This window comes from Mesoplodon bidens (assembly GCF_964165515.1).
Source record: "Mesoplodon bidens genome assembly, chromosome: 6".
In the NCBI taxonomy this organism is placed as follows: Eukaryota; Metazoa; Chordata; class Mammalia; order Artiodactyla; family Ziphiidae; genus Mesoplodon; species Mesoplodon bidens.
This window is the reverse complement of record NC_138162.1, coordinates 65,197,964-65,270,052: the sequence shown is the minus strand read 5'-3', so window position 1 is coordinate 65,270,052 and position 72,089 is coordinate 65,197,964.

Below are 72,089 nucleotides of genomic sequence, written 5' to 3'. Positions count from 1 at the left end.
AACAATACAATAACTGAAATGAAGACTACACTAGAAGGAATCAATAGCAGGATAACTGAGGCAGAAGAACGGATAAGTGACCTGGAAGACAGAATGGTGGAATTCACTGCTGTGGAACAGAATAAAGAAAAAAGAATGAAAAGAAATGAAGACAGCCTAAGAGACCTCTGGGACAACATTAAATGCAACAACATTCACATTATAGGGTTCCCAGAAGGAGAAGAGAGGGAGAAAGGACCCAAGAAAATATGTGAAGAGATTATAGTCGAAAACTTCCCTAACATGGGAAAGGAAATAGCCATCCAAGTCCAGGAAGCACAGAGAGTACCAGGCAGGAGAAAGACGCCGAGATACATAGTAATCAAACTGACAAAAATTAAAGACAAAGAAAAATTATTGAAAGCAATAAGGGAAAAAGGAGAAATAACATACAAGGGAACTCCCATAAGGTTAACAGCTGATTTCTCAGCAGAAACTCTACAAACCAGAAGGGAGTGGCATGGTATACTTAAAGTGATGAAAGGGAAAAACCTACAACCAAGATTACTCTACCTGGCAAGGATCTCATTCAGATTCGACAGAGAAACCAAAGCTTTACAGACAAGCAAAAGCTAAGAATTCAGCACCACCAAACCACCTCTACACCAAATGCTAAAGGAACTTCTCTGGGCAGGAAACACAAGAGGAGGAAAAGACCTACAATAACAGATCCATAACAATTAAGAAAATGGTAATTGGAACATATATATTGATAATTATCTTAAATGTGAATGGATTAAATGCTCCATCCAAAAGACACAGGCTCGCTGAATGGATACAAAAACAAGACCCTTATATATGCTGTCTACAAGAGACCCACTTCAGACCTAAGGACACATACAGACTGAAAGTGATGGGATGGAAAAAGATATTCCATGGAAATCAAAAGAAAGCTGGAATAGGAATACTCACATCAGATAAAATAGACATTAAAATAAAGACTAGTACAAGAAACAAAGATGGACACTACATAATAATCAAGGGATCAATCCAAGAAGAAGATGTAACAATTATAAATATATATGCACCCAACATAGGAGCACGTCAATACATAAAGCAACTGCTAACAGCTATAAAAGAGGAAATCAACAGTAACACAATAAAAGTGGGGGACGTTAACACCTCAATTACACCAATGGACAGATTATCCAGACAGAAAATAAATAAGGAAACACAAGCTTTAAATGACACAATAGAACAGATAGATTAAATAGATATTTATAGGACATTCCACCCAAAAACAGCAGATTACACTTTCTTCTCAAGTGCACACAGAACATTCTCTAGGATAGGTCACAACTTGGGTAACAAATCAAGCCTCGGTAAACTTAAGAAAATTGAAATCATATCAAGCATCTTTTACAACAACAGTGCTATGAGATTAGAAATCAATTACAGGGAAGAAGATGTAAAAAACACAAACACATGGAGGCTAAACAATACATTACTAAATAACCAAGAGATCACGGAAGAAGTCAAAGAGAAAATCAAAAAATACCTAGAGACAAATGACAACGAAAACATGATGATCCAAAACCTAAGAGATGCAGAAAAAGCAGTTCTAAGAGGGAAGATCATAGTAATACAAACCTACCTCAAGAAACAAGAAAAATCTCAAACAATCTAACCTTACACCTAAATGAACTAGAGAAAGAAGAAAAAACAAAACCGAAACTTAGTAGAAGGAACGAAATCATAAAGATCAGAGCAGAAATAAATGAAATACAAACAAAGAAAACAATAGCAAAGATCAATAAACCTAAAATCTGGTTCTTTAAGAACATAAACAAAATTGATAAACCATTAGCCAGACTCATCAAGAAAAAGAGGGAGAGGACTCAAATCAATAAAAGTAGAAATGAAAAAGGAGAAGTTACAACAGACACCGCAGAAATACAAAGCATCATAAGAGACTACTCAATGCCAATATAATGGACAACCTGGAAGAAATGGACAAATTCTTAGAAAGGTATAACCTTCCAAGACTGAACCAGGAAGAAGTAGAAAGTATGAACAGACCAATCACAAGTAATGAAATTGAAACTGTGATTAAAATTCTTCCAACAAACAAAAGTTCAGGACCAGATGGCTTCACAGGTGAATTCTATGAAACATTTACAGAAGAGCTAACACCCATCCTTCTCAAATTCTTCCAAAAAATTGCAGAGGAAGGAAGACTCCCAAACTCATTCTAGGAGGCCACCATCACCCTGATACCAAAACCAGAAAAAGGTACTACAAAAAAAAGAAAACTACAGACCAATATCACTGATGAATATAGATGCAAAACTCCTCAACAAAATACTAGCAAACAGAATCCAACAACACATTAAAAAGGATCATACACCATGATCAATGGGATTTATCCCAGGGATGCAAGGATTCTTCAATATATGCAAGTCAGTCCATGTGATACACCATATTAATAAATTGAAGAATAAAAACCATATGATCATCTCAATAGATGCAGAAAAAGCTTCTGACAAAATTCAACACCGATTTATGATAAAAACTCTCCAGAAAGTGGGCATAATGGGAACCTATCTCAATATAATGAAGGCCATATACAACAAACCCACAGCAAACATCATTCTCAATGGTGAAAAACTGAAACCATTTCCACTAAGATCAGGAACAGGTCAAGGATGTCCACTCTGGCCACTCTCAACATAGTTTTGGAAGTCTTAGCCATGACAATCAGAGAAGAAAAAGAAATAAAAGGAATCCAAATTGGAAAAGAAGAAGTAAAACTGTCACCGCAGATGACATGATATTATATACAGAGAATCCTAAAGATGCCACCAGAAAACCAGTAGAGCTAATCAATGAATTTGGTAAAGTTGCAGGATACAAAATTAATGCACAGGAATCTCCTGCATTCCTATACACTAACAACGAAAGATCAGAAAGAGAAATTAAGGAAACAATCCCATTCACCATTGCAGCAAAACAATAAAGTACCTAGGAATAAACCTACCTAAGGAGGTAGAGGAACTGTACTCAGAAAACTATAAGACACTGATGAAAGAAATCAAAGAACACACAAACAGATGGAGAGATATACCATGTTCTTGGATTGAAAGAATCAATATTGTGAAAATGACTATACTACCCAAAGCAATCTACAGGTTCAATGCAACCCCTATCATATTACCAGTGGCATTTCTTACAGAACTAGAACAAAAAATCTTAAAATTTGTATGGAGACACAAATACCCTCCATAGTCAAAGCAGTCTTGAGGGGAAAAAACGGAGCTGGAGGAATCAGATTCCCTGACTTTAGACTATACTAGAAAGTTACAGTAATCAAGATGATATGGTACTGGCACAAAAACAGAAATATAGATCAAGGGAACAGGATAGAAAGCCCAGAGCTAAACCCACACACCTATTGTTAACTAATGTATGACAAAGGAGGCAAGGATATACAATGGAGAAAAGACAGTCTCTTCAATAAGTGGTGCTGGGGAAACTGGACAACTACATGTAAAAGAATGAAATTAGAACACTCCCTAACACCATACACAAAAGTAAGCTCAAAATGGATTAGAGAACTAAATGTAAGACCAGATACTATAAAACTTAGAGGAAAACATAGGAAGAACACTCTTTGACATAAATCACAGCAAGATCTCTTTTGATCCACCTCCTAGAGTAATGGAAATAAAAACAAAAATAAACAAATGGGACTTAATGAAACTTAAAAGCTTTCACAAAGCAAAGGAAACTACAAACAGGACAAAACGAACCCTCAGAATGGGAGAAAATATTTACCAAAGAATCAATGGACAAACGATTAATCTCCAAAATATATAAACAGCTCATGCAGCTCAATATTAAAAAAACAATCCAATCAAAAAATGGGCAGGAGACCTAAATAGACATTTCTCCAGAGAAGATATACAGATGGCCAAGAAGCACATGAAAAGCTGCTCAACATCACTAATTATTAGAGAAATGCAAATCAAAACTAAAATGAGGTGTCACCTCACACCAGTTAGAATGGCATCATCAGAAAATCTACAAACAACAAATGCTGGAGAGGGTGTGGAGAAAAGGGAACCCTTTTGCACTGTTGGTGGGAGTGTAAATTGATACAGCCACTATGGAGAACAGTATGGAGGTTCCTTAAAAAACTAAAAATAGAATTACCGTATGACCCAGCGATCCCACTACTGGGCATATACCCTAAGAAAACCATAATTCAAAAAGACACATGCACCCCAATGTTCATTGCCACGCTATTTACAATAGTCAGGTCATGGTAGCAACCTAAATGCCCATGGACAGATGAATGGATAAAGAAGATGTGGTTCATATATACAATGGAATATTACTCAACCATAAAAAGGAACGTAATTGGGTCATTTGTAGAGACGTGGATGGATCTAGAGACTGTCATACAGAGTGAAGTAAGTCAGAAAGAGGAAAACAAATATTGTATAGTAATGCATATATGTGGAATCTAGAAAAATGGTACAGATGAACCGTTCTGCAGGGCAGAAATAGAGACACAGATGTAGAGAACAAACATATGGACACCAAGGGGGGAAAGTGGAGGGGAGGGGTGGTGGTGGTGAGATGAACTGGGAGATTGGGATTGACATGTATACACTAATATGTATAAAACAGATAATAAGAACCTGCTTTATAAAAAATAAATAAAATAAAATTCAAAAATAGAAAAAAAATAATTGGAGGTTCCTGGGAAATGCTCTTAAATCTCTATTTCAGTAAAAAGAGAGAAGGGGAAGAATGGGCGGGGAAACTAGGCGACTGGCGTGTGCAGTATGAGTGGAAGATGTGTGAAGGGGAAGCTATTCTAAAGTGAAAATGGGAATCTATTCTAAAGTGAGAACAGGAATCTGTTCTAAAGTGAGAACCAGTACTCCTGGATTCTGCACCTTGTTTGGCTCCAGCTAGCAAAGCAGGAGAGAAGGTAGCATTTACCTTCTCTGAACTTGGATTTTCTCATCTGTAAAATGAATGGATTGACCTGATTGACGTTTAGATTTCCTCCCTGAGTCTGATGCTCATGTTTGTCTTTGAACATAATCATTGTTGAAAAAGGAACTTTGCCTACAAACCCTGTGAGGAGTTTGTGGCTTATTTCAGTAGCAGAGAACTTCAACCAAATTATGATGTAAAAGAGTTAGCTTTCTGACTAGAGCGTTTTGGTCAGTGACTAATTCAAACCAAGGCTCTACAAGTCCACATAAAGCAATATTTTTCTGCACCGCTGAGTACACATGTTTTGCTACCTCTCCACCTCTCTTTTTTTCCTCTCTTGCTTCCTACATGTCAGGTTCCTATTTCCTTTGGGTCACTGTAAAAATGATAGGGACTTCTCCTAACCCTATCAGATTGGCTGGGCATTTAGTCTGTGTTTTTGCACATCCTGCCAAAATAAACTTGGTCATTTATGTCTGCTTGTTTTCCCTTCTCAACATCAGGTATTGCCTGCATTGCAGAGCCCACACGAAAGTAAGATCTCCCCAATTCAGGCTGCAGTGTCTCTGATGTTAAATTTGGTGGACCTGAAGTCAGACCAACCAGAGGCACCCATCAAACAACAGTATTGTTGTTTCCAAGAGTTTTCAGCTTCTCTGCTGCAGTAATTCAGAGACACTTCAAACAAACAATCTCATGAGAAAGAGAAGAGGTGAGGAGATAAGAGAGAGAAGAGGCAAAATTCTAAGAGAAGGAACCTGAAGAAGAAGTGGTGCCTTACCACACTTCTTTCCATCATATACATTAGAATTTTGTCCTTTTAGGATATATCAATCCACTTTTGGATCAAACTGCAATTTCTACATTAAAAAATTAATTTCAGGTTGATTCTAGCTCCTGATATTTTAGCTAGAGCTCACAATGCATCAGGCTCTGCCTGACCTGAGGAATTTTAGACTTTTTTTTTCAGAATCATTTTCTGAAAGTAGGATTCTGGTAATTTATCTCCCCAACTCAGGAATACTCATTGGCTCCTTGAGCCCAGTATATGTTTGTAGTTTTGAGTCAAGCTGATTTTCTTTTCTCTGTTTCCATTGCTTTTCTACAGCAGCTAACACCTTTCTTATAGGTGGAGATAGTCTTACACATCAGTAGTCACAAAAATACTAAAAGTACTATTCCTATAGCTAAAATTTCATTTTAATTCCTTATTGAAACTATGTTGAATTTTGAGTCCACATACTTTATAAACAAGATGGCCATCAAGTAAGTACCTGAAATTTCCACAAATACTCTGATGGCCTCTGTTTGAATGAATGAGGTGATCTCTATCATTCTCATTTGAAAGTTGTTGAAGAAAAAAACAGAGAAAGATTATATGGTTTGAGGATCTACTGACCAACATCAGTACCAATGAGAGGAGGAAAAATGTGATTAAACGAAGACAAAAGAACATCTGTCTTATAATATTGAAAATATTTGTGACAGTAAGGTAGTAGAATCCTGTGTCCAGATGATAATTGTGGAATTTGCTTTCCCAGACATCTTTTCTGTTGTGATAATTAAAGATACATGTACAACTATTATAAATGATTTAGGCATGATTTGGCTGCAAATAACGCTAGAGAAATTTAATCAAATCACTTACCAATGTATATAAATGTAAGCAACATAGGCCAGAAACAAGTACATGCTGTTGATGGTTTTCTGTTTCCATGGAAAATTAGTAAAGAGAAAGTAAAAGAAAAGATGAAACAAGAATATTTTAAGTACTTGTTATATGCCAGTCTTGTGCTTGGCAATACAACGGAATATCACTCAGCCATAAAAAAGAATGAAATAATGCCATTTGCAGCAACATGGATGGAGCTAGAGATTATCATGCTAAGTGAAATAAGTCAGACAGAGAAAGACAAATACCGTAAGATATGTGGAATCTAAAATATGATACAAATGAACTTATTTATAAAACAGAAACAGATTCACAGACACAGAAAATAAACTTATGGTTACCAAAGGGGAAAGTGGGGGAGGGATAATTTTAGACTTTGGAATTAACATATATAGACTACTATATATAAAATAGATAACCAACAAGGACCTACTGTATAGCATAGGGAACTGTACTCAGTATCTTGTAGTAACCTTTAATGGGAAAGAATCTAAAAAAGAAAACATATATATGTGTATGTCTGTGTGTGAATCACTTTGCTGTACACCTGAAACCAACACATTGTAAATCAACTATATTTCAATAAAAACTAAAAAAAAAATTAAGTTTATCAGGAAAAAAATCCTTTCTCAAACCTCCCTAAGGGAATTTACACTGTCCTTATTTTACAGATGAGGAAATAAGCCAGGAGATGTAAAGTAACTCGTCCAAAATCACCTAGCTAGCAAATGGCCAAACTTGGATTTTAGCTGAGCTCAGCCTGACTTCAGAAAGACTGTTCCTTCTACCTTGGTCTCTCGTGATTAGTTTTGTATTCAATCATTCAGTTTATTCCTTCTTGTTCTAGAGAAATTACACAGGATTCGATCACCACTACCTGTGCCATTCCAGGTAATATGGTAATTACCAATCTGAAATCATTTTAGCATTGAATATTGAACAATGCACCAGTTTCAAGATGGCATCTCCATTCTGAATGTACACACATTATTTAAAAATAATGTTCTTTTTCATTTTGACCAAGGCATGCCTAATGGCTCAGTTTCTTCCTACTGAGTTCTGACCACCTGAATATTCCTGCTCCACTCTCCTGTGAATGTGACAGCCCAATGCTTACTTAAATACTTTCTCTGAAAAGCCAATAAACCATTCTCCTCTGGCCATAAATGTACTGTTAGCCATCGTTTAAGTTTGATTGCTGCCAAATGAGTATTTGGAAACACGTTCCCTAGGTATTAGAGTCTTTCATAATTTAAATTTTCAATATCATCAAGGAGTTGTGAAATTCTCAAAGTAGTATTAATGTTGAACCAACTGAAAATATAAAATAGGCTATGCTGTCTCATGCTTTGGAAGATGAGAAGTAGTTACATCAAACACAAGAATAGAGTGTTAAATTTCCAAAGAATAAGAAATCACTGTTGAAAACAGTGTACGCCTGTGTGAGATGCCGTAAGAAAATATAGGACAATGGCTTTCTTGATAACTGTGAAAAGTTAAGGCAAGGCACCAACCAGACAGATCTCCCATTTCTCAGATGCCTTTCAGGAAAGGTATCTCTTACTAAAGCTACAAGATCAAAAGTGAGAGACAGAACAAACATTACAATTTATTACCACCATGATACTTCACCAAGAATCCCTCTAGAAGGATAGAATTTCTTGTGACTGCTGAATTTCTGAGCCAGAAGTGACCAAAATCATATATATATATACACACAAACACACATATATATGTGTGTATATATATATATATATACATATATATGTGTGTGTATATATATATACATATATATAAATAACATACCATTTAAGCCTTTTACATCTTAAGGTATCTTTGGACAAAAATTTGGGAAATATACACATGAAATATTGATGCTTATCTGTGGTGAATAATCAGGTTAAAGTTATTGATAGAATGGATTGAGATAATTAATAGGGGGATGTGTCACAATGAGTAAATGAATCCATTATAGTATGTTATGTCACGATCCTATCTTTGCTACCATCGTTTTAAAATAAAAATAGCATTTAACAAGTTCTGTGCCACAAAGTTGAAAATAGAATGTTATAGAGTTGTCATTATTTCTTTTCTGGGAAAGATTGTGACTGATAAGATAACTATTGCCTAAACTATTTTAGTATGTGGCATTGGCACAAATTCTCTGCTCTGTGTACTAATTACTGTAATTTTATCATTATAATGATTATAATTTCATATTCACTTTATATGAGATACTCTCTTAACACTGCCTGTCATATCACAGTAAATGTGCTTGTAAGATTCTTTTGGGGGGAAACTATTATATCTTATCAACAATGTCTTTAGTAGCTCAATTAGGATATGTCTTCAGGATTTTTATAACACCTCTCATAGAGCCTGTTTTCTAAATGAGAATGTTATCTTTCTAAGAGCTGTGTTGAGATACTGTTATCAGTAGGTACATTTCTAATATTTTTATAAGAAAAAATATTAAAAACCTAAAATTCTATCAAGGAGGTACTTATTAAATTAATAATGATATATGCATACAATAGAACATCAGATATTTACAAAAAGAATGAGGAAACTCCCCATGTACTGATTCAAAAAGGTTTCCAAGGTATATTATGGAATGAAAACAGCAAGTTCAGAATAGTATGTACAGAATATTTTTTGTATAAAATAGGAGATATATAAAAATCTATCCCTATTTTCCTGCATTTTCATAAAGGAAAACTCTGGTAGGATAAATAATAAAGTAATGAGTGGTTTCCTGAAGGTCAGCAGAGGGATAATATGTAGTAACTGAGTGAGCGGAAGATGCAGTTAAAGACAAACTTTCACTGTATTTCCTTCCTTAGAATCTCTGTTTATGGGTCCTGGTGCCATGAAAGGTTTTTGATATTTATACGGCCCGCTACATCAAGCTTTCTTTTATTTCTTTCAGATTTTGAGTCATACATATAAAAGCCTTTATTTAACTTTTGTCATTTTATCACCTACATAAATTTTTACAATTAAATATTTGACCCATTTGTAATTTATTATGGTGCAGATTATGAGAAATAATGGTCATCCAGTTGCCTCAACACTACTGAATGGATTAAAATTTCCCTATTGGGGCTTCCCTGGTGGTGCAGTGGTTGAGAGCCCGCCTGCCGATGCAGGGGACACGGGTTCGTGCCCCAGTCCGGGAAGATCCCACATGCCGCAGAGCGGCTAGGCCTGTGAGCCATGGCCACTGAGCCTGCGCATCCGGAGCCTGTGCTCCGCAACGGGAGAGGCCACAACAGTGAGAGGCCCACGTACTGCAAAAAAAAAAAAAAAAAAAAAATTTCCCTATTGATTAGAGATGCTATCTTCTTCACATATGAAATTCCCTCAATATTTTTGAACTTTATATTTTTTTACATTCGTCTGTCTTTGTATATGCCCCATGTTTTAATTACTAAGACTCTATGCTTTAAAATTAATAGGTCTGGTCTGCCCTTATTTTCCTTTTCTTTCAGGGGTTTGCTGCCTTTTAAAAAATTTTTTTTCAAAAAGGTAAATCATCAATAGAATCAGATTGTCTAATTGAAAAATGTTGGCATTTTACTTATTGTGCTAAATTTATCAATTAAGGAGACTTGATAACCTTATGATGTGTGTCTTCCTATCCCAAACCTGGTATGTCCTTCTATTTATTCTTCTCTTTGGTATTTCAGCATTATGTTAGTTTTCTTCATATAGGGCTGGTACATTTCTTATTACACTTATTCCTATGTATTTTACACTTCTGTTGATTTTTAAAATTTACTGATTATTCATATTCAGACTGGTGGTTGCTTGTATAATATACATGAAGGCTATCACTTTCTGATTATTTTGTACCCATCTACCTTACTGATTTTCTTATTGTTGGTAGCAGTTTTCCAGTTAGTTCTCTTGGACTTTTCAGATATATAATCATATTACCTGCAAATAGTGATAATTCTACCTTCTCCTTTCCCTTTTCCATGTTTCTACTTTCTTTTTCTCATCTAATTACAATGGTTAGTTAAATACACTCTTAAAAACTCTACGAAGACCAGCCAACGGAATGAAGTTTCTAGCAACAGAATCTGGGTGGAAAAATCTTAACCCATTTACACAATGCATTATTTTAAATAACTCTTTTGGTTATATCAACATGACCTGTAAGTTAGAGATTTTTCTTGATGCATTATTTCTAAGGAATGATAAATGATTTCACCAGTCATTAAAACCATCTTCAGTGTATTAGTCTGGAGCTGTACTTGAGGGCCAGGTTACAAATGGTCATAATTCATCTGAAGTATTTTAAGGGAAGATACATAGACAAGATAAAGATTGATTTAGCAATTGATTGGTTAATCCCTCTTTTCCCCAAGCCCAGTATATTGGAAATGGATGGAGCAAAATGTGTGGTTTACATCCCACCCCCCACCCTACTATGTTTCCATTAAATTCTTTTTCTTTTTTCTTTACAAAATTCAGTTTATTTTCTAAAAATGTGGACTGATGGTGGTTGTATAATAAGATGTGCTAGCATTGATAATTTCTTTTCATTTTATTTTTTTATAATTTTTATTGGAGTATAGTTGATTTACAATGTTGTGTTAGCTTCAGGTGTACAGCAAAGTGAATCAGTTATATATACATATGTCCACTCTTTTTAAGATTCTTTTCCCATATAGGTCATTACAGAGTAATGCTATACAGTAGGTCCTCATTAGTTATCTTATATATAGTAATGTGTATATGTCAGTCCCAATCTCCTAATTTATCCCTCCCCCTCATACCCCCTAGTAACCATAAGTTTGTTTTCTACATCTGTAACTCTATTTCTGTTTTACAGATAATTGAAGGAAAAAAACCCATATGATCATTTCAAGAGATGTAGAAAAAGCTTTTGACAAAATTCAATAAGCATTTATGATGAAAACTCTCCAGAAAGTGGGCATAGAGGGAACCTACCTCAACATAACAAAGGCCATTACGACAAACCCACAGCAAACCTCATTCTCAATGGTGAAAAACTGAAAGCATTTCCTTTAAGATCAGGAACAAGACAAGCATGTCCACTGTTGCCACTATTATTCAACATAGATTTGGAAGTTCTAGCCATGGCAATAAGAGAAGAAAAAGAAATAAAAGGAATACAAACTGGAAAAGAAGAAGTAAAACTGTCACTCTTTGCAAATGACATTATACTATACATAGAGAATCCTAAAGATGCCACCAGAAAACTACTAGAGCTAACCAATGAATTTGGTAAAGTTGCAGGATACAAAATTAATACACAGAAATCTCTTGCATTCCTGTACACTAAACAAAAGATCAGAAAGAGAAATTAAGGAAACAATCCCATTTACCATCTCAACAAAACGAATAAAATACCTAGGAATAGACCTACCTAAGGAGGCAAAAGACCTGTACTCAGAAAACTATAAGTTATTGATGAAAGAAATGAAAGATGACACAAACAGATGGAGAGATATACCATGCTCCTGGATTGGAAGAATCAATATTGTGAAAATGACTATACTACCAAAGCAATCTACAGATTCATTGCAATCCCTATCAAATCACCAATGGCAGTTTTCACAGAATTTGAACAAAAAAATTTACAGTTTGTATGGGAACACAAAAGACCACAGATAGCCAAAGCAATCTTGAGAAAGAAAAACAGACCTGGAGGAATCAGGCTCCCTGACTTCAAACTATACTACAAAGCTACAGTAATTAAGTTCAATTCTTATATTTGAACATACCCATCATGGTATGTTTAAGAATATTCTTCTTCATCTATGGTAGCAAGATTGTCTGATGAGTTGTATGAGGATATCTATATTTATATCTTTATCTAAAACTTTAATAGCCAATTCAGGGCTGAATTTGGTCCCAATATGAAGCAAAAAATATTTGACAACTAAATGGAATGAATAATAACTAACAGTTGTTAAGTTCAGAGATTCTTCATTTGAGAAGAGAAATGTTAATCAATACCTTTGAAAATCCAAGGCTGGAATTATCAGTTGCAAGACTGGATTTCCACAATCAAAAGTCACAAATAGGGCTTCCCTGGTGGTGCAGTGGTTGAGAGTCCGCCTGCTGATGCAGGGGACACGGGTTCGTGCCCCAGTTCGGGAAGATCCCACATGCCTCAGAGCGGCTGGGCCCGTGAGCCATGGCCGCTGGGCCTGCACGTCCGGAGCCTGTGCTCCGCAACGGGAGAGGCCACAGCAGTGAGAGGCCCGCGTACCACACACACACAAAAAAAAGTCACAAATGTTACTGACACAAACCTTTAGCATATGTGATAGATGAGGGAGTTCATTATGGAAGGAAAGGCACATTCGTGAATAATAAAGGAAATGCTGAAAGACTACCAAAGTTAAACAGGACACTGTATAGTATTGACACAGACAAATTAAACATAAAACACACACACATATACACAAACATCTCAAGAGAACTTCCTTACAAATCAGCAGTCACTTGATTTACAAATAAAGTGTCGTCTCAGACCACAGGGGCCACAAACTCCCATGCTCTGGTTTGAAGAGCCCTTAGCTTTTAAGAGTTGATTTACTTTGAATCCTTGAAGCTCATCTCTGGACAAAAATCAAGATCACTAAATCTGCCATGTAGCAAGAAAGCAAGATCAGGATAAAACTTCCCATTTGTGAGTTCTAACATGCTAGTCCAATCCACTGTCCTTTGCAGACTGAGAAAAAAAAACTGTCACCATCTGGAAAAGCTAATGAAAGTTGGCTCCTTATTCTAACTCCCGCATTTAGCCAAGCTACCATTACCTTACAGATCTACAGAATACAGACAGAATAGAGCATCCACTCACCCATGGAAATCCACCAGCATATGTTATTTTAGGATACCAAGATGAGTGTTTCTTACTCATTATGTCTACCAAATTGGTAACACTAAGGTTATCTTTCCATATCAGAGAGTTTACATTTTAACCTAGACTTTCAATGATGAATAGAGAGTGATTTCTACCAGGTGAAAATCTTATTTATCTATCCTAGGCTAAGAGTAAAAAACCCTGAATGAGAGCCAAAAGACACATGAACCAGATTATATGTACTCAGAGGAATTTGTAAATCAAGTGACTGCTGATTTGTAAGGCGTGTGTGTGTGTGTGTGTGTGTGGTATTTAACTTGTCTGTATCAATGCTATACAATGCCAGGTTTTGTAAATTATCCAATATATAGTCATTACCTATTGAAAAGACTGAATATTGGCTTGGAGGCATTGGCTGAACTGTACCATAGTTCTTTTTATAATTAGATTTTTTAAAAACTTAGCCCCACATGCTGCTACTTTTAGCCTGATACAGCAGGGTCTAGTTAAGCTATGCTATATGCTTTTCAATTAAACCATAACTTTCACATATGCATTTTGTTGTGCTCGCCCAACATTAAATAAATGGATAACACCTGAATAAATTCAGAGTCCCAGCCTACACCAGTTCTTGGACCTAAATTACCAGTGAGAGGTTTTTCATTTTCGTTTCATCAAGAGTTTTGCTTAATTGAGGTAAAGCAAGAGTTACTTAAGTACAACCTCTAAAAACAGGTAATAGTAAATTACATAATAGTATTTATGACTGACCCATTTTTCAACCTATTTAAATCTGGAAATATATGTAATAAACTTGAGTCTGGCTTATACACTTGGACTATTCATATATACAGTAAAGCTCTTTCATAAAGCTTCTTATCAGGGGAAATGTCTTAGAAAGGAAATGGAAAATTATGGGCATGGAGATAGGACATGAGATTTCAGCCTCCTATTTTACATTTATATCTCCTATTTGTATTAAAAGACACAGCTACGGACAATGACACTGTACATGTGTATAACATGTCAAGGAGTCTCATATCCTCAGCAATTCTTGGAACACTAAGAACTCTGTGGCCTCTCCCTACTGCTGATATCATTTTTCTAGTAGCTTTTTCTTGGTAAAGCTGAGTGACAATGACAATAAATGTGAAGTTTCTCATTTTGAAAGCTTCAGCACTTGATTTTTATTAGGTATCTGTTGTGTGGCCTTGTGCAGAGAAGGCATTTAATGGATATTGGTTAATGATGATCACTCCCTGCCAAATAAAATTAAATATTATGCATGATGTAGATGCAGATAAATTGGATGAAGAAACTGAATAATTCTGTGAAAGATCTAAATCTTCAAATTGTAGTCTGTGAACTACCTGCCTTTTGGGCTTCTTGTTAAAAGTAAAAATCCTTAGCCCATACCTAAGGCCCTGTGATTAAGAGCCTATGGTTCTGGAAATTTTAATTTTTAACAATTTCTTGGGCGATGCTCCTGCAGTATAAAATTTGACCACCATTAAATCTTGGATTCTTAAAAGACTTCTAATTACCTAGATGTTCATTTTCATTTAGACTACTAGAAAGAAAATCTACAGAGAATACGATTTTCAATACTAAATTCTGAATTTGTTTCCACATGGTAAAAATAATACTTAGTATACAAAGTCTTAAGCTATGCCTGTAAAATTTTTTAAAATACAGCATAAAACTGAAATATTCCCAATGGCAAATATCTGACTTGTGAAGAAAATCTTCGATTTTTGACAAATTTTTTATCAGTAAGTTTGGTGATAAGTCAACAAAGAAGTTTTGAATCAATTTACTAATGGAAAGGTCAGGAAGAAAAAGACAACAGTATACAACAAAACTTTTTACTTTACCATGAACAGCAGGAGAATGTGTGAAAGCCAAAGCTGGAGAATTTTTAGAATTAAGTGCAACATAAAATGATATCATAACACTACTTCTCAAATATAAAAAGCAAAGGCAAGGGACCCAGTAAGAAGATCTGGGATGAAAGAAAGGCTCCCAGAATGAGGAAGGCAACTACCACACCTGGAATTCAATTCACATCTAGAAGAAATTTACACACTGCAATGCATCCAGGAGAGAAAGCAGGGCTTATGAAAGTTAAAAGAAATTTGGGTGCTTTGTCTGAAAATGAAGAGTTTTGACCTGAGTGTAGATGACGGTTGAGGATACAAGCTGGGGCTGGTGATGTCAGATCTAAACTGATAGCTATACTCAGTGCTTAAAGGGGTATCATAAGAAGAGGGGTTAAACTAACATGGGTTTGAAAATAAAACATGAAGACCAAAAGATAGAAGTAATAGGAAAACTGAAATACGGAGAAAGTTTCTAAAGGAAATTCAATGAACACCATCCTACAGAGGAATAGGATGACCGTGGGTTAATGAGTTCCCTGTCTTGGAGGAACAATTGTCTGGGATGTTGTAAAACAGGAGTTCTCAGACTTAACGGGCATATGGACCATGTAAAGATCATGTTAAGTTGCAGATTCTGGCTCAGGAGGTCTGGGTGAGACTTGAGTTTTTTTATGTCTAACATAACTCCCAGGTGAAGCCAGTGCTGCTGGCCTGAGTAAAACATTTTGACTAGCAAGATTCTAAGGGACTTTTCAAATCTAAGATTACAGAATAGATTTTGTGGCTCTCCCTTTCTGCGTGATCACTGAACTATTTCCTTATCTTTTCTTTGTCTCAGATGTCCTCCATTGTAAATTGGAAATAATAAGGGTTTTGCTTTGTGGGGATGTTTGGGGGATTCAGTGAATTAATGCAGGCAAAATGCACGCAAAAGAGAGCCTTACGTATAGTAAATACCCAATAAATGTCAGCCTTTATCATCACCATCATTATTATAAAACGAAAAATTTTTTAAATGCAGAGTGCTTTGGCTTTTTCTGACTTCCATCTTAGTTGATATAATCAGATTGTGTTTATTATCTCAACGGAGCAGTGATGTCATAGAGTTTATCCTCCTTACTGCCAGACAGAACTCCAACTGCAGCCTAAAGTCACTTCTAGGTTTTGCTAAATTCCAAAGGAAATGAAATCTGCAATGATTCTATTATGCAAATAACAGTAATGTTGAAGAAACATGGGAATGAATTTCTAGAGGCACAGTTTTCAGTCCTGTCTCTAATTAGCCACGTAAACAACAAGTATTCGCCTAAGCCTGACAATCCCACAATGCAGAAGAACATGTGTTCTTTTTACACATGACCCAAACCTCCAGGACATCTTTAATGGATTGATGATTTAGCCATAGGCTTCCAAGAAACAGAGGCTCTCATCGTCATTCTTTGGGCTCCATCGTCTCCATCATTTCCTCTGACTTCTGGCTAATGCCCTGCTTCTAGTTACCAAGAATTTTTGGCACTTAAGCTCATATCAAAGTAAAAGGCTATGAAACCTACCTAATCGGTGACTGTAGCTTAATGAAAATATCTGACCTTTTAAATCTTGGTACCCAATAAAGAGCTGAACCTTACTCCCCAAATGCTTTAGCTAACTAAGAAAAAAATCTAAACTTTAAAATGAACATTTAAAGTTCACTTAATGTGTCACTTCCAAAGGCCAATTATAATCTGAAAATAGTTTTAAGTGAAGGATATCTGTTAAGTAAATAAGCATGTGGTAAATCATCAAATATCTATTGAACTCTTACCATGAGGTCAGCTCTGTGCTAAGTGTTATGGAGACTATAATAAAATGCCTAAGACAGAGGAGTTTAACATAGTAGCTAAGAGGATAATATTTACATCCATGGAAAAGTTAGAGACAATTCAAAACTGACATAAGCAGAACGAGCTTTGGGTACCACAAACTCTACAGCACCTCCGCCTGCTTCTCTCTCTCTCTTTTTTCATTTCCATTCGGTTTCCTCTACTTAGCTTTTTCTTTTTTTTTTCACGACATTTCTGAAATTCTATAAAAGTTACTTACATATTACACTTATTGTCTATTCTTGTTTTCCCCTGTGAGAATGTAAATTCCACCGGGATGGAATTTTTGTCCTTGCTTATTGATGTATCTCGAGTCCCTAGAAGAGCGCTCGGGACCACAGTAGTACACAATAACTATGGCTTGAGTGAGGGAATGACTCATTCAAGAGACTGATGCCAAGTTTAATCCTGCATTTTACAGTTCATAGCCCTCTTTTGTTCCTCATATGAAGAGGTGAGCAGAAAATATTATATTATTTTATTTTTTTGGCTGCCACCACACGGCATGCAGTATCCTTAGTACCCCATCCAGGGGTGGAACCCTTGCCCCCTGCAGCGGAAGCATGGAGTCTTAACCACTGGACCGCCAGGGAAGTCCCAGAAAATATTTTATAACTGACTAGTTTATATGAGTTGTATTTGTCTTCCGTACTCTACAATTCCTGTTGACAGCTAAAAACTAGACTGATCTAAAGATGTAAAATAATGAGAATAAATTACAGATCACTATTGCCATTCCAAAAGGAAATGAAATCTGCAATGATTCCGTTATGCAAATAATAGTAACACTGAACAAACGTGGGAATGGATTTTTAGAGTTCTCGTTCTGCAGCCCGCCTCCAATTAGCCATGTAAACTAATAGTATCTCTTGATCTCAAAGTTCCAATGTCGTCAACTGAAATACGAAATTATATCGTAATGATAACTAATCATATTTAACTTTAACATCTAACTTTTTATAGCACCAACTCCATTTTGCCCACTCCATCCCAGTAGCCCCCCAATTCTATTCATATTTCAAGTTCAACGAATTAGAAAAGACACAGAAATGAACAAAGAAGAAGGAGAATAATGTCTGATAGGAAACATTTACTGCTATTATCATTATAAGCAGGATGATAAATATAAATCAGATAAAAAAAATACTCCACTGACCAAGAATCAGGTTTCTTGGAATTCTAACCTAGTCCTGCTTCCCCTCTGCAAACCAAGAAACTAACAAACAAAAAACCTGAAAGTAAATTTAAAAGGCCCTTGAATGGTGAAAATTGTGTCATTACATTTATCCTCTAGACCTGTTTGGTAACCTCAGACTCTCACTCAGAGTCTATTTACTTCACACATAATTCTTTTGGGCTTGAATCTGTTTTTCCCAATACAAAGAGAACAGAAGCAGCAAATTTTATAATGTTACTGAGGAAGCCCATGTATTGTCAGAATAAATAAGCTAAAGCTGTTGAGAGTTAAAGACTTACATTCAAAGATAAGCTATTGAAAAAACTTATTGTAAACATTTTATTAGCATCATTATATTACAGCAAATTAAAAAATGTTTTCTTGACAGTGATCCTGACTTAAGAGTAAATTAAATTATATTGATTACCTGGTATAAGAAGGCAGGCTACAGTTTTTGCTAGAAGTGTTCCCATTAAAAATAGTTGACCTGTAAAAAATTTTATTTGAGGTATCTGGAAAGATGACCTCATATCAAACTTTTAAGCCTAAGTGATGTTGTATAATGTGATACTGCATTCTCTCTCCCTGGATTTCCCTGGTTATGATTAATAAGGATATTTTGGCACTCCTCTTGTATCAATACATTTTCTCATTATATCAATATTTAGTATGCATTGGGCAATGTGGGGACCTGCAATGTAAAGCACAGGTCTGGATCTTGATAGTATAGGAGTAGATGGACAAGTCAGATTAAGAAGGAACGGTTTAGAGCATGTGCTTTGGAGAAGGTCAGAAATGCATTATAAGCTCATGCTTACTAGATGTGTAACAATGGGCAAGCTACTTAATAACTCTGTTACAAAGGTTCCACAGCTGTAAAACGGTGATCATGATACCTATTTCCAGAGATGTGAAGATTAAATAAAATACATATGCCAAGCACTTATATTTAGAGCCTGAAATAAGGATGCGAGACAAATACTTGCTGGTGAATGAATCAACTGGGTTATCTGGGGCAAGTTACTCAAGAACTTCTGTTGTTTCATCTGTAAAATAGGGAAAATGGTTCTTAACTTCATACAGTGGTTGTAAAAAATAAATGAAACTACACATATAATGTACTTTTGTACCTGGAACATAATGTAACCCCAGAGTCCAATAAAAACCCAATAAATTGTATTCTTTAGAAATATTATGTTTTAATAATTTAGAAAACAAATGCCAAGGTACATGGTATAAGTTCAGAAAAAGAGCAGACCAGGTCCCCGGAGGAAGATGGCGGAAGAGTAAGACGCGGAGATCACCTTCCTCCCCACAGATACATCAGAAATTCATCTACACGTGGAGCAACTCCTACAGAACACCTACTGAAGGCTGACAGAAGACCTCAGACCCCCCAAAAGGCAAGAAACTCCCCACATACCTGGGTAGGGCAAAAGAAAAAAAGAATAAACAGAGACAATAGGATAGGGACGGGACCTGCACCAGTGGGAGGGAGCCGTGAAGGAGGAAAGGTTTCCACACACTACAAGCCCCTTCGCGGGCGGAGACTGCAGGTGGCGGAGGGGGAAAGCTTCGGAGTAGCGGAGGAGAGCACAGCAACAGGGGTGTGGAGGGCAAAGCAGAGAGATTCCGGCACAGAGAATCGGTGCCCTCAGGCACACACCAGCCCAAGAGGCTTGTTTGCTCGGCTGCCGGGGCGGGCGGGGCTGGGAGCTGAGGCTCAGGTATCGGCTTTCGGTCGGAGCGCAGGGAGAGGACTGGGGCTGGTGGCAGCAAGAGAGCCTGAAGGGGTTAGTGCACCACGGCTAGCCCGGAGGGAGCCCGGGGAAAGGGTCTGGAGCTGCCGAAGAGGCAAGAGACTTTTTTCCCTTTTGTTTCCTGGTGCGCGAGGAGAGGGCATTAAGAGGGCTGCTTGGGGAAGCGACGGAGATAGGCGCGAGCCGCGGCTAAAGGCGCGGACCTCTCGGAGACGGGCGTGGGACGCTGGGGCTGCTGCTGCCGCCGCCGCCGCGGGGCCTGTGTGCGAGCGCGGGTCACTGTCCGCCCCGCCTTCCGGGGGGCCTGAGCACCCCGCCACTGCCGGGGTCCCGGGACCCGGGGACGACTTTTCTGGGAAATCGCACGGAGCGCCTCGGGCTGCTGCAACGTCACGCCGGCCTCTGCCGCCGCAGGCCCGCCCCACACTGCGCGCCCCTCCCTCCCCTCTGCCTGAGGGAGCCAGAGCCCCCGAATCAGCGGCTCCTTTAAACCCGTCCTGTCTGAGCGAAGAACGGACGCCCTCCGGCAACCTACGCGCAGAGGCGGGGCCAGGTCCAAGGCTGAGACCCGGGAGCTGTGAGAGCAGAGACAGGGAAATCTCTCTGTGCAGCCTCGGAGGCAGCGGATTCAAGCTCCACGGTCCATTTGATGTGCCCTGCGTCTGTGGAGTGCATAAATGGACAGCGAATCATCCCAAATTGAGGAAGTGGACTTTGAGGACAAGATTTAAGACTTTCCCCCCTTTTCCTCTTTTTACAACGAATTGTCCCAAATTGAGGAGGTGGACTTGGAGAGCAAGATTTTTGATTTTTCCCCCTGCTCTCTTTTTGTGAATGTGTATGTGTAATCTTCTGTGTAAGATTCTCTCTGTATAGCTTTGCTTCCACCATATGTCCCAGGGTTCTATCGGGCCGTTTTATTTTCAATAATTACTTTTTAATTTTAATAACGCTACTATATTTCATACTTTATTCTATTTTACTTTACCTGCTCTTTCTTTTTTTCCTACCTTCCCTTCCTCCCTCCCTCCCTCCGCTCCTCCTTTCCTTCTTTCTTTTTCTTTCCTCCCTCCGTCCCTCCCACCCTTCTTCTTTCCACTTTCTTTTTCTTTCCTTCCTCCCTCCCTCCCTCCCTTCTTCCATTCACTCTTCCTTTTGCTTTCATTCCTCCCTCCCTCCCTCCTTTCTCTCTTTCTTTCTTTCCATCCTTCCTCCCTCCCTCCCTCCTTTCTTTCTTTCTTCCTTCCTTTCTTCCTTTCTTCCTTTCTTTCCCTCTCTCTTTCTTTCTTCTACTAATTCTTTTTTTCTACTTTTTCTCCCTGTTATTCAGAGCCGGCTGGATGAAAGGCTCTTGGTGCTGCAGCCAGGAGTCAGTGCTGTGCCTCTGAAGTGGGAGAGCCAACTTCAGGACACGGGTCCACAAGAGACCTCCCAGCTCCACATAATATCAAGCAGCGAAAATCTCCCAGAGATCTCCATCTCAACACCAGCACCCAGCTTCACTCAACGACCAGCAAGCTACAGTGCTGGTCACCCTATGCCAAGCAACTAGCAAGGCAGGAACACAACCCCACCCATTAGCAGAGAGGCTACCTAAAAACATAATAAGGCCACAGGCACCCCAAAACACACCACCAGACGTGGACCTGTCCACCAGAAAGACAAGATCGAGCCTCAACCACCAGAACACAGGCATTAGTCCCCCCCACCAGGAAGCCTACATAACCTACTGAAACAACCTTAGCCACTGGGGTCAGACACCAAAAACAACGGGAACTACGAATCTGCAGCCTGCAAAAAGGAGACCCCAAACACAGTAACATAAGCAAAATGAGAAGACAGAAAAACACACAGCAGGTGAAGGAGCAAGATAAAAACCTACCAGACCTAACAAATGAAGAGGTAATAGGCAGTCTACCTGAAAAAGAATTCAGAATAATGATAGTAAAGCTGATCCAAGATTCTATTTCCAAGATCCAAAATCTTGGAAATAGAGTAGACAAAATGCAAGAAAACAGTTAACAAGGACCTAGAAGAACTAAAGATGAATCAAGCATTGATTAAAAACACAATAAATGAAATGAAAAATACTCTAGGTGGGATCAATAGCAGAATAACTGAGGCAGAAGAACGGATAAGTGAGGTGGAAGATAAAATAGTGGAAATAACTGATGCAGAGCAAAATAAAGAAAAAAGAATGAAAAGAACAGAGGACAGTCTCAGAGACCTCTGGGACAACATTACACGCACCAACATTCGAATTATAGGGGTTCCAGAAGAAGAAGAGAAAAAGAAAGGGACTGAGAAAATATTTGAAGAGATTATAGTTGAACACTTCCCTAATATGGGAAAGGAAATAGTTAATCAACTCCAGGAGGCACAGAGAGTCCCATACAGAATAAATCCAAGGAGAAATAGGCCAAGACACATATTGATCAAACTGTCAAAAATTAAACACAAAGAAATCATATTAAAAGCAGCAAGGCAAAAACAACAAATAACACACAAGGGAATCCCCATCAGGTTAACAGCTGATCTCTCAGTAGAAACTCTACAAGCCAGAAGGGAGTGGCAGGACATAATTAAAGTGATGAAGGAGAGAAACCTGCAACCAAGATTACTCTACCCAGCAAGGATCTCATTCAGATTTGATGGAGAAATTAAAACGTTTACAGACAAGCAAAAGCTGAGAGAGTTCAGCACCACCAAACCAGCTTTACACCAAATGCTAAAGGAACTTCTCTAGGCAAGAAACACAACAGAAGGAAAAGACCTACAATAACGAACCCAAAGCAATTAAGGAAATGGGAATAGGAACATACATATTGCTAACTACCTTAAATGTAAATGGACTAAATGCTCCCACCAAAAGACACAGAGTGGCTGAATGGATACAAAAACAAGACCCATATATATGCTGTCTACAAGAGACCCATATCAGACATAGAGACACATACAGATTGAAAGTAAGGGGATGGAAAAAGATATTCCATGCAAATGGAAACCAAAAGAAAGCTGGAGTAGCAATTCTTGTATCAGACAAAATAGACTTTAAAATAAAGACTAGGGGCTTCCCTGGTGGCGCAGTGGTTGAGAGTCCGCCTGCCGATGCAGGGGACACGGGTTCGTGCCCCAGTCCGGGAGGATCCCACATGCCTCAGAGCGGCTGTGCCCGTGAGCCATGGCCGCTGAGCCTGCGCGTCCGGAGCCTGTGCTCCGCTGCGGGAGAGGCCACAACAGTGAGAGGCCCGCGTACCACAAAAAAATAAATAAATAAATAAAAATAAATAAATAAATAAATAAAGACTATTAGAAGAGACAAAGAAGGACACTACATAATGATCAAGGGATCGATCCAAGAAGAAGATATAACAATTGTAAATATTTATGCACCCAACATAGGAGCACCTCAATACATAAGTCAAATACTAACAGCCATAAAAGGGGAAATCGACAGTAACACAATCATAGTAGGGAACTTTAACACCCCACTTTCACCAATGGACAGATCATCCAAAATGAAAATAAATAAGGAAACACAAGCTTTAAATGATACATTAAACAAGATGGTCTTAATTGATATTTAGAGGACATTCCATCCAAAAACAACAGAATACACATTTTTCTCAAGTGCTCATGGAACATTCTCCAGGATAGATCATATCTTGGGTCACAAATCAAGCCTTGATAAATTTAAGAAAATTGAAATTGTATCAAGTATCTTTTCCGACCACAATGCTATGAGACTAGACATCAATTACAGGAAAAGAGCTGTAAAAAATACAAACAAATGGAGGCTAAACAATACACTACTCAATAACGAAGTGATCACTGAAGAAATCAAAGAGGAAATTAAAAAATACCTAGAAACAAATGACAATGGAGACACGACGACCCAAAACCTATGGGACGCAGCAAAAGCAGTTCTAAGGGGGAAGTTTATAGCAATACAATCCCACCTTAAGAAACAGGAAACATCTTGAGTAAACAACCTGACCCTGCACCTACATCAATTAGAGAAAGAAGAACAGAAAAACCCCAAAATTAGCAGAAGAAAAGAAATCATAAAGATCAGATCAGAAATAAATGAAAAAGAAATGAAGGAAACGATAGCAAAGATCAATAAAACTAAAAGCTGGTTCTTTGAGAAGATAAACAAAATTGACAAACCATTAGCCAGACTCATCAAGAAAAGAAGGGAGAAGACTCAAATCAATAGAATTAGAAATGAAAAAGGAGAAGTAACAACTGACACTGCAGAAATACAAAAGATCATGAGAGATTACTACAAGCAACTCTATGCCAATAAAATGGACAACCTGGAATAAATGGACACATTCTTAGAAATGCACAACCTGCCAAGACTGAATCAGGAAGAAATAGAAAATATGAATAGACCAATCACAAGCACTGAAATTGAAACTGTGATTAAAAATCTCCCAACAAACAAAAGCCCAGGACCAGATGGCTTCACAGGCGAATTCTATCAAACATTTAGAGAAGAGCTAACACCCATCCTACTCAAACTCTTCCAAACAATATCAGAGGAAGGAACACTCCCAAACTCATTCTACGAGGCCACCATCACCTTGATACCAAAACCAGGCAAGGATGTCACAAAGAAAGAAAACTACAGGCCAATATCACTGATGAACATAGATGCAAAAATCCTCAACAAAATACTAGCAAACAGAATCCAACAGCACATTAAAAGGATCATACACCATGATCAAGTGGGGTTTATTCCAGGAATGCAAGGATTCTCCAATATACGCAAATCAATCAATGTGATACACCATATTAACAAGTTGAAGGAGAAAAACCATATGATCATCTCAATAGATGCAGAGAAAGCTTTCGACAAAATTCAACACCCATTTATGATAAAAACCCTGCAGAAAGTAGGCATAGAGGGAACTTTCCTCAACATAATAAAGGCCATATATGACAAACCCACAGCCAGCATCGTCCTCAATGGTGAAAAACTGAAACCATTTCCACTAAGATCAGGAACAAGACAAGGTTGCCCACTCTCACCACTCTTATTCAACATAGTTTTGGAAGTTTTAGCCACAGCAATCAGAGAAGAAAAGGAAATAAAAGGAATCCAAATTGGAAAAGAAGTAAAGCTGTCACTGTTTGCAGATGACATGATACTATACATAGAGAATCCTAAAGATGCTACCAGAAAACTACTAGAGTTAATCAATGAATTTGGTAAAGTTGCAGGATACAAAATTAATGCACAGAAATCTCTTGCATTCCTATATACTAATGATGAAAAATCTGAAAGTGAAATCAAGGAAACACTCCCATTTACCATCGCAACAAAAAGAATAAAATATCTAGGAATAAACCTACCTAAGGAGACAAAAGACCTGTATGCAGAAAATTATAAGACACTGATGAAAGAAATTAAAGATGATACAAATAGATGGAGAGATGTACCATGCTCCTGGATTGGAAGAATCAACATTGTGAAAATGACTCTACTACCCAAAGCAATCTACAGATTCAATGCAATCCCTATCAAACTACCACTGGCATTTTTCACAGAACTAGAACAAAAAATTTCACAATTTGTATGGAAACACAAAAGACCCCGAATAGCCAAAGCAATCTTGAGAACGAAAAATGGAGCTGGAGGAATCAGGCTCCCTGACTTCCGACTATACTACAAAGCTACAGTAATCAAGACAGTATGGTACTGGCACAAAAACAGAAAGATAGATCAATGGAACAGGATAGAAAGCCCAGAGATAAACCCACGGACATATGGTCACCTTATCTTTGATAAAGGAGGCAGGAATATACAGTGGAGAAAGGACAGTCTCTTCAATAAGTGGTGCTGGGAAAACTGGATAGGTACATGTAAAAGTATGAGACTCGATCACTCCCTAACACCAGACACAAAAATATGCTCAAAATGGATTAAAGACCTAAATGTAAGGCCAGACACTATCCAACTCTTAGAGGAAAACATAGGCAGAACACTCTATGACATAAATCACAGCAAGATCCTTTTTGACCCACCTCCTAGAGAAATGGAAATAAAGACAAAAATAAACACATGGGACCTAATGAAACTTAAAAGCTTTTGCACAGCAAAGGAAACCATAAACAAGACCAAAAGACAACCCTCAGAATGGGAGAAAATATTTGCAAATGAAGCAACTGACAAAGGATTAATCTCCAAAATTTATAAGCAGCTCATGCAGCTCAATAACAAAAAAACAAACAACCCAATTGAAAAATGGGCAGAAGACTTAAATAGACATTTCTCCACAGAAGATATACAGACTGCCAACAAACACATGAAAGGATGCTCAACATCTTTACTCATTAGAGAAATGCAAATCAAAACTACAATGAGATATCATCTCACACCAGTCAGAATGGCCATCATCAAAAAATCTAGAAACAATAAATGCTGGAGAGGGTGTGGAAAAAAGGGAACATTCTTGCACTGCTGGTGGGAATGTGAATTGGTACAGCCGCTATGGAGAACGGTATGGAGGTTCCTTAAAAAACTACAAATAGAACTACCATATGACCCAGCAATCCCACTACTGGGCATATACCCTGAGAAAACCATAATTCAAAAAGAGACATGTACCAAAATGTTCATAGCAGCCCTATTTACAATAGCCCGGAGATGGAAACAACCTAAGTGTCCATCATCGGATGAATGGATAAAGAAAATGTGGCACATATATACAATGGAATATTACTCAGCCATAAAAAGAAATGAAATTGAGCTATTTGTAATGAGGTGGATAGACCTAGAGTCTGTCATACAGAGTGAAGTAAGTCAGAAAGAGAAAGACAAATACTGTATGCTAACACATATATATGGAATTTAAGAAAAAAAAATGTCATGAAGAACATAGGGGTAAGACAGGAATAAAGACACAGACCTACTAGAGAATGGACTTGAGGATATGGGGAGGGGGAAGGGTAAGCTGTGACAAAGTGAAAGAGCGGCATGGACATATATACACTACCAAACGTAAGGTAGATAGCTAGTGGGAAGCAGCCGCATAGCACAGGGAGATCAGCTCGGTGCTTTGTGACCGCCTGGAGGGGTGGGATAGGGAGGGTGGGAGGGAGACGCAAAAGGGAGGGGTTATGGAAACATATGTATATGTATAACTGATTAAATTTGTTATAAAGCAAAAAATTAAAAAAAATTTAAAATAAAAATATAAAAAATACAAGGACTAGAAAACACAGGCACACTTCCATATATAAAATATTGTGGTTCCACTACTCTTCAGTTTTTCTAAAAGTCTGCACAGGATATATGATGAATATAAATGCATAAAATAATTAATTTTAATCTATTTTCCCTGTCTCTCCTCAACAGGCAAAAATTCTTCCTGTCAGCTATCAACGTAACACCAAACACATAAAAGAGCTTTTTTTTTTTTTTTTGCGGTACGCGGGCCTCTCACTGTTGCGGCCTCTCCCCTTGCGGAGCACAGGCTCCAGACACGCAGGCTCAGTGGCCATGGCTCACGGGCCCAGCCACTCCGTGGCATGTGGGATTCTCCCGGACCGGGGCACGAACCAGTGTCCCCTGCATCGGCAGGCGGACTCGCAACCACTGCGCCACCAGGGAAGCCCCCAAAAGAGCATTTTTAAAAAGCCAAAGTTTGTTGTGCCATGTTGAATATATGCTTGAGTCTTTCCACTCCCTTTTTTATCTTTGGTATTATTCACGTAAAGTCAGGGGGTAAAGTAGAAAAAGAAACATGCTCTTGCCAAACACTAAACTTCTATAAAAGGATTTAAAAGCAAAACCCAAACAAAAGAGGGGGCATATTCACCAAGGAATGTGATACAGTTCTGATACATTGACAGCAGGATGTGAACACTTTTGGTTGGAAGATTGCAATAAGTAGAGTATTTCCCTTCTTGCTCCCTTTCACAGAATTTCAGCAGCGGATTAGTATTTTTGGATAATGTTCAAATTGTACAAAATTTAAAAACTGATGATGTAAGTTCCATCATCTACAGTTTCATTCCATTAAGCCTTGCCTGAACCAATAATTTTGGAAATGTACTTTTGCTGACTTATTACTGCTTTTGCTCATCAGTTCAGTTTACAAGTAACGTACGAATAGTGTATTTTTATTTGGAGTAGTAAATTTTACATTTCTTTCAGAGGTTAATCTTATTCATGTTTTAGACTTCTTAATGCTTAAGGGTTTAAATCATTCTCCAAATCCCATGAAATGTACATAATTTCAGATCTTTTTAATGTTCTGAATAAAGGACCATACTATTTCCTACCATTTTGTCATCCAGGGCGTGGCATTCCTCTGCTGTACTTGGCATACAGATCAAAAACCAGGAGGAAGAGGCCATAGCTCTGCCCTCAGCGGCTGACAGTTGTGCTCTTTTGTTTATTGGTTTATTTTTCACCATATTCCTCCCCACTTCCTCCTAGGCTTCTTTAAACTTTTTTCTAATTTTCTTACATGTTTTGCAGCATACAACAGTCTGAAGAAGTCACTGGGCAATTGTTTTAAAAAACTACTCTGCCCAATTCAAGTTGGCTTTTAAAAGGGTTTTTGTCCCCTTAAAAAAAAGTTGACCTAATTCAAATTGTAAAGAGCAGAATCTGGTTTAGATCGTTGAACAAATCATTTTAGTATAAATGGAGCATTGATGATGGGATTATGCAGGACACAGACTTGTGGATTCTGGTATTTTCCTTACTTTTCTGTTCTAGCCACAGAAGTAACACAGAGACCTAGAGAGGGTTTCTCTCTGGGTGTAATACAAGGACTCCAAGTCCTTTGCTCTAGAAGGACACATGAACAGATAAGTTTCTATTTAGAGTAATTAGACTAAGTAGCTAATTAAAGGCTTCTTGGCACCTAGTACAGAGAACAGACTGAAATGGTTCTGCTGTCCTCAAGCTTGAAGTACTGCCAATGTGAACACATCAGACAATTTTTGATGCTAGGAAGGTGGCCATATTGGATTCTATTTACGTCTGGGAAATCAAACCACCTTGTTTAGTAAACTAAGCAAGAATATAGAGCAATGCTTCATTTATCTTGAGTGAATGCAGTGTGTAACTAGGTATTTGACTTTCTTCCAATTTTGCTCTAAATTGCGTTTTTCTTAAGTAACATTAAAGTTGGTAATTCAATAGTAATTTTAATTTATACATGATATTTATACCACAGATGGATAAGAGCAATCTCCTTAGCTTTAAATTCTTCAGGACCCTTGATATTTGATTAGCCTTTTAGGGACACTAAGGAGGCTTTGCTGGAAACTAGTCATTGGGCTATTTAGGGTGGCTGATGATTTACACAAGGTATGGGGAAGTTGGAGGAGCCATAGAACTATTCCAAACAAAAGTCTTGGTGGGGAATGTGTAACTCGACTCTGATTCTGAATGTAAACACCATGTGCAAATGGAGAGTAATACCAAAATTGGCAGGTCCTTTCTCTCTTTGGTTGATGTCCCTTTTGTAATTGTTTGCTGATTCTTTTGCACTCACTTCTGCCAACTCTGTGCTGCCTTGTATCATTCCCACTTATTCTATCCTTTGCTCCAGTGTCAGTTCATGTCTGGTCCAGAGCTAGCTCTACAGAGGAGGGCTGGATAGAGGGCAAGGAAAAGAAGATGGAGGAAAACAACATCTTCCTCCTCTACCATTGTACTTGGCTCAACTTTAATATTTCTAGGTAACAGGTAAAGTTAGGGTTTTGCACAAAGGATGACAAGTCCCCTGAGTGAATAGGATCTTTCTAGAAGAAACCCAGCACTGAAATGGAAATGGCCCCTAGAGATCACACACGGGAAGAAGACATAGCTCCTGCACCCTGGGGAAGCAGACTTCCGCTTGCTCTTGGAAAAAAGGAAAAATGGTGAATTGTCCTCAGTTCAACCTGGCACACAGTACTGAAGGGATATCCATCTCAGAGCAGAAATCCATAATTTTGGTGTGAAGTAGTTTTGTACCATTTAGTAAAGGAGGTATATATGTCTATCAGGCACTATAGCCAGAGATGGTTCTAATGGAAGAATGCCTAGCACTGATTATATTTATTGAATGAATGTCAAGTTAGTGACACAGAAGTTAAAGGGCCAGGCCAAAAGCTGGCAGTAATATCAGCAACAATATGGCAGAAGGTATTATTACTGCTTGGGACCAAAGACACCATGTGAGTGGTACCAGCTGTAGTGAGGAAAGGTTGCTAAGGCAACAGTGAAGTAACAGCACCATTATTTTGATGAGGACAGACTGGTTGTTAACCAGGTTCATGGCTGCAGTGACAAGAGTTTGTGGGGTCCTCTAGCCCCACCCCAACCTTCTCTGCTGCCCTTCTCATCCTTCCACCAAATTAGATGCCAGGGAACAAAAGATACTAAGGAGAACTAGGGGTCCAGTATGTATTCTTATGGGGATCTGTCTGCAGGAAATTCTTTGTTTCCCTTACCTTTGTTTTGTTACTCAATTTGTTATCTGATTGTTCTACTTAGCACTGGTGGCATCATCAACATATCAGTTCCCTACCTCTCTTAGAAGGAACAGTTTATTGTTGTGGATATGTGCAAGGGCTCATGAGTCTGAGAAGTCTAGCTGTGAGTTCAAATCAAAAATTCTTGCTAACCCTCTCAAGCTTTGGTTCTGTTAAATGACAAATAATAATAAATGATCATAATAATAGTACTAACCTCTTGGAAATGTGAAAAATGTTTATTATATTATATATAATATAAATACATATTTATATTTTTATATATTACATAAAAATATATATTAATAATATACATTGAAGGCTCAACACAGCAGATACTAGCTAACAAAATTAATTAGATCTTTTGTGTGTTATTAAACTCATGTTATTTCATGTGGTTACAAGTGGAAAAAACAAGAGTAAGAAGAGTGTGCTGAGCAGTGATGGGAATGATGATTTATTGATTACCTACTCTGTGCTGGGCACTGCCTGAGATGCAGGAGTAATAGCAGGAAATAAGAACTAGTTCCTAACTGATCGTCAGAGTTCTCATTTAAAAATAAGAAAACTCGGGCTTCTCTGGTGGCGCAGTGGTTGAGAGTCCGCCTGCCGATGCAGGGGACGCAGGTTCGTGCCCCGGTTCGGGAATATCCCACATGCCGTGGAGCGGCTGGTCCCGTGAGCCATGGCCGCTGGGCCTGCACGTCCGGAGCCTGTGCTCCGCAACGGGAGAGGCCACAACAGTGAGAGGCCCGCGTACTGCAAAAAAAAAAACCCAAAAAACTCAACAACTCAAAAAGTTTACAAATAACAAATGTAGGAGAGGGTGTGGAGAATGGAACCCTAGTACACTGTTCCTGGGAATGTAAATTGGTGCAGCCACTATGGAAATACTACGGAGGATCCTTTAAAAACTAAAAATAGAACTACCATATGATCCAGCAATTCCATTCATGGGCGTATATCCAGAAAAAAAGGAAGCACTAATTTGAAAAGATACATGCACCCCAATGTTTAGAGCAGTACTATTTACAATAGCCAAGACATAAAAGCAACCCAATGGCCCATCAACGGATGATTGGATTAAAAAGATGCGGTATATATACACAATGGAATATTAGACATAAAAAGAATGAAATATTGCCATTTGCAGCAACATGGGTGGACTCAGAGATTACACTTAGTGAAATAAGTCAGAGAAAGACAAATACTATATGATATCACTTATATGTGGTTATACATTATTAAAAAATAGGGCTTCCCTTGTAGCGCAGTGGTTAAGAATCCTCCTGCAAGTGCAGGGGACACGGGTTTGAGCCCTGGTCCGGGAAGATCCCACATGCCGTGGAGCAACTAAGCCCATGTGCCACAACTACTGAGCCTGCGCTCTAGAGCCCGCGAGCCACAACTACTGAGCCCACGTGCGTAGAGCCTCTGCTCCACCAGAAGAGAAACCACCACAATGAGGAGCCTGTGAACCCCAACAAAGAGTAGCCCCCGCTCGCCACAACTAGAAAAAGCTGGCACGCAGCAACAAAGACCCAACGCAGCAAAAATAAATAAATAAAATAAATAAATAAAATAATACAAATGAACGTATATGCAAAATAAATGGACTCACAGATATAGAAAACAAACTTGTGGTTACCAAAGGGGAGAAGGAAAGGGGGAGGGACAAATTAGGGGTATGGGATTCACAGATACGAACTACTATGTGTAAAATAGATAAGCAACAAGGATATACTGTATCGCACAGAGAATTATACCCATTACCTTATAATAACCTGTAATGGAATATAATCTGAATCACTATGCTGTATACCTGAAACTAACACAATATTGTAAATCAACTATACTTCAAAAAATATAAAGAAGTCCACCACTAAGAATATAGCTTTTCATATGCTCCTTACAAACCAATAATCAGTTAAAAGTATAACAGAGTGGAATTACATTTGGCAAATAAAAATGACTTATGTAAAACCAAATTAGAATCATATTTACAAAATAATAAAATAAATTTATGTTTTAGAAATGTACAGTATGACAATTCCAAGTATTATGTTAAGCATTAAGTAAAGGAAACATATGAAAAGAGTAATGGTAGAAGCTGTGACCAAAATTGTCTTACTTCCTATCAGGTATACACAAGGTATTAACAAAACTACTGACAACTAGAGAACAGTTTCAATTTGACTGAAGATACTAAGTAAAAGGTGGAGGAATAGATGACTCTTCTGCTGGATAAACACATTACCGTATTCTTTTTGTTGTTTTTTTTGCGGTACGCGGGCCTCTCACTGTTGTGGCCTCTCCCGTTGCGGAGCACAGGCTCCGGACACGCAGGCTCAGTGGCCATGACTCACGGGCCCAGCCGCTCCGCGGCATGTGGGATCCTCCTGGACCGGGGCACGAACTGGTGTCCCCTGCATCGGCAGGTGGACTCTCAACCACTGTGCCACCAGGGAAGCCCCATTACCATATTCTTTATGTGTACATAGTGATGTAAATGAAAGAGTATGGCCTTTGGAGTCAAGACAAACCTGGGTTTGTAGCCTCTATGACTGATACTTACTCAACACCTCTGAAACTGTTACACAATCTGAAAAACGGGATAATAATAACTAACAGGAAAATTGCCAAGAGTATTAAATATGTGTAGGCAGGTATAAGTGCAGAATAGTGGTAGAGTCCATTAATATTAGCTTTCCCTCTCTCTCTCACTTTCTTTCTCTATCTGCTTCCCTTCAAAATCACCCCTCTTTTGCAATACCCCAGAGAAGATGGAACAGCTGCTTCCTTACTAAATAGGAACTAAGATAAAATCCCACTAAGATCTGATCAATGTAACATTTCCAGTAATATTCATACTTTAGGATAATTTTTACAATCCATTTGTTGAAAAATACCCATGGGCTGATAAGACCAGCTCAAGTTCAGGAAAAAAAAAATCATTTTGCATTTAGCATGCTGATCTGTGAATTTATAAAAGTGAGCATTCTGAAAGACGTATTGTTCTATTTCCTTAACATTAGCTTCACTACGTAAAATTAAATCAATTTAAAGTTTAATACAAATAGCAAAGTTTTATAAACTGCTCAAGGGACTTTCAAATTCTAAAAATTATTATGGTGTTGATTAAGCTTTCTCTTAACTGACAAATACAGAGGCTGAAATGGGGAGTATTTACTATTGGGACAGACATTTCTTCAAGAGTACAGATGGAATTACAAGGAAAAGTGTAGAGGGGTGTGTGTGTGTGTGTGTGTGTGTGCGTTTTAATTCTTCAGCTTTTAATGCAGATGAAATGAAGGGTGTAGATAGGCATGCTGGATTGGAAACAGTGTATATAACGCCTGTCTCAAAGGGGTCATTTATTCATCTCTTGACACATATTTGGGAATTGCTTCCACACATATGAAAAGAAGAAAGAGAACTGTTTATAAGGAACAAAATTCATGCATGGATGTGAGCATGTGTGCATGTGGTATGTGGTTTGTATGTGTCTGTGTGTGCACATGTGTGTAGAGTGAGCCATAGACAGATAGCAAGTTTCTTGTTCCTTCTCCCAGCAGGTGTGGGCCTTTCATTTTTTCCTTTCTTCATATTCCTTGGGTAATCACATCCATTTCTATATTTGGACTATTCTGTTAACAAATTCCTGGCTGTAACATAAACTGAATCCCATCATTTCTAACTATTTACCAGCCACATTTTTACCTCAAACTCCACATGCCTAAAGTAGAACTCCTCGTCTTTTGCCACCAAACAAACTGTTCCTGACATTAAAAATTTAGACTTGGGATTGGAAGGAAAATGCAATTTATACAGTCTACCCTCCCACAAATCGCAATGTAATGCCACCCATAGCAATCTTGGACTTGGTCGTCTATTTACATTTACTTCACCAGGTGACTTGTTACATTATTAAAAAAAAACAAAAAGAAAGACATTACCTCACAAGACAACCCTTTCCATTTTTAAGAGAATAGTACACCACAGACTACTGCCTGGCTTCAAATCTCAGCACTGCTCCTTACTAATTAGATGCAATCTTAGACTTGTTACCTAACTTCCTTGTGTTTGGTGTGCTTATTTGTAAAACTAGGTTAATAACAGTGCCTGTCTGACAAGGCTTTTGTGAGGAAGAAACAAGTTAATACATACTAAATCCTTAGCATAGTGGCTGACCCATAGTAAGTGCTAAGTAAGTTATTATTATTGATATCATTATGATTATTATTATGACACATTTCACACATAAACTTATAAAATTTGTGTGATTATTATCAAGTACCCACCAACGAGCATAAGAGGCAAAGCAAAACTGATATAATTCAAGCTCCCAGGTATCCTTCTCTAACCCCACTTCTCCTTGCTCCTGAAGGCTAAACTCTAGCCTAAATTTGGTACTCACCATTCCTATGCATCGCTTAATAATTTTGTTGTATAAATACCTATCCATAAACAATGCAGAGTATTGGGTGACACGTTTCCTAACTTCCTATCAATGTTGTCGTATTGTGTGTATTCTTTTGCAACCTGCTCTTATGGCTCAGCAATGTATTTATGAGACTTATGAATGTGGATAAAGCTAGCTCTGGGTCACTCATTATCACAGCTATACTTTATTCCACTGTATGGATACACCCCACTTCATTTATTCAGTTTTCTGTTAAAGATACTTAGGTTGATTTTAACATTTTATGGTTTTTTTGGCAATATAAACAATGCTGCTAGGCTATTTAATCATTAGATGGCAAAGAACTTATCTTTCCTACCGATCCCAAAATTTGCCTCCGTACAATGTCCACACAGTGTTTCTAGCTCTTCCCTGTAAATACATACAGGATTCTCTTATAACCTGTATATTCAGGTCTTGCTACTCTGATTTTAATAGTAGCTCATATTATATTATATAAAAACTCAAACTTATTGATCTCATTTTTATTTATTATCTTTTGAAATTGTATAAGTAATGCATGCATGCCATAAAAATCATCTCAACAATATAAAATGGCATAAGTGTAATATGGAAATCACCATTCTCTTCTTGCTAGTGATGACTGCCCAATAGAGTTTGGTGAGCATTTTTCCAGTCTTTTCCTATGCCTGTAACAGTACATTCAAACATACACGTGTTTGCCTAGTTTTCCTTCTGGGTCTGTTTGTGTCCTAATCTCCTCTTCTTGTAACGACATCAGTCGTATTGGATAAGGGTCTACCCTAAAAACCTCATTTTAATTTAATTACCTTTTTAAAGACCCATATACAGTCATATTCTGAGATAAGGTTTAAATTAGCACATATTCATAAACTATTCCTTTGTAAATACTGTATTCAACACGGAAATTAATTCAAGACTCCCAGTTACACAGTGGGGTCATGGCACCATGTGACTCAAGTTTGTTAATAGTTTGGACTCATTAGAGTTCGCTTTCACAGAGTTCATTTCTCCAACCCCTACGATACCATATTTTCCCGCATTAAAAAAAAAAAAAAAGTGACTAGAGAATGAAAACCCAGTGACTCGAAACATGAAGTTACAAAACTTAAGTTCCTTTAATACTAGTAGGAAAAATTTTAAACAGAGGGATAAGAATGTGTATTTAAAATTATTTGACATATTTGAAAGCTACTAGAATTGATCCTAAAGACATAAACAGTACTGTAATATCTGGAATTGCAGGTGTTACTTCATGCTAATCTGAAAGAAACTTGTTGAAATTAAAATGTAATAAAAAGTGTTCTTTCATCAAACTATACACAAAAATAGACTGACAGACTTCTGGGGAAGATGGCGGAAGAGTAAGATGCGGAGATCAACTTCCTCCCCACAGATACACCAGAAATACATCTACACGTGGAACAACTCCTACAGAACACCTACTGAACGCTGGCAGAAGACCTCAGACCTCCCAAAAGTCAAGAAACTCCCCACGTACCTGGGTAGGGAAAAGCGGAGAGATTCCCGCACAGAGGATCGGTGCCGGCCGGCACTCACCAGCCCGAGAGGCTTGTCTGCCCGCCCGCCGGGGCGGGCGGGGCTGGGAGCTGAGGCTCGGGCTTCGGTCGGAGCGCAGGGAGAGGACTGGGGTTGGCGGCGTGAACACAGCCTGCAGGGGGTTAGTGTGCCACGGCTGGCCGGGAGGGAGTCCGGGGGAAAGTCTGGACCTGCCGAAGAGGCAAGAGACTTTTTCTTCCCTCTTTGTTTCCTGGTGCATGAGGAGAGGGGATTAAGAGCACTGCTTAAAGGAGCTTCAGAGACGGGACCGAGCCGTGGCTAAAAGCACGGACGCCAGAGACGGGTGTGGGACGCTGGGGCTGCTGCTGCCGCCGCCAAGAGGCCTGTGTGCGAGCGCAGGTCACTGTCCAGGCCCCCCTTCCGGGGAGCCTCTGCAGCCCGCCACTGCCGGGGTCCAGGGATCCAGGGACGGCTTCCCCGGGAGAACGCACGGCGCGCCTCGGGCTGGTGCAACGTCACGCCGGCCTCTGACACCGAAGGCTCGCCCCGCCTCCGTGCCCCTCCCTCCCCCCCCCCACGGCCTGAGTGAGACAGAGTCCCCTAAGCAGCTGCTCCTTTAACTTTGTCCTGTCTGAGTGAGGAACAGACGCCCTCCGGTGACCTACACGCAGAGGCGGGGCCAAATCCAAAGCTGAGACATGGGAGCAGTGAGAACAAAGAAGAGAAAGGGAAAGCTCTCCCAGTAGCCTCAGAAGCAGTGGATTAAAGCTCCACAATCAACTTGATGTACCCTGCATCTGTGGAATACATGAATAGACAACGAATCATCCCAAATTGATGAGGTGGACTTGGAGAGCAAGATTTATGATGTTTTCCCCTTTTCCTCTTTTTGTGAGTGTGTATGTGTATGCTTCTGTGTGAGATATTGTCTGTACAGCTTTGCTTCCACCATTTGTCCTAGGGTTCTATCCGTCCGTTCTACTTCTACTAATTCTTTCTTTCTACTTTTTCTCCCTTTTCTGAGCCGTGTGGATGAAAGGCTCTTGGTGCTTAAGCCAGGAGTCAGTGCTGTGCCTCCGAGGTGGGAGAGCCAACTTCAGGACACTGGTCCACAAGAGACCTCCCAGCTCCACATAATATCAAATGGCAAAACTCTCCCAGACATCTCCATCTCAACACCAGCACACCCAGCTTCACTCAACGACCAGCAAGCTACAGTGCTGGACACTCTATGCCAAACAACTAGGAAGACAGGAACACAACCCCACCTATTAGCAGAGAGGATGCCTAAAATCATAATAAGTCCACAGACACCCCAAAACACACCACCAGACGTGGACCTGCCCACCAGAAAGACAAGATCCAGCCTCATCCACCAGAACACAGGCACTAGTCCCCTCCACCAGGAAGCCTACACAACCCACTGAACCAACCTTAGCCACTGGGGACAGACACCAAAAAAAACGGGAACTACGAACCTGCAGCCTGCAAAAAGGAGACCCCAAACACAGTAAGATAAGCAAAATGAGAAGACAGAAAAATACACAGCAGGTGAAGGAGCAAGATAAAAACCCACCAGACCTAACAAATGAAGAGGAAATAGGCAGTCTACCTGAAAAAGAATTCAGAATAATGATAGTAAAGATGATCCAAAATCTTGGAAATAGAATAGACAAAATGCAAGAAACATTTAACAAGGACCTAGAAGAACTAAAGATGAAACAAGCAACGATGAACAACACAATAAATGAAATGAAAAATACTCTAGATGGAATCAATAGCAGAATAACTGAGGCAGAAAAACGGATCAGTGACGTAGAAGATAAAATAGTGGAAATAACTACTGCAGAGCACAATAAAGAAAAAAGAATGAAAAGAACAGAGGACAGTCTCAGAGACCTGTGGGACAACATTAAACGCACCAACATTCGAATTAATAGGGGTTCCAGAAGAAGAAGAGAAAAAGAAAGGGTCTGAGAAAATATTTGAAGAGATTATAGTTGAAAACTTCCCTAATATGTGAAAGGAAATAGTTAATCAAGTCCAGGAGGCACAGAGAGTCCCATATAGAATAAATCCAAGGAGAAATACGCCAAGACACATATTAATCAAACTGTCAAAAATTAAATACAAAGAAAACATATTAAAAGCAGCAAGGGAAAAACAACAAATAACACACAAGGGAATCCCCATAAGGTTAACATCGGATCTTTCAGCAGAAACTCTGCAAGCCAGAAGGAACTGGCAGGACATATTTAAAGTGATGAAGGAGAAAAACCTGCAACCAAGATTACTCTACCCAGCAAGGATCTCATTCAGATTTGATGGAGAAATTAAAACGTTTACAGACAAGCAAAAGTTGAGAGAGTTCAGCACCACCAAACCAGCTTTACACCAAATGCTAAAGGAAATTCTCTAGGCAAGAAACACAACAGAAGGAAAAGACCTACAATAACGAACCCAAAACAATTAAGAAAATGGGAATAGGAACATACATATTGCTAACTACCTTAAATGTAAATGGACTAAATGCTCCCACCAAAAGACACAGATTGGCTGAATGGATACAAAAACAAGACCCATATATATGTAGTCTACAAGAGACCCACTTCAGACCTAGAGACACATACAGACTGAAAGTAAGGGGATGGAAAAAGATATTCCATGTAAATGGAAACCAAAAGAAAGCTGGAGTAGCAATTCTCATATCAGACAAAATAGACTTTAAAATAAAGATTATTAAAAGAGACAAAGAAGGACACTACATAATGATCAAGGGATTGATCCAAGAAGAAGATATAACAATTGTAAATATTTATGCACCCAACATAGGAGCACCTCAATACATAAGGCAAATACTAAGAGCCATAAAAGGGGAAATTGACAGTAACACAATCATAGTAGGGGACTTTAACACCCCACTTTCACCAATGGACAGATCATCCAAAATGAAAATAAATAAGGAAACACAAGCTTTAAATGATACATTAAACAGATGGACTTAATTGATATTTAGAGGACAACAGAATACACATTTTTCTCAAGTGCTCATGGAACATTCTCCAGGATAGATCATATCTTGGGTCACAGATCAAGCCTTGGTAAATTTAAGAAAATTGAAATTGTATCAAGTATCTTTTCCGACCACAACGCTATGAGACTAGATATCAATTACAGGAAAAGATCTGTAAAAAACACAAACACATGGAGGCTAAAGAATACACTACTTAATAATGAAGTGATCACTAAAGAAATCAAAGAGGAAATCAAAAAATACCTAGAAACAAATGGCAATGGAGACACGACGACCCAAAAAATATGGGATGCAGCAAAAGCAGTTCTAACAGGGAAGTTTATAGCAATACAATCCCACCTTAAGAAACAGGAAACATCTCGAATAAACAACCTAACCTTGCACCTAAAGCAATTAGAGAAAGAAGAACAAAAACATCCCAAAGTTAGCAGAAGGAAAGAAATCATAAAAATCAGATCAGAAATAAATGAAAAAGAAATGAAGGAAACAATAGCAAAGATCAATAAAACAAAACGCTGGTTCTTTGAGAAGATAAACAAAATTGATAAACCATTAGCAAGACTCATCAAGAAAAAAAGGGAGAAGACTCAAATCAATAGAATTAGAAATGAAAAAGGAGAAGTAACAACTGACACTGCAGAAATACAAAAGATCATGAGAGATTACTACAAGCAACTCTATGCCAATAAAATGGACAACCTGGAATAAATGGACACATTCTTAGAAATGCACAACCTGCCAAGACTGACTCAGGAAGAAATAGAAAATATGAACAGACCAATCACAAGCACTGAAATTGAAACTGTGATAAAAAAATCTTCCAACAAACAAAAGCCCAGGACCAGATGGCTTCACAGGTGAATTCTATCAAGCATTCAGAGAAGAGCTAACACCTATCCTTCTCAAACTCTTCCAAAATACAGCAGAGAGAGGAACACTCCTAAACTCATTCTACGAGGCCACCATCACCTTGATACCAAAACCAGGCAAGGATGTCACAAAGAAAGAAAACTACAGGCCAATATCACTGATGAACATAGATGCAAAAATCCTCAACAAAATACTAGCAAACAGAATCCAACAGCACATTAAAAGGATCATACACCATGATCAAGTGGGGTTTATCCCAGGAATGCAAGGATTCTTCAATATACGCAAATCAATCAATGTGATAAACCATATTAACAAATTGAAGGAGAAAAACCATATGATCATCTCAATAGATGCAGAGAAAGCTTTCAACAAAATTCAACACCCACTTATGATAAAACCCTGCAGAAAGTAGGCATAGAGGGAACTTTCCTCAACATAGTAAAGGCCGTATATGACAAACTCACAGCCAACATCGTCCTCAATGGTCAAAAGCTGAAACCATTTCCACTAAGATCAGGAACAAGACAAGGTTGCCCACTCTCACCACTCTTATTCAACATAGTTTTGGAAATTTTAGCCACAGCACACAGAGAAGAAAAGTAATTAAAAGGAATCCAAATCGGAAAAGAAGAAGTAAAGCTGTCACTGTTTGCAGATGACATGATACTATACATAGAGAATCCTAAAGATGCTACCAGAAAACTACTAGAGCTAATCAATGAATTTGGTAAAGTAGCAGGATACAAAATTAAACCTCAGAAATCTCTGGCATTCCTATACACTAATCATGAAAAATCTGAAAGTGAAATCAAGGAAACACTCCCATTTACCATTGCAACAAAAAGAATAAAATATCTAGGAATAAACCTACCTAAGGAGACAAAAGACCTGTATGCAGAAAATTATAAGACACTGATGAAAGAAATTAAAGATGATACAAACAGATGGGGAGATATACCATGTTCTTGGATTGGAAAAATCAACATTGTGAAAATGACTCTACTACCCAAAGCAATCTACAGATTCAATGCAATCCCTATCAAACTACCACTGGCATTTTTCACAGAACTAGAACAAAAAATTTCACAATTTGTATGGAAACACAAAAGACCCCGAATAGCCAAAGCAATCTTGAGAACGAAAAACAGAGCAGTAGGAATCAGGCTCCCTGACTTCAGACTATACTATAAAGCTACATTAATCAAGACAGTATGGTACTGGCACAGAAACAGGAAGATAGATCAATTGAACAGGATAGAAAGCCCAGAGATAAACCCATGCACATATGGTCACCTTATCTTTGATAAAGGAGGCAGGAATGTACAGTGGAGAAAGGACAGCCTCTTCAATAAGTGGTGCTGGGAAAACTGGACAGGTGTATGTAAAAGTATGAGATTAGATCACTCCCTAACACCATACACAAAAATAAGCTCAAAATGGATTAAAGACCTAAATGTAAGGCCAGACACTATCAAACTCTTAAAGGAAAGCATAGGCAGAACACTCTATGACATAAATTACAGCAAGATCCTTTTTGACCCACCTCCTAGAGAAATGGAAATAAAAACAAAAATAAACACATGGGACCTAATGAAACTTCAAAGCTTTTGCACAGCAAAGGAAACAATAAACAAGACCAAAAGACAACCCTCAGAATGGGAGAAAATATTTGCAAATGAAGCAACTGACAAAGGATTAATCTCCAAAATTTATAAGCAGCTCATGCAGCTCAATAACCAAAAAACAAACAACCCAATCGAAAAATGGGCAGAAGACCTAAATAGACATTTCTCCAAAGAAGATATACTGACTGCCAACAAACACATGAAAGAATGCTCAACATCATTAATCATTAGAGAAATGCAAATCAAAACTACAATGAGATATCATCTCACACCAATCAGAATGGCCATCATCAAAAAATCTAGAAAAAATAAATGCTGCAGAGAGTGTGGAGAAAAGGGAACACTCTTGCACTGCTGGTGGGAATGTGAATTGGTACAGCCACTATGGAGAACAGTATGGAGGTTCCTTAAAAAACTACAAATAGAACTACCATATGACCCAGCATTCCCTCTACTGGGCATATACCCTGAGAAAACTATAATTCAAAGAGTCATGTACCAAATTGTTCATTGTAGCTCTATTTACAATAGCCCGGAGATAGAAACAACCTAAGTGTCCATCGACAGATGAATGGATAAAGAAGATGTGGCACATATATACAATGGAATATTACTCAGCCATAAAAAGAAACAAAATTGAGCTTTTTGTAATGAGGTGGATAGACCTAGAGTCTGTCATTCGGAGTGAAATAAGTCAGAAGGAGAAAGACAAATACCATATGCTAACACATATATATGGAATTTAAGAAAAAAATAATGTCATGAAGAACCTAGGGGTAAAACAGGAATAAAGACACAGACCTACTTGAGAATGGACTTGAGGATATGGGGAGAGGGAAGGGTAAGCTGTGACAAAGCGAGAGAGAGGCATGGACATATATACACTACTAAACGTAAGGTAGATAGCTAGTGGGAAGCAGCCGCATAGCACAGGGAGATCAGATAGGTGCTTTGTGACCGCCTGGAGGGGTGGGACAGGGAGGTTGGGAGGGAGGGAGATGCAAGAGGGAAGGGATATAGGAACAGATGTATATGTATAACTGATTCACTTTGTTATAAAGCAGAAACTAATACACCATTGTGAAGCAATTGTACTCCAATAAAGTTGTAAAAAAAGAAAAAAAGAATCCAAAAAAAACAAAAAAAGAATAGACTGACAAATTTTCCTGTTCTGTATATTGAACATAAACATGTGAAGATGAATTTTGACAATGTCATCAATGAATTTGCACAATTTAAAGCATGAGAAAAAACCTGTAATATTATTATTCATTCCTACATCAGACCAACACATAGGTATAAATTTTTATCTTTTCTTCTAAAAAATTTGTTAATGTTATAGAAAAGATTTAAATCACTACTTATTCTTATTTTGTACTGAAATATTTTGTTTTTTAATCTTATTTTTTTCTACAGGTATGTTCTGATCATTACTTTAATTCATTTTATAACATAATTATTAATAAAATATTTTTTTCTTATGAAGGAGGATGATGTTTAGAAGATGATACATTCTTTATTTCAGATACACTAGTTACACTGTTGCCCCCAGTTCACCTTATCCACTTTGCTACTTCGATTTGTTGGCCATGCCAGTTATAAAACTCATTTTCTCCACAGAATGACTGGAATCAGAATCCCAGGCCTTGCTGGTGGACAATACTATAGAGCATTATGATACAGTTTAATCAAAGAAAAAGATTTATAAAGAGTGCTGTGCTACTAGAAAAATCAAGTAAAAATCATCTCTCTTATGCTCAGTAAACAAACACTATCAAGCACCATGCTAGGAGGGGAAATCCAAAAAAAGGGAAATATATTTTTTATTCTCCAGGACCTTCAAATCCAGTGAGGATATAAAATATGTGCAAAGGGGAGAATGTAGTACAGTAGAGAGACCATTCAATAGAGCATCCAAGGACCTTGGCAGAGACGGGTATTTTGTCACCTTCTAGATTTATGACCTAGGGGAAATCACTTACCCTCTCTGTAAAATGGGGATAGTATTATCTTACAGACATAGTGTATCTGGCACATGTTACGCATCCGACAACCAGTAGTTAAATATGAATAAGACATGATGAATTAAACATAGAGGAAATGATTAAAAGTTTGGTGCAACAGTAAATAATAACCGATTAATTTCCCAATAGAAGATGCACATAGTATAAAAGTTCAGAAAAGGAAAAAACACTTGCAACTGAGAGATCTCAATAGATTTAGGCCCAATACTGGCTTCAGAGCACACACTGGGGAGGTGGATAGGGATGGGGCCTGGAACCCTCCTAAGAAGCCCTGATAAAACCAACTGCCGTGCACAAATGGTCTCAACTTCCCATTAGTTCCTCCTGGCTTAAAACAAGATATATTTCAGTGTTGAATGAAAGAAGCTGGACACAAAAGATCCTATACTGCAAGCTTCTTTTATTTAAAGTACACAAAAGACAAACTCATCTATGGTGTTACACGCGGGGATAGAGTCTACCTTGTGGGAGTGGTAGAGAACAGGAAGGGGCAAGAGGAAAATTCCAGGAAATAGGAATCTTCTGTTTTCTCATGAGGGTGCTGGTTACAAGGCTGTCTTCAATTTCTTAGAATTCATTGAGCTGTATTTTTATTTGTGTACTTTTCCATATACAGAGCACTCTTCAATAAAAAATTCAAAATATATAAATTTTCACTTGAAAGAAAAAATATGGGAAGAAAATTAAGAAGAAAAATCACCTATAATCCTGGAACTCAGAATAACTACTTATAACATTTCCAAGTAGATGCTTCACACAGAATTAAGATCATCCTGGATAAACTATTTTACAACTCTTTTATCCCTAAGCAAATATATTCGCAAGAAGATTCCCATGTCAGAGAGTATTTTTCTAAAACGTGATTTATGGATATACCAAATTTTCTTAGCCAATCTCTTATATTTTTACAATTAGCATATTTCTATATTTTAAATATTTAAAAATTACCACAATGAACTCTTTGGTACATAAATATATCTCCTAATACTTGAGCAAGACAAATTCCTATCAGTGAAAAAGTTTAAAGTTTCTGATACACATTTTTTCAATTTCCCTTCAAGATTTGAGCTTTTTTGCTCAAATTCTCAATAGTATTGAGTACATTTTTTTAATCTGCACATTTTGCAGTTGAACAAGACTTTTTCTTTCAAATGTTGCTTTTTTTAGTCCGGAGCTTGAACCTTGTTTTATGTTATTAGCTATCTCTGTTTCTTTTTTTGGAATGCCTCTTCCTAGCCTTGGCCAATTTTTTGTTTTTTTGTGTTAGAGCATTTCATTCTCTCAGACTTCTCAGCTTTGCAGTCTCCTATTGTCTCAACTCAGTATATTTCATTCCAACTAAAACCCAGACTCTACTTGCTTTATGAACTAAGTTCCTTTTCATCCACGGACTCTTTCGGCATGTGACCTCGTTTATGTTTCTGGTTTAACTTGCTAAGCTTTTTTTCTGGGTTTTAAAAGCTTTTAATAACCAAACCTACATGTGGACAAGACAGTAGCACTTGGTGGTAGAAGCAAAAGAGATTGAATATAAACGCTCCCCAAGCGTGAGGTCACAGAACAAACCTAATTCTCACTACCATTCCCCAAGAGTCACTATATTTATTCATCTTAAATTATAGTTAAAATTGCTGGCCCCAAAGTTGTGGCATCATAGTTTTAATAGATGGAGCTTTTTCTAGTTTGTGCAGAACATCTGACTTGTAGAATGAACTTTGCTATGTCTGTTTTTTCTAAAAAGCCTGTAAAAGCAAGCAAACATATTTTTATTTCCCTTACTGCACTAATGTCCATTAGGGGAAAAAATCCCAGTATTTTCCAACAAGCGCAGATTGCCTGCAGTTTCCTCTTGTTGCGGTTTGCTCTCTCTCCATCCCAGTTGTGAGAAGGCTGCATGTGATCTGTAGTTTTGTGCCATCTCCTTGAAGGATGACTTTCACATTCTGCAGTGACCAAGTCCCTGCTGGGAATGGCTCAGCCAGGCAGGCCAGCAGAGCAGGCAGCAGGCATTTTTCTGTTTTATTCTCGATTTGTAGTGTGCCCTTAGTTTTAAGGGCACACTGCTAAGTGGCAAGCCTTAGTTCTTTTCCTCAGTTGGTCCTGAACCCTTACTTTTATTCCTTTTTTTTTTTTTCTGGCTTATCCCTATCATTTCTTTTCCTCCTGTCTTTTGCAGTGGGCTTGGGGAACAATGTTTCAGGAACACAGAGCTTTTGAGGGAAATGTAAATTGCAGGCGGCCCTGAGTCCCGTCTGTTTTCTCATAGGAAAGCAGCATTTCAGAGAGCTGAACTGGCGGCAGGGCTCTGCGAAGACATGCCGAGTTCAGGAATATTCCCTGTTCCCAGGCCCTGGTTGTGTAGAAGTGGGACTTTCTGAAGAGGGGGCACTCTGGGAGGGAGGGGAGGTAAAGGGCACTTTCAGAAGCAGATGCTCCCGGCTTCGGAAGGAAAGCCGCTCTAATCAGAGTTCAGCAGTCTTGCAGACAATCCGCAGCTTTGGAGGGAGAGAGACAAAACAGTCTCTTCGCCCAGTGCATAAATGTAAGAGACTTGCCTTAAGTGTGTGTGCAGGACTCTAGCTGGCTAAAAATGTTATGCAGAGTTAAAGTGAGGCATTGTTTAGGTTTTAATGAAGGCAACCAATTTTTAACAACAGAAGTTCTGTTGCTGAATCCCTCCCCCCACCGCCCCCAACATTCAGTTCCTCTGCCCCTGCACCTGCTTTCATTTTTGGCTTCTTGGCACTGATGTTCACAGAGACATCAGCTGGCAGTGGCGAAATGCTAAAAGCTCCCCTGCAATGCAGCTCTGCAAATGCCAGCCATTTATACACTGGTGCATGCCAGCTGAACGTCAGGTCTCCCTTTCTCCCTCAAACCCGGATCCCCTCAGCCCCCCAATTTTCCTTGCAAATGACAGTAAACGATCCCAGTCAAGCAGTGGTCTGGCCCTTTGAGTATCCATTAAGTGTGGCTGCATCTATTTGCTGCATCTATTTGCTGTGATTATAATATTTTGATCCAAAGAGTCTTGCAGAAAATTTAGACGACAATACTATTTCTTCTATTCAATCAAAGCTCTCGGCCCACAGGCTCATTTCTCTCTCCTCAGCAGATGGTGGGAGAGTTTCTTGAGGTTTCTTTGATTTGAAACAGCCTTTTAGTTTTTGTTGCTTATTGAGAGCCAGTTGCCCCAAATTCATTGAATAAAGACATCCACGTCTCAGTTTAGGCTAAGCCCCAATAGATAAATACTGACTTAGAGTTGGGGGCTGACGGACAAGCTGCAAAGGCAAAGGGGCTGTTGGAAGTTAAGTATTCAGCACAAAGCTTTGCAGTTTCAAAAACGATGGCTTTATGTTCTCCATTCAGCACAGCGATTTAGGCTGGATAGTGAGAAAGTGTGAGAAATCTGTGAGAAATTCGACATATATTTATTTTTCTTGGAAATTAGAGAATATCTTCACAGTGTACACTCTGAAGGGCTTTTGTTTTGTTTTGTTGTGTTTTTAATGATCTAAACCATCTGGGGAGTTGATAAAGAATGTGATTTTCACAAGCTGAGCTAGCAAAGCCTATTGCTAAATCCCAAACCTTTATCCAGCCTACAGATAAAACCAGGGTGGGAGAACTTCCCTTCCAGCTCTAAAATACTAGGATCCCACGTAAGCCAAATGCTTCAGTCTCTGTGTGGTAAGAAAAATACAAAACTGACTAAGGGAGCCTGGCCCAAGCATCCAGAAATGTACAGTACTTTAATTAATTTTCTTAAGATTGGGTGGAGGTCACACATTTCCAGAAAATCTGTCTGAAAGCCAAGTCAGCATCATATTTTATCTGATGCCTCCATGGTCTTTTTTGATTCAGGGACAAGAATTAGCACATGCAGATGTTTCTTAATCATCAGTTTCTCAAATCTGGAGTTCAAAATCTATCTAAAAAGAGCACATAGAAAACAATACAGGGACACTTTGATTGTGGTGGCCATCTTACAATAATCATAATCTTATATCAGAAGGTGTGTGAACTTGGGGTTTTTGACAAATGAGTTTGTGCTCAGTATTTGATCTGGCAATATGGATAAGATAGAGAAATCAGGAAATGTCCTTCCCAAGAATAGGCCATACAATGAAAGTATAATCATGTCACAGTGTTTGACTTCCCCCTCTTTCCCCGGGGTTCCATTTCTTTTCTGGCCGTCTACTATAGAGGTACCAAGATCAAACTGGAAAGTTATCCCTTTGTGTCAAACACACGCACACTAGCAGTTATAATTTGCTCATGGTGTGCACAAACATCCCTAAGCAGAAGTTTGACAATATTTCCAAGGCTTGGCCATCAATTAGTTTTCTCTATGAAACCTACAGGTTAATCAATCAGTATTTAATGCTTATCACAGCCTGCTCATAATTTATTCAAAAGCAGGAAACTTGTGTCAGAAATGTCATTTTATTACTTTTGTTTAAGATGCCTTTAGAGTTAAGGATGCAGTTAAGCGTTCAGGTGTGTCACACTTCTACTGAATGGGGCTCCTACCCAGGAGACTCAGGAACCGTCACACTGAACAGCTCACTGTTGCAGGCAGTTCAAAGGAAATCACCACTGGGTCATAAAATTTTAAGTAACGAGGATAACTTTTAGTAATAATGCTTGCTTTATGAGTTTTCTTCTTTTACAAAGCCTGAGAGCTATATTACCCCTGCACTCCTCACTCTAGCTATGATGTGTTTCCGATTCTAGAAGCAGAAAAACAAGGGGTAGATCATGGGACAGCAAATCATATCCCCTAAGACCTCCTTCCAACATTTCCTTCTAATTGTTTAGCTCCTCCGAAACTTAGGTTCCTCATCTGCAAAATGTGAAAGACATTACATCGGTCCTTGTCAAATCATAGGCTTGTAAGAAACAAACTAAATAATCTTAATGAGCTTTAGATCACTATACAATGGCTTATTCTTGTAACTATTTCTTGTCTTAGAATGCTTTGTGAACCACACAGGAGTATATGGCTGTTATAATAATTATTATTCACATTACAATTCTTTTGACAAAGCCTTCTCAAATCTGGCCTTCTTCCTCACTCCCCTAATTCAGAGAATGGCACCATTCAAATACTTGCATGAATTTTTTTTTTTTTTTTTTTTTTTTGCGGTACGCAGGCCTCTCACTGTTGTGGCCTCTCCTACTGTGGAGCACAGGCTCTGGACACGCAGGCTCAGCGGCCGTGGCTCACGGGCCCAGCCGCTCCGTGGCATGTGGTATCTTCCCGGACCAGGGCACGAACCCGTGTCCCCTGCATCGGCAGGCGGACTCTCAACCACTGCGCCACCAGGGAAGCCCCCCTTGCGTGAATTTTGACACCTCCTAATCCCTCACTCTCATATTCAATCTATCCCAAATTTCACTGATTTTAACTTTTCCAAGTCAGAAGAATTTAGGGCAGTGTATTATATTTGGTTCTGATTTATTAGTGGTTCCTAGCTCCATTTTGTTGAATGAACAAGTAAATTTAATTGACACATATTTTATAGGTGATTACTTTTACTCCACCTATTCTGAAAGAAGGATTTTAGAATATATATAAGGAAGGTTATATGATACATAAATACGACAAAATAGCATATATCAGAAGGAGGTGGAAAATACAAAGGAAAACTAATTGTAGGTACCTGATTTAGACCTGGAAGTAAGGCTAATACAAAAGCATTCGCCATTGAGTTCTTACCATGGATGAGTCCAAATATAACTGGAAAGACACAAAATACAGTGTTCAAGGAATGAAAGCAAATATCTTGACTAAGAGAAACACATGTATTCTGGATAGAATTACAGAGAGATATTTCTGGATAAATCTTCTAAAAAGGATGCTGTGAATACAACTCCTGGACATGTATCTGGAGAAAACTATAGTTTGAAAATATACATGCACCCCAATGTTCATAGCAGCACTATTTACAACAGCCAGGACATGGAAGCAACCTAAATGTCCATCGAAAGACAAATGGTTAAAGAAGATGTAGTACACATATACAATGGAATATTACTCAGCCATAAAAAAGAATGAAACAATGCCATTTGTAGCAATATGGATGGACCTAGAGATTATCGTACTGAGTGAAATAAATCAGAAAGAGAAAGACAAATATACCATATTATATATATGTGTGTGGGTGTATATATATATATATACACACACAAACATATATATGAACTTATTTACAAAACAGAAACAGACTCACAGACATAGAAGACAAACTTTTGGTTACCAAAGGGGAAAGAGGGTGGGGAAGGGCTAAATCAGAATTTGGGATTAACAAATATGAACTACTATATATAAAATAGATAAACAACTAGGGCCTACTGTATAGCACAGGGAACTATATTCAATATCCTGTAATAAACCATAAAGGAAAAGGATATGGAAAAGAATATATATCTGAATCACCTTGCTGTACACCAGAAACTAACACAACTTTGTAAATCAACTATACTTCAATTAAAAGAAAAAGAAAAAGGATGCTGTGAAACGTAATGAATAAGGTTTCTAGTGATACCTCTACAGAAGATACATAGTAGTTTCACAGGGCTGTTTCTTTAAGCATTGTGCCTACTTTGTATTGGAGATACTAAAATACAAAGTCAGGCCTTGCTGTCAAGGAATCACTGAGAAAGACAAATCTATAGTATACAAATCAGTACCATTCACTAAGATAAATCCAATAACAGGAGGAGGGTGCATGGTGCCGTGGGCACAGAGGAGGAACTGATCAGTCCTACTCGGTAGACCAAGGAAGCCTTCTTGGAAGAGATAGCATCTGAGCTCCTGGGTTTATTCAACAAGTACTACCTGTCAGTTGCCAACTGCATGGTATGCAAAAGGATGGGTGCTAAGGTTACAGTGCTGAGGAGAACAATGGCTTTGTCTCTATAAGCAGATAAGGCCTTGAACAGAGTTTCAGTGAGAAAGACTCTCACTTGCTAGTGAGTCCTTGCTACCCACACCCCCAAACGCAGCAACTGTGAACCTTTAAATAACAGATCCCTTGCTTTCCCTTGCCTACTGAAAAGGAAAAAGAAACAATATCAGGAACTGCAAGAGAAGCTCTGGCCACTGTGCAAAGCTGCCAGAGGCCTTGGGAAAGGAAGTAGATAAGAAATACACTTCTAGGAATGTATGGGGAAGCCTCAGCTTCGGACAGAGGGAGCAGTGACCAAACCAGGACAAAAGAAGGACCTAGGTGTTTAGCATTTAGGAAGGGCAGTGTTATTGAACTCCGATTGAAATAACAGGCTGGGAACTAGACCTGAAAGTCATTTTTTTTTTTTTTTTTTTTTTTTTACAGGAAAGGAAAGAAGACACAACGTGGGTCTCTTATTTCTGACTAAGTGAGGTGAGCCAAGTTAATCCTAATGTCAAGGGTAGATAATCTTGACTTTTCTCGTGATCAGGCTTGTGTGGTACTTCTCACTGGTACCAGAATGTTAGGCCAAAAGAGTCAACACTAGGAGGAAGGGATCCTTTGTTTCTGCCTAAATAAATAACGCTCTATTTTCTTGAATATTACCTTGTATGATTACTTACTACATAGAAGAACAATACTCCTTCATCAGCATTCCTCAGAGGATAATATCACATGCTATTTGCAAGGCACTGACTGGCACTGAGGAAGAGACACAGAAATATTCCAGAGAGACTCCATTAGTATAATGCTTAAAAGAATTAGGAAGAATTCCTAAATTATTCCCAAAGCAATGAAGCAATATATTAAACTATGACACAGCATTAGTGTTAAAGGCCTAGTAGGGAAAATAACTCATAGACAAAATTGAAGAAAGGCTTCCTGGAGCAGAATGGATCAGGGAAGATTTTATCAAAAATGGGACCTGAAGAATAGGAAAAATTTAGATAGAAAGAGCATCAGGCAGGAGTACTCTAGGTCAGAAGAGGAAAGCTTATAAAGAGATGGAAAAATTTTTTTTTAAAATAACATGTTCAAATCGGGGAATCAGAGGATTAACTATTAACACAATTGCCAGAAGAGATCTCTTGTTATACACACACACACACACACACAAACATACACACACATGCTAAAAAGAGTATTCCTGGGAAGAGTGAAACACTTGAGAAAGTAAATGGAAGTGGATTCAGAAAGAGAAGTATTATCCCTTGTAAAGAACCATCAACCTGTACACATTCTTTCAAAGTCACAAATATTACAGAATGAGAGTTCTTACAAGCAACTCTCCAGGGGAAAAAAAACCCCAACTTATTGCCAAGTATATTGTTGCTGGTGGGTTAACTCTAGGTAGATATGATGTAAAACAGTGATTGCCAGGGAGGTAAACCTGAACAAACCACGTTACTTCATTAAATCCAAAACTGATTATTGGTGTTGTATATCAGACCAAATCACATTTTGGTTATAAATAAAATCTAGTTGTATGACCATAAAATCTCAATAAACCTGGAAACAACAATGACAACAACAAAACTTTAGCACTTGTTTTCAAATGTTTGCTTTAAGAACAAACTGGAGGGCTTCCCTGGTGGTGCAGTGGTTGAGAGTCCGCCTGCTGATGCAGGGGATGCGGGTTCGTGCCCCGGTCCGGGAAGATCCCACATGCCGCAGAGCGGCTGGGCCCGTGAGCCATGGCCGCTGAGCCTGCGCGTCCGGAGCCTTGCTCTGCAGCGGGAGAGGCCACAGCAGTGAGAGGCCCCCATACCACACACACACACAAAAAAGAACAAACTGGAATATGTTTTCTGAAACAAACTGTTATTTTCATCTATTCTAATCCTCTCAGATGAAAATTTTAGCACAATTAAAAAAAATATAAACAGATATATGCATACACCAAATATCAATTTTGATATATATCAATATATATATCAAATATATTAAAATGACTATAAATATCAAATTATATATATATATGCATATATATAATCTTCAGAGAAGGTAAATAACTCACCCAAGGTCACACTCACGCCTGTGGCTCCAGAGCCCTTAGCTCTGAGTTATAAGAAGTTCTCACCTAATATTGTGCTGTGCATCAGCTCCATGGGGAGCTTTCAATATGTTGATGTAGATCAGCACTAGCCCTGATCTCCTGAGTCAGAATCTCCAGCATTGGGCCCAGGTATGTAGATTTTAAAAACTACTTGACAATTTCACATAAATCCCTGGTTAAGATGCCTCCTACCAAAACTACCAAAAAAACCCCAAAAAACCAAAAAACCAAAACAATAAGAGGCTAGGAGCCCAATTTGGTCACAGAAATGTAGCAAGATAAGATGGAGAAATATTCGTCTTTGTACAGTTCTTACTTACCTTCACTTCCCAACTTTCCCTTAATTAGTTAGAACTATTTACATTGCCTGAAGGTGAGATTGGATTGTAATAGCAAGAATGTAGAGGAAAAGAGAAAATTCATGTTCATTTTTGGCTTTCTCAATGAGTCTCTAGAGAATCAAAAGGCAAGCCTGGCGGGGAGGAGAGCACTGATTGGAAAGAATCAGAGAGAGAAGACGGGGTTGCTGCCCTTCTCAAGGTGTTCACATAGATGGCAGGCAGGGGTGGGGAAGGCAAGAGTGAGACAGGTACCCCAACTGCACCGGCTAATGTGGAGCAGAATGAAAGAAAACCCTGAGAAATGGTAGTAACATGCTGTCAGCATGTGGAGGAAGAGGAGGGTAACTCTGCCTGGTGACATTTGAGCAAAGACCTGAAGAAATTAGCCTTGGAGTTGAGCATTAATGATGGATACAGTTTTCTGCTGAGAGAGAAGAAAGTGGGAAGAAAGAAATGCTTCTTTCTGCTGTGGGAAGAAGCATTCTGGGTATCTTAGTTTGGCAGTATAGGATTAGTCATAGACAGCTTTTATTGGACAGAGCAAAGCAGACTCAAGAGAAAAATACTCTAGTACTTTTTTTTTTTTTTTTTTTTGCGGTATGCGGGCCTCTCACTGTTGTGGCCTCTCCCGTTGCGGAGCACAGGCTCCGGACGCGCAGGCTCAACAGCCATGGCTCACGGGCCCAGCCGCTCCGCGGCATGTGGGATCCTCCCAGACCGGGGCACGAACCCGTGTCCCCTGCATCGGCAGGCGGACTCTCAACCACTGCGCCACCAGGGAAGCCCTACTCTAGTACTTTTAAATTCCATTTGCTACCATAATGAAAGACAAAAATGAATAATATTATCACAGTGACTATTGATTATCTCAGTCATATTGATTTAGGAACCTCACAGCTTGCCAAAGACTGCCAAATCACCTGCACCAAGAAGGTCCCTAGCCAAGATGTCTTTGGTGGCTCTTCATTTTCCTCTGACATTCTCATCTTTACTCCCTTTGCCCACTGTCTCTGATTCGAGGCTCTCAAGCTGCTGGGTTCTCAGCTCTCTGCTTCCAGTGACTCAAGTCATTAAACTGAAAATACAGTCGCCTCTCGGTATCCACGGGGGATTGGTTCCTGGACCAGCGTGGATACCAAAGTCTGCGGATGCCCAAATCTCTTACATAAAGTGTCCCCGCGTACAGCCGACCCTCTGCAGCCACAGGTTCAGTATCTGTGGACTCAACCAACCACAGATGGAAATTCAAATTTTAACCAAGATCGAAATTCAGTTAAAATGCTCTGTGCATTTTAACTGTGGAAGTAGAAAGATAATGCTCCAATCTTTGTGGACCAACCTATCAGCGACTCATTAGTAATTAATGGGGAACAAATTCAGACCTGGTAGAACAGCTGAGGAATAGATTATAAAAGTTAAAAGTGACCTTCAAGATAATCTAATTTCTATTTTATAATCTATCGATATTGAGACCCCAAGAGGTTAGATAATTTGTCCTAATCTGGAAACTTCTATAGATCAGAAATAAAATGTGGACGCAGATCTAAGACTAGTAATCTTCCTCTGATACTTCCTAAGGAGGGGAGGGGAGGGGTCAGCAGCCACACTTAGGTAAGACTTCGTTGGTTTCACTTCTTCTACCTACTTTACCTAAGGGCCGACCCTCAATCTGAACTTGGTGCCTTAGTTCACTTAATTTCCTTTTCCAAACCAAGACCAAAATCCCATACACTAACTCTATACCATTGAACAACAATAATTTATCTTCCTTGAGTTCATTTTAGACTACACCAGGGAGTGATGGAGGAGCTGGGTAGGCTCGAATTTAATGAGACTAGATTGTAATTAGCAATAAGGGTCTTATCCAATATCACATTTAAAATCATTGATAAAATGAGGAATCATTTCCTTCCCATTTTAATGCACTTGGTAAGGAGCATGAGTTTGCCAAACAAAGAATTAATGAAATTTGCAGAAGATCCATCTTTAGAAATCAGAGCTACAGAGTGGGGATTCAACACTAATAAACAACTTGGAAGAACCTATTTAAAATTTTGAATAACATGTCTCAAATTACAGATGACTATATCTAGAAGTAGAGAACTTTAATACTGTTAATACAAAAAGTTATGTCTGGAAAAAAGAGGAATAAAGTCAAGCTAATCTTTGGTTGATTTACAAGGTAATATTGGAGAAAAGGATATAACATGCAATTTGAAACTGGGACAAGAAAAGTCAGTGCTGGGAATTAAGACTAGATTTTTTTTAAATGCAGAGAAAGAAGAGGTAATTCTCCATAGAAAAGCCAGAGAGATATTTTATATATGAAAGTATCTCATAGAATAATTTGCCTCTTTTTAAAACTGTTCAATTCTTTGCGTCACCCAGAAAGCAAAATGCACACTCCTCCTGCTGGCTTACCAGGGCCGTCACCACTGGCCCCTCTGGACTCATACTGCCAGCCTCCAGCTGATGCACTAGGCGGCAACGGCTATGGCCTGCTTCGTGTCATGCAGCCATCAAGAAAGGCCCACTCTGACTTTGGGCCCTGTGTTAACTCTTCCTTCTAGGATGCTCTTCTGGGATGGAGGATTGTGGGAGACTCCTGCTTGATATACAAATCAGAGTTCAAGGTCACCTTCTTTCATTGTACCATTAAATTTTATGCCATCAAAAAAAAAAAAAAAAGAAGAGGTAATTCAAAACAAGGGTGATGGAGGGATTGTATCATTTGGGGACTAATGTACCTGAAGACAATACGAACACAATGATCAAAGATTTGGTTAGATAAAGACTGAAGTCATAAAGTATCAACAGCCACGATAAACAGAAAGGGGAAAGTATTGTACTATGAAATAAGCCTAAAAAGAGAATCTTGGAAGAAATTTAGAGAAATTTCTATGCCAGTTACTATGAAAAAAATGTAGAAGGCTCACAGTTATGTTTCTAAAAATGACCTGGAATCCTAAAGTTTCTAGTTTAAAGAAAAAAATCGCCTGATGATTGGGATTGTTACATTTATTTTATCAAAAACTGAGTTACCAAACCAGTCAGTGGCTACATATCTTTATAAATTTGGGTTTGAGGGTCAGTATAAAGTTGAGGAATACTAATCTAACAAAACTCAACCTGAAATAGAGTCTTTTGATAAGTGAGGAACTGTATAATATTAGTCCATTTTTAATACCTGGCTTGTCAATACTGCCCTCAGACCCCAGCAAGAGTGCCCCTATCCTGGGCCCCATGCTGGGAATGCCCAACTCTGGCCTTCCTCAGGCCATGCCCCTCCACCAAGGTAGGCGAATGAGCCTCCAGGGCTCCTTCTCACCTGTCACCTATGCCTCCCCTTCTAGACCATACTCCAGGTACCCAAGACTCCAGAATTTCTTTCCCAGAGTTCCCTGAGCCCACTGGCAGGCCTGTGCTGGCCTCTTCTTCTGGTCCTTCCCTCAGGAGTATGGAATGTACTTGGCCCTAGGCCTGAGGGAGTATACATGGAGGAAAGCAGTGGACAGAGCTTGTGAGAATAGGCCAGATTGTCTGCTGCTGCGTGAGGCCCCTCATGGGGCAGGAAGGAGCCCTGAATGGACTGGAGGCCCATTTCACACTCTCTGAAAGCCACCATGTTCCTTGCAGTAACTCTAACGAATCTCAAACTTGTAAATACGTATCTGCCCTTCCAGATCATTATAAAGATATTTTTCAAGGTTGGAAGATACAACATATTTAATTTAAAAGTCATTAGCTTGACTTCCATATTTGAAATATTTAGGTTTGTGGTATTGCCCTGGGCCTGCAAACTTTTAGAGGCAGGCCTGTTACTTGCCCCCTTCCAGGCTCTTTGAGATCCCTGATAACAGAGACTATTCCCTATCAATCCAGTGCTTTTGAATCGTACCTGACAAGAAGCTTCACCCATGTCTGAGGATTCAAATTGAATTGAAGAAGGAAAATGCAGGGATACACAACCGGAAGGTAAGAGAAGTGAGGCAAGTACTTCCAGTAGTTAGTCTTTTCATCAGTCTGCTCCATTTCCCTGACTTTCCCACTACAGAGAGGAATATTCAGGAATTTTACTCCAAACTCAGAACCCGTAGCCACTGATGAACAAGGTCACCAGGGCTGTACGCAACATTTTACCACCTTGCAGCCTGTGTTTCCTATACTACCAAGGTCCCTGGAAACTTCACTTAGCCCGTGGTTAGAATCTCAAGGACAAGGCAGTTTGAATTCCCCTTGGCTGTTTTTTTCTCCCTCAAAGAAATCAACAGAGGCTCCAGAACTTTTAACTTCATATTTTTGGACATTGCATATTTCAAGAAATATTTGTCAGTCCTTTTATTGAGGTTTTAAAGTACCATTGATAATATCCTTTCAATGCACAGTTTTTACACCTTACTAAGGAAAATGGACTTTTTTCCAATGGCTCCTATATGATCCATTGAGTTATTCTTTTTTAACAGAAATTACAATCATTTAAATTCAGTTGTCATTATTTTTCGTAGAACCACAGTTAATTCTAAGCCCCTTGTAAGGGCATTTGTAACATGCCCTACATCATAGTATTTTGCATGTGTTACACAATTTCAAAAAAGTGTGCTCTTCATCTTGAATTCACCCTGGAAAGCAATGATATATTTTTCTCTCTGTTGCTATTTATGTATGTCACCCTGTCTCAGCAAGTGGTGAACTTGGATTAGGGTCATTAATGCAGTAACAATTATTAACAAATTAATGAACCAGGAACATATTTATATTTTGTTGTTGTCAGTTGTAATCCTGTATTTATGAAGCTGCGACTTCTTTGTCTCTTATGATAGTTCTGGGTGGCTGACAGAGATGATGTTTTTTAAATTCCTTTGCAAATAATTACATTCCTACAAGATTTACCAAAGCTAGGAAATTATTACTCTTGTTGACAGACTGTCCCAAAGACCTCCAATTCACAAATTTTCCTTGAATCCCTGTTTGCTAACTATAGGTCTGGGCAAATTTTGTAAGCTCTCTGAGCCTCAGTTTCTATGTCTGTATACAGTAGTCTCACCTATTTTTATAGGGTTACTATAGGCATTAGAGAGAGATGTTATTAAAAGTACCTGGCATGTAGTTGGTAAACAGTGTGGTTTTCTTCGCCTTTCCCTTTCTATTTTTCCCCAGCAAAACATTCTCCGTTAGACATTACTCCCAATTTCGTTTTAGCCCTTAAATTGAAGAATCCAACTTCAGTTGCTAAAAGCCATTTCTTAGTTCTGAATTGACTCCCTTGCATGTGGTCTGACTATTGGTATTAGGACTGATAGAGAAGTGGGTTTTCTTTTGGCACATTGTTTATTATTTTTTCTGCTTTTATCAAAAAGAAGGAACATTTCTTTCTTTTTTACAACAGGTAGGAATAGCAATTAGAGGCAGTTAGAGTCCTGATCCTCAGGACCAGTTCAGTCCACTGTGTGACAGAACTGGATGGGGATTGCAACCAGTGTCCGCTTGCCAAAAGCAATCCCTCCTATCAGACAATGATTCACCAAGTATCTGCCCCAAAGTTAACCTGGAGCAACACAGAAAAAGAAACACTAACACTGTATTTTCTTTGATAATCTATTTCCATAAATGATAACTTTTAGATGCAATCCTCCCTACCCCACACACAATTTAAAATTTTCTCAGAAAAGCACTAAAACTGCACCATGATCATCACTTTCCAAATCAGTCTTAACTATTGAAAAGGAATGCCAAGTCTCTGGAAGGCCCACAATATTTCCATGAGTAAGACTTTACTGATACATGACTTTATCAATGACATCAAAAGTGTCTGTCCAAAGCCCTCGCCATTATAAGTTCATCTGGAAAATGGCTTCTTGGAATGGGTCCTATTTCAAAATTCCTCATCATTTTAGTATAAAATTATAGGCATTATCTAGGTCTAATCGTAATCTTAATCCCAAATTATTTTGGGTTGATCACAAATCAAAAATGAGAGCATCATATTGTTTCTGGTTTTTATGCATAATATTCTGGTTAACTTAGTTCAATCTTACATTTAATACTGATTGACTAGAAGAGTAGGATTGAGCTCTTACATCTTTCCACCTCTTTACAAGCTGTCAGTTGGGGGAGGGGAAGCTCCCATTCTGAACCTTTTGTACACTTACTATTTTCAGAAAACGGAACCCCATCCTTTCTCCTATATAATCCTCATCTTCACATGTCTTATTGACTGGATGGCTACTTTGTCTATATTGATGTCCCAGATGAAGCAGTCCTGGGTCTTTGTGTGGCAACAAGGGAATACATTTAAGTTGGTTCATCTTAAGGAAGGACCATAATAAGTAATATAACTCGATGTCCCTGGATTTACGAGGTTGGGAAGAATCGCCATAATTTGAATCCCAAACTGGCTAAAAAATAAAAATAAAAAACAACCCCAGGGCTTCCCTGGTGGCGCAGTGGTTGAGAGTCTGCCTGCCGGTGCAGGGGCTACGGGTTCGTGCCCCGGTCCGGGAAAATCCCACATGCCGTGGAGCGGCTGGGCCCGTGAGCCATGGCCGCTGAGCCTGCGTGTCCGGAGCCTGTGCTCCGCAACGGGAGAGGCCACAACAGTGAGAGGCCCGCCTACCACAAAAAAAAAAAAAAAAAAAAACAACCCTAGATTTTCCTCAAGTTTCTACCCCAGGTATTACTGGGATGTTTCTCAAGAAATTTAAATCCATTCTTCCAATCTTTATTTGTTGTTTCTTACCACCAAGTCTTGTGGGAATGCTGTGGATCATAACTATTCTGCTTGGGATTCAGCCTTCCCAATCCTTATTTATTGCCCAGTAATAGGCAGTAGAAATGTTTCTCTGGACAAATGCCATCCCTATGGACAAAGGTAACTGTTCTCCAGGTTTCCACAGGGCAAATTTTCAAAACTCCATAGTCAGATATCAATGTAATTTCCAAAGAATGGGCTCTTTAGTCTTGAATAACACCACATATGGGGTCTCAACATTATAATCCACATTGGAATTCATACATTGGAATGAGGTGAACATATGTCCCCACTTCCTTTTGCTGTCTCTGTGCAAAATTATAGCAAACATAACATATACAACTCTTAAAAATAAAGGATAAATTTCAGAGATAGTAATAATGAAAATCCTTATTTAGGAAAGAAATCATTTTCAGAATGAAATGTAGAATCACACAGGTAAGCCCTTACCTGCTAACTTCTCTAACATGAGTTGCACTGCAAGATGATTGAATCTTTGGAGACCCATCCTCCCCTTTGAAAGAGAACTGGCAAGGAGTCCTGGCCATCAATTTTACATATGGTGCCCAGTCGACAAAACATGTTTAAATGCACTGCTTGCCTCCCTGTTATAATAGACATTTTGGCATAAGACTCTGTAGAAAATCGGGCCCCAAATAGGCCTTTGAAATCCATGACCATCAAGAAGGGCAAATTCTACTCTTTTAAAATGTACTCTACATAGTCATTTATATACCGAGTGATCAGGCATTATAAGACTAGACAATCATATACTGCAACAGTTCAAATGTGTTCTGTCCTTTTACACTGTATTCTTATTTGATTTTTTTTCTTTTTTTAACCTTTATTGGAGTATAATTGCTTTACAATGTTGTGTTAGTTTCTGCTGTATAACACAGTGAATCAGCTATATGCATACGTATATCCCCATATCTCCTCCCTCTTGCGTCTCCCTCGCACCCTCCCTATCCCACCCCTCTAGGTGGTCACAAAGCACCGAGTTGAGCTCCCTGTGCTATGAGGTTGCTTCCCACTAGCTGTCTATTTTACATTTGGTGGTGTATGTATGTCAGTGCCACTCTCTCACGTCGTCTTAGCTTACCCTTCCCCCTCCCTGTGTCCTCAAGTCCATTCTTTATGTCTGTGTCTTTATTCCTGTCCTCCCCCTAGATTCTAGTCCCTGGGCAGGTTGGATACTTACCTCAGTTGGACAAGTGTTCTGCTTATTTGTTCTTGGTTACTGAATATCAGTATAAGATTAGGAACTGAAAAGAATGGTACTGGAATAGTGAAATTTTCTGAGAGAGCTACAGAGGATTCTAACCTAATCAGTATCTTACACCTAGAAGAGGACCTAGTGCTAGGGGTTGGCAAACAATAGCACACAGGCCAAATGGACCTGCTGCCTATTTTTGTAAATAAAACTTTATTGAAATATCGCCATGCCATTCATTAACATGTTGTCAATAACAGAGTTTTGTTGCTACAGACCTCATGGACCACAAAGCTTAAAATATTTAGCCCTTTACAGAGAACATTTGCCAAGCCCTGATCTAATATGTAGCTATCTTTCTTGTGAAAATATTTTATAAACTCTCTATTAAAGAAATGGACAAACATATACTTCCATGAAAACAAGCTGTACTCTGAGATTAGATCATCTTTCTACATTCATTCAGCTGGAGTCAATACGAGGATATGTAAAAACTTCAATAACAAGAGTACAGTGTCATTTGTGTATGTGCTGACGGGACAGTCAATTGTCTCATCTCCATCTGCTGTGACACAGTTTCCCAAGAAAATGCTCTTGGTTTTAGCCAGACAGAAAGTGGAAGACATAAGGTCCACTGCCTGCTAATCATGTTGCTGGAAAAGAGAATAAAAAATTAAAAGAATGTTTCTCTCTAATCATCTCTTCCTGTAAGTGGATTGTTTAAGAGATATTAAAATAGCTGAAGCTGCCTGGAGAATTGAGCTTAAAAAACAAACAAAGCCAGCAGGCTCTAAGTTCAAAAGGTCTATGGCATATTCGCTATCAATCACTCTATCCATATTTTATTTAACCTTCTGTAAATATTGTCATTGTAGAGCGCTTTGGACGGGCTAAAGTGTTGTGATGTTTTGTTAATGGAAACAGAGACAATAATGCAGAAGGCCATCACCAGACAGGAAGAGGAGGAGACAGATGAGGAAGCGCAGGCTGAAGGCAGAGCCCAGGGTACAGGAGGGAGGTGAGGCCGGGACACTGTGTGGAGCTGACTTCTTTATTAGCAGAACCTGGAGCCATGCCAGAACACTGCAGGGGACTACACTGGAGACTTCGGGAGCCCATCAGTCCCTCCCTCCCCAGCACCCACTTCCCCTCTTCTCTCTCTCTCAACTTAAAAAAAGCACATAATATTATTTTTTTCCACATTAGAAAGCACTCCTTTCCATGAGAAAGTCGATCTGCAGAAATGGTGAATCTCTTTTAGTTCTGGATAGTCATGGAGTAACTTTCCAATTAGCCCTCTATTCCTTTACTCTTAGATAAAAGTGAAGTAAACTCTTAACTCAGTTGTAGCTTTCAAGCTCTCCGTGCTTTTAGGATTTCATTCCTCCATGCTGTATGCAGTTGGTGGTTCTAGGATGTGGGTGTCTGTCTCCCTACTTACTGTCATCCCTAAACAGTCCCACAAGGCTACTTGGGCAGGGGTTCTGGGGTACCATCTCTTCATCTCATGGATTCCTATCCTGTTTCATGAAAGAGCATGAGTGCCATTGCTTGAACCGGTAGTGTGTTTTCTTCCTTCTCTCCCTCCCTTTTTTCCGTTCCCTCCTCCATCTCCCTCTCTCTCCCTTACTCTTTTTGCCGTTGTTGTTGTGTTTCCCACAGCAAAAAACCTGCCCCCCGGGAGAGCCTAAGTCCACGTTGGCGGGCTCCCGTTGGTGGTGCAGGTGTGCGGGGAGCCCTCCTCCGTGTCGTCGCCACAGCAACCCGCCGCTCTAATCTGCTGAATATGAAAGGAAGAAACAGAAAGAGAAAAGCCATCCACCCCCTTCTGCTCCATCCATGAGTCCAAAAGAAGGATACCGGCTCCAAGCATTCTTGATAATCCCCCAGCCATCGCCCAGGCAACAGTCACAGGGAGCTGGCGCGCCTGTGGAGAGAGAGTGGTCCCCTCCCAAGTTCAGACCTCCTTGCGGTCCTCCTCCACTTCTCCCATCCTGGCTCTCCTAATGGCCTCTTACAAACCCATGTCCTACTTCTGGCCTCCCTGCTCCACACCGTCCAGCCAGCAGGTCCCCAACTCACAGACGGGATTGATTTCATCATATTCTTCTAATGGAGCTGAAACAACAGTGTATGTGTGTGTATGTATGTGCGTGTGCATGTGTGTGTATTTATATGTGTGAGTGTAGGAGATTTTCATCTCTAGTCCTTTCTGATGAGCTGTGTTTATGTACTAGAGAGATGGCAATGGACGGAGGATTTTCCTTCTCAGAGCTAGTAGTTTGAAAAAGCAATCCCTTGCTACTTGCATTAATTCAGCTGTTCCTGGGCTTGCAGAGGGTTTACAGGCTGGTTGTCCTCTAGTCCCATATCCAGCAGTGAAAGCTCACATTTGTCTTACCACCATCATGTTGATGCAGCTGGGCTTGACACTGCTTACCTCAGCAGTTTTTTTTTTTTTTTTTTCGGTTGAAAGACAGAAAGCTTCCTTGTGATCCCAGCCTTTTCCTATCAAATGACACTCAGCCATGGTTTGGGTGACTTATTTACTGGCACTGGACCAGAAAAAACAAAAATGAACGTTCACAACTAATAAATCCTCCAGCTTAGATAGCTATAGCAACAGTGGTGGGATTACATCAAAATGTTCGGCCTGATACCACAGGGCTCCCTGGCAGCGTGGAACCTAATAAGTCAAGGGTAGGGAAAGGGGGTCAAACAAGACAGGAACAATGAAATATTTTATACTCTGAGTCTCAGACACCCTCAAAAACTTTGAGCTTGAATCATATGATGTGCTTTCTTGGTTGAGGATTCTAAATGGGGGCAGGAAGAAACAGTGTATTTGAGTCATTAGAATAGGAGATGGCTAAACTTGCCAACTTTTTCTTTTATAAAATCACACCCATCTTCACCATGATGAAGGGGGCCAGCCTAGACTGACGAGACAGAAAAATCACAGCTTTCTCAGCTGCAATGAAAGAAACTATTTTTATAGAGGGCGTAAGGTCAAGAATGTTTAGCAAACAAAATTTTTTTGTTTGTATATTTTTGTATGTCATATTTTTTGTATGTCATCCACTCCTAGATAATTCTCCAAGGACCTTCCTCCTCCCAGGCCCTTATTGAAAGTGAGGGCATCTCTTTAAGGCTAGTGTGACAGTGTTTTTATTTGTTTTGGAATTGATCTTCTGGACAGAAGCACATTTTTTTTTCATTCGTATAAATCCAGAAAAATCCAACCACAAGACCATTGACTTTGGCTAAGGTTTCCTCATTTTCTCCCCCATGACCACCTCTAATTCAATAAGTAACTATACTTTCTGCGATGATTAACTCTGTTGATTCAGCTTTTGTAGGCTAATGGTTGAGCTTTTCCATACAGGGTTCAATCTTTGGGTAGAAATGTAGATAAAAAGTGGGGAAAAATTTAACCATCACCTAGATGTTTAGTCTATATATTACCAATATTTGACTATTTGGAAAGATAACTATGATTGATTTCACTTTTCCTTTTTAATTTTGGTTTTGTTTTCATGACCTTTAGAGAAACAGTAATGGAGGACACTTATGACAAATTAAACCATACCCAACCAGCAGTTCTGTTTGTTTGTTAGGATGCAGTGGGAAAAAAAAAAAACAACCCTACTTTTTGTTTTGTTTTTCTGTTGTGATACAGCTGGGCTCTGATGCCATCTGAGTACCTGGAAAATGCCTATGGGAAGTAGGTAACATGATCTACTTGCTTTCCAAAGCACCTGATAAAAAAGCCTGCAGAGCTCAGTGCAATTATTATCTTTAAAGTCTATTCCATTGCCACTCTTTAAAAAAATGTCTGGGATAAACCAGTAAAGGAAATATACAAAGGCTAATTCTGCCATCTTAAACTATTAAGAATTCTCACTGTCTACCAGTGAAGTAGCTGTTTCAAATTCTTCCATTAGTCCCAGGAAGTTTAATCTCTCTGTGATTGAATCTAGCTATATTACACCCTCTGTTATGGAGATATTGGCTATAGTCATTGTCTCCTAAGAGAATCAAGTATTGTCTGAATGCATTTTGAAATCCTCAGGGTAAAAGGCATTATGTGTTCAAATCAACTTCAGTTCTGTTTAATTCCTAGAATCCTTATTTTGATGACTTTTTATCCATTATTATACCAATATTTTGGAGACACCTAATATGTGCCAGACGCTATCTAAGCTCTTGGGAGTCAAAGAGCTTGTGGTCTAGAGAAGGAAACAGGAGCATAAAAGTTATGGCCAACTTTTATTGAGTGCTTACTATGTGCCAGGTACTGCTTTAGACATTTTATATGTATTAACACATTCGAGCTGTAAAACAACTCTATGAGGTAGGTAACATGATTTGTTCTGTCTTTCAGAAGGGAAACCAAGGCACAGAGAAGTTAAATTACATGCCCCAAATCACATGCCACCAAATGTTCAGAAAATATATGACCAATTTATGTTTATAATCCATTGAGCTCAGTAGCCTCGATACACAGTTAATAAGCAAAAGCCTGCTAGATGGGAAAAGGGAAGGACAGTACATTAATAGAAGGAATTTCAAATCCCAAGATTAAGTCCTGACATCATCCCAACCTCTCAGGGCTTCTAAGAACTCTTGCTTAGGTGATGAATAATATCTGGTAGTAAAAAATGTTTTTGTGGGTATCTCTGTGTAGTGCCATTCATACATATTTCAACTTAGTTTCAGGAACATTTGTTTTACGTTGTTTCAGACTTAATGAGTTAGTATTTCTAAAGTGCTTAGGAGAGCACATGGTATATGGTAAATTTTTCTTAAATAAATAAAATAAATGAAGGTTAGGTGATAATGTAAAAAAAAATTAAAAGAAGCGTTGTAATGTTGATGGCAATACAGAGAAGAGAGAGGGAAACCACCCTGTGTGTGTCAAGATGCAATACTGATGGCAAGAGAATTGCCCCTTAAGTCAGTAAAAGCTTTGTCAACAATAAATACATGGGTGCCAAGGACTAGACTGGCAGTCAAAGGAAACATAAAATATTAAAGCAGGGCAAGGACACAATCAGATCGGGTTTCACTTAGAAAGGTAATTTCTGCAGCAATGCAAAGGATGAAAAAAGAGATTAGACAGTTGTGGCAGAAAGGCCAATTTAGATTCCATAATCCAGGCAACGGATGTTGCTGCGGCTGAGGTGGCAGTGGGATGGAGATGGAAATTTTGGAAAGATATTTAGGAAATAGAATCCACAGAACACTGTCCCTGATTGGATAATGAACTACATCCCTGGCAACATGAGGAAATATGGTTCCTGATAGAGTAAGGAAAAGGGGGGTGAGTCCTTGGCTTGGGGCATGGATGAGCAGTATATGATGACCTTGACAGAAAGGAAGATATTTGGAAGGCAAGGCATTCAGTTAGCTTTAGGCATGTTGAGTTTCAAGTACCTAACACCTGAAGGAGCATACAGTAGGCAGTTAAAGGCACAGTCTGGTTTCCAAAGAGACAGATTTTGGAGTCATGCATATAAGGGTTTAGTATTTTAAGAGATGGGAATATATGGGAACACTAAGGGAAAAGACAGATGGAGAGAAAAGATGTGGGGTCGAGGACAGAACTTGGGAAACTCAGGGAAAATCCAATGGGGCCACTTTAAAGAAGATTTCAGACAACGAAAGAAGCTTGGTTGCTTTTTTCTTAAAACAGAATCAAAAGCCTTTTCTTAACTCAGAACTACTGTTCTCCCATAATTTCTTCCTATAGCTTCCAATCCATCATCAGAGCTACTCTGCATTTTGAAACCATCAACCAATTCATGGTAATGTTGATCTTGAAACTTCCCAAGCTTAGACATCTTAGCACTGCCATGCTTTTGAAACATAACTCAATACCTCAAGTCGGCAGAGGTCACTAAGAACATTCTCCTGCCTGAAAGCTGTGGATGCTATCAATCACTGATTAAAAATGCCATCTCTCACAAATGCTTGCTCAGCAGAGGGTCTTGATGAGGAGAGAAAATGAATCCTAATTACTACCTTTGTTCTCTCAAAGTTCCTTTCAAGAAACACAGGAAGACTACCTTCTGTTTACTTACCTCCCCTTACTCAACTCCTACAGGAGATATTGGGCAATCTATTTGTAGAATCACTGCAGGGGCCAGCATACTTCCCTCACCAGTGATTATCATTGAAAAGTGTATTCAACCTCTCAAGGCATGATATTTAAACATAAAAAATAAAAATACAGCCTCTATGTGATTCATTTATAATGGGCTGAATAAGAAAAATGCTAAGTGGAATATGATATTCAATTAAATTGTAATGAAATGAGATGCCCTACCAGAGTTTCTTTTCTTTTTCTTTTTATCCTACAAGAAGCAACCATGTGTTCTAGCTTAAGGTCATCAATTTGGAGGCGATATTAACTGACCCTTCTTAGTTTTGTAAATGTAAGAGAAGCAGGTTGCTGGCCCTGGGAAAAAGATGTATATGATCTTTTGTTTGACTTAGTAAATAAGCCCTTTGTTCTGTTACACAACCTGCTGGGGAGTAAACAGGCAAACCTGAATAAGGAGAGAGGCCCAATAAAATCTCAATCTTGTCTCCTTGAGATTGTGATTATAAAAATCTATGGAACAGACGAGTGTGGCTCTTACTCAGGGCCCTGAAATAAGGTTACCTTAATGAAGTGGTTCTGAACTGGGTCTGATTTTGTCCCCTTGGAGACATGTGGCAGTGTCTGGAAACAATTTGGTTGCCACAACTAGGGGGTAGTGCTACTGGAATCTAGTGGGTAGAGGCCAGGAGTTTTGCTAAACATTCTACAATTCACAGGATGGTCCCCCAAAGAAAGAATCATCTGGCCCAAAATGTCCACAGTGCTGAGGCTGGAAACCCTGTCTTAAAAGTAGAGAGATACAGAACTGATGGCCTATTATTCCTTATATTGTCAGGAGAAAGAAAGGAGCACACTGGCTTTGGTCCATGAGTGGCATTCTCTGAAGCTAGTTTTGTAAACAAGTGGTGGTTAAGTGCTCTTAAGGTTGTAGGGATGTATGTTGCTAACTGAGTACATCCAAGAAACATTATACTTCCTCTGTGCTCTGCACACAACCTTTGAGGATAACTTTGATCTTCACCATGAGACCCAAACCTTCTACTTTTGAATTACCTTGCCCCTATGAAAGTTGCTGGGTGACAGTATATTATATACTAAATAATATATAAAGTTTTATTCCATATATGGTATAATTGAAATCTATCTTTGATAAGCATTCATATTTGCTATCTGCTTTGGCACCATCTTTTTAATGCAAGCTATATTATTTCTATTTTGGTAATATGCATGATTTTCTTTTATGCCTTAAAGTTAGAGCTTGAGGAGTAGTACTTTGAGACAATAAAAGCTTCTAATTTTTGCCTGGTAGGAAAAACAAAAACAAGACAGAACTGTAAAAGCACCTGGCACAGAGTTAAAAGGGAATCCCTCCCTTCTGCTCTCTTGGCTCCAGCAAACATGGGGGTATAGACGGGAGGCTGTCCAGCAATAGCTGGCCCTAAGGTGCTGGCAAAGAAGCCCTTAACAAGAGAATGGGCTCCCTGTTCCAACAAGACTCGGGGATATGAGCGAAACTGAAAGGAGGCACTCAAATAATTCCCTCTGCAACCTCAAAGGGTCACCACAATTCCCCTGTGTTTAAGGGGACCTCCACAACCAGGAAAATAGATTCCAGCCTGTGGAAACAGCCCCTAGCCAAAGGCCCAAGCCTCCCATGGGAGGGCGCAGCAGGAAGTGCCTCTTTGCCAGGCAGTGGAGTTCAACACTTTAAGTTCCCAGAGATATGTGTTTGTGGTTTACATAAAGGTGGGGAAATTCTACTTTGGACCCACACCTTAAGTAATTAGCTTTTCCAGTGGTAAGTTTTGCAATTAGACCAATATGTTTACAGTCAAGTATATGGCATATATATTTGACAAGAGAAATTTTCCATAGTTCAGGTCTAGAAAAATTATTCTTAATCCAGATGTGAGAGAAAATAAATTGAGAACATAAAATATTTTAAGTCTAGTCCCATGATAGGCCAAACCCAATATTATGGTGAGCCAGGGCCCCTCTTTGGACCAAAGTACTTTCCTGCACGAAGTAAATAACTTCTTCCTATGCATGAAATGTTACTCTCCAGAGGGTATTTTAGTTGCCTGGAGTTCCTGTACTATTGAGATTGTTTAGTAAGTTTGAGCTGAACCTTGTTTCTTTTTCCATCTCTCTGACTCTAGTCTAATAGTTAGCCAATGCTTATATTTTTTTAAAATAACAAATCCTATTCAATGTGATTCTTCATAAATGATAAAAATTATCTCACTGAAACAAACAAACAAACAAACAAACAGATGGTAATGTTTTAAAATATAGTCCAAAATTGGGGGGGGGGACACTCAAATTTTAAAGGAGATATTATAAACAGGAATCGTTGCAACACCTTGCTAACACTTAGGAAGTTTGGGTTTATTTCCACCTGCTGTGTCTCAGTAGGAGACAGTTTAAAGAAATAGCTGCCCAGAGGGTTAAAAAAAAGCTGTGCTAGAAATTTCCCAGTGGAGAGAACATTCATCAGCATCCAAAGAAAGCATTATCCACTCATTTGCTCGTGCTGTTTTGCTAAGGGATATACAGAGTGAGTCAAAGAATTTGCAACCAGAACATCATATTTATGTGATAAATAAATCATGAGATTAATGATTTATGTCAAATTAAAATATATATTTTATATATTTAGTGTGTGAACGTAATGGAAGGAAATGAAAAAGTAGAGCATAGAGATGTTTCACCCACCATGATTACTCAAATATAAGTAACATGGTAAACCTAACGAAATAGCATTCTCCTTTTCCCAATAATAAAAATCATTCAAACTGATATGTTTTCATATTTGTAAGAGTTTTCAGGAAGCTCAGATTCAAATGTGAGGATTACCAAGTTTGAAGCTTATCCAAGGCATGTTAATCACATTCATTTATTCAAATCTTTTTCATTTTTTGGTCTGCTCCATTTGTCAGTTATAGGGAAATGTGTCAAACTCTTGAACTAGAATTGTAGATTTATCCACCACCCTGTAAAATTTTGTCAATTTTGCTTTATATAGTTGGAGCTTACACTCAGGTGCATACAAGTTAAGAATCATTTTATTTTCCTAATGAATAACAGCTGAGTCTGAACTTACTACATGTTACACATAATCTAAGTATGTTACATATATTAACTTTTTTAGTCCTTACAATAACTTTAGGAGAAATATACTATTACCTCCATTATATAGTTAAGGCAAGAGTTTAACTTTGGAGAGCTTAAATAACTTACCCATCAGTACATGGCGACGTCAGGATCTGCACCTAGATATATGCTCCCAAAATTGTACTTGTATCTAATATACTATACTGTCTTCTATATTCTGTTATTATCTAGTGGCCCTTTTTATCATTAAGAATAACTTTTACCATGGTTTATATTGTCTGATATTACTGTAGCCATGTAAAAGTAGTCCAGAATTTGGCAGCCCATGGCTGGTAAGGGAATTGCAAAGGATCCAAAGCCAGATTTCTTTTATCTTTCTGTTCCATAGTTTGCAACCTTAGGAAGATTCATAATGTAGGAGAGCTGGTGAAATTCCAGCCAACACAGATACATTGCATATCAGTACAAGGAAGAGAAGCAGGACAAAAAATGCTTATTTATCTAAAACTGTGCTAATATAGAAATCACCAGCTACATGTGGCTACTGAGCATTTGATATGTGGCTAGTCTGCACCAAGATGTTCTGAAAGTACAAAATATGCACCAGAATTTGAAGACTTCCCACCAAAAAAAAAAAAAAAGCATGTAAATTATCTCATTGATAATTTGTTATGTTGGTTTTGTGTTGAAATGATATTTTGGCTATAGTGGGTTGAAGTATATTATTAATTTCATCTGTTTCTTTTTTTTTAAGAAAATGGAAAAATGTAAATAACATATGTAGCTCTCATTGATGGCTTGCCTTCTATTTCTGTTGAACACTATGATTTAAACAGCTTCCTTGGAATTCCCAACCAACAACTTCTGCTTACATTTCACTGACAAGAAGTCAGCTCCATGGCTAACTAGTAAGGGAGATTGCAGAATGTGGTCTTCTGACCAAGCCTATTGCCGCTTCCAACTATTACTATGGGAGCATTGGAGAGTGGAGACCTGGGGAGACACTGGTAGCCTCTCCCCACTTTTAAGAAACTGTCTCCTTTTTAAGAAACTACAAACTGTTCCCAGAGTGGCTGTACCATTGTGCATTCCCAACATGCTCACAGCACTTGATATAGCCTGTCACTGATTTTAGCCACTCTTAAAAGTGGTATCTCATTGTGGTTTTAAGGTTGATTTTCCTAATGACTAATGATGTTGGGCTTCTTTTTATATGCTTATTTGACATCTGTATCACTTCTTTGGTAAATTTTCTTTTCAAATCTTTCATTTTTTAAATTATTTTTTTCTTATTTAGTTGTAATAATTCTCTATATATTTAGGATACAGGTCTTCATAAGTGTTTTGTATATATTATCT